This window comes from Amblyomma mixtum, chromosome 6 (genome assembly GCF_055824585.1).
Source record: "Amblyomma mixtum isolate Tamu chromosome 6, ASM5582458v1, whole genome shotgun sequence".
NCBI classification, from domain to species: Eukaryota; Metazoa; Arthropoda; class Arachnida; order Ixodida; family Ixodidae; genus Amblyomma; species Amblyomma mixtum.
The window spans coordinates 129,937,204-130,008,978 of NC_143017.1; the positions used below are offsets into that span (position 1 = coordinate 129,937,204).

Sequence of the window (71,775 nt, forward strand, 5' to 3'; positions counted from 1 at the left end):
GAGAAACTTCTGGGTTCGAATCCAACCCGTGGAACGTTTTCTGCGATTTCTTCTCTGTGTGAGGCAGAAAGACCGCACATAGGTCGCTGAAATCGCTTACTGCGGCCAGTAATGCCAGCAACACAAGCCATCTAGAACATACAGAAGTGAGTTTACGTTGCATGCGAGAAAGCCGGTACCCCATCTTCATCCGCCCATTGCACATCTGCACACTAGGTTGCTAGATATTTCGCCTGGCCTTCATCTTGTCTGCAGTTGCAAAAAAAAAAAAGCGGGCAGGTCCAAAACATGCATTTTGTGTCGCAGCAATGGCAGTCCAAATGCGTAGCTCTTGGTCCATGATACTGTGTCCATGACATGTCTGCTCAGAACGCTTTGATGAATATAAGGGTGCTTTCAATTTTACACTGTTTTAAAGCACAGTCCGTAGCTTGCCTGCACAAGCGCAATGATTAACTATAAAGGAGCATTAACGCCGATCTCTATAAAAGCAGTTAAATCATAAAGCGCACCCATTTCGTCCGTACATTTAACTTTACCAATGCTCACATTCGCCGCGAGACACGGGAACTAAAAGAATGCCAGAAACACAAAGCAGGAAAAACAGCATTTACAAAGCAGCGAGTGAAAAAAACACGACTGGAGCAGAAGATTACTCCGAAAATATCGCGCAAGAAAGTAGCGAACGGGTAGAAGCGCATCTAGATGAATCGCACTGAATTGTGCGTGACTTCATTTCAGCGGAAGAGTAATCTACGTTACAAGTTAAAACCCTGCTGACATAGAAGAGTGGTCGAAGCTTATCCATTCTAAAAACAAAAAGATACAGCAAAAATACAACAGTTTCCTGGCATTTTCATGTTGACACTATCAATAAATTTAGCATGTAGTGCACGAAACGCTATGCTCCACATGTATATCTGTTCTAATTTCTTAACGGCCTGATACGTATTTCATTGTGCGCTTTATGATTTTTCATAAATCTTGACAGTGGCATTTGAGGATGAACTTAATGCTACAAAAATGAAGAAAGCACAAGTCCATTACCACAAAGACCGTCATGGAATACTCGGATACTATACAACCATAAAATTAAAAGAAACGCGAAGTATGGGACTTAAATATTGAGGGGACGAAAGATGTGGTGTCCACATAAAGATGAGGAAAAAAGGCGGGACGAAGGGAGGGGGGGGGGGGGGGGGGCTAGTAGAAGACGCTGCACTTGAGTCGCGGGTTCATGGGCGCACCCCCGGGGCAGTGGAAGGCACCGGGAAAGTCCCGACTGTGCCTCAGCGGTTCGTTGCAGGCCAACTCGGCCGCTCCACTCTGGTAGCCCGAGCAGAGTGGGAAGCAGGAAGCCACGAAGAAGAGCTGCTCCTCGGAGAAGGACTCGAGGCCGTGGACTCGCCAGCGCGGGTCGCGCCGCCGCAGGGGAGACCGGAACGCCTGCCAAAGGAACGACAGGGCCACGGCACGCTCGAAGGCGGTGCGCTTGGCGGGGTCCCGCCTCAGTCCTCGCAGAGGCCCGCTTTCGTAACAGCGGGTGCGTTGCTCCAGGAGCGAGCGGAAGCGACTGCGTTGCGGCAGATGCTCCTGGAAGAACTGGAACGTGGCTGCCGCGATCATGGAACCCAGGCCGCCGTACTTAATGCTGTCCACCACCTGTAATGGCATGTCATGCAGCTCCTCTTCATTGATGAGCGAAACATGCCCTCCGTTAAAATTCCGACGTTTCCACAAGAAATATAGTGATTCAAACCCACGCGGACGCTACGAAACTAATTTGTTGCAATTCTGAGCGCACCACTTTCATGCAGTTGCTGTCGGAGGTTAATGTCGAAGTTTTCAGGGCCAAAATACTATTACAGCGACAACTCTTCAACGCTCTTTAACCAAGGGACAGAGAAATGTAAATGTACGGCAGTAAAAATATGAATTGGTAAATTGGTTTTTGAGGAAAGGAAGTGGCGCAGTATCTGTCTCACATAGCTCGGCGGGCACCTGAACCACGCCGCAAGGGAAGGGAGGAAGGTAGGAGTGAAAGAAGTAAGAGAGAAAGAGGTGCCGTAGCGGAGGTCTCCGGAATAATTTCGACCACCTGGGGATCTTTAACGTACACTGACATTGGACAGCACACGGGCGCCTCTTGCGTTTCGCCTGCATCGAAACGCGGTAAAAATATCCTGAATGCACTATTCGATCAGCTAACCCTTCTTTCTTTCGCACTGACCTTGGCGTCGTAGAGCGGCAGCAGCGTAGCGTAAGGGGCAAGGCCGAGAGCCCCTCTGCCGCCAGCTCTGCGGACCGTATAGGCGTTGGCACTGGCGATGCTCGACAGGTAGAACGAGCGTGTCGCCTCTCGTACCTCGGGCATCATGTGGTGCAGGGCGCGCTGGAGTCGGAGCCAGTTGAGCGCGAATGATTCTCGCGCCATGGACGGCACGTCAGAGAAGAGCCGATCCAGCCGCACTTTGTCGTCGAGCAGATCGAACCTGGGGAGGAGCGTTCGCTCCAGCTTCCGCAGATCCACCGAGATCTCGCGCGGGTCCAGGTCCGGGTTGGCTTGCAGCATGCGCAGAAGGGCTGAGTACACCACGTTCACCATCTGGTGCAGCTCAAGTCTGGTGGCCGGGTTGAAGTCGGTGGCCGCGTAGCGCTCGTACACAACCAGGCCCATTGTGGTCTCGGTGAGCCGCAAGCAGTGAAGGGGTGACTCGTCGCGCGCTGCCTTCACGCTCCCGTAGGTCATGACAGCGAGGCTGTAGGACATGAAGGGAGCCAAAGCCTGGACGACCGTCCAGCCGTAGTAATAATGAAGTCGAGGCCTGCCAACGGCCAGGAGGAGGTCGTCCAGAGCGCGGAGGTACTGCAGGTCCCAGACGGTGATCTCTTGCGAGCACGACTGCAACGGTGACGACGTGTTGTCCGGCCGAGCCGTGTAAGCTGACATCATTTGATTGAACACGTCGGCCCACCGCTTGGCTCCAATCGAAGGTGATATGCGCTGTAACCGAGTGACATTGTCAAAGATAGCCTTCATGGACGGCTTGCGGCCTGTCAGGTAGTGGAAGACGATGTTTTCAATCCTAAGGAAGTGCTCAAAGCGCGCAGACGCGTCTCCGGAAGTCACCGGCGCCAAGAGTGCGCCGACGCCGCTGGCGTTCGCCTTCCCGTCGTAAACCTCGAAGAATCGGAAGAAAGAGTCGTAGTACTGCTCGTACTTGCCGACGGCTTCAACCTCGCGGCGACGTCGCTTCAGGTGTTCGATGACGTCTCCTTTCCACATCTCTACGCTGCACTTTACCCTGTCGCGGCCGGCCGTGAAAAAGATCAGGGTGAAAACGTTCAGTGTGACGGCCATCTTCAGCATGGACGCCATGACGTCGGGCGTTTCGGATACTCGGGGCCAGTAAATTCCGGCGTCGGTCATGATCTCTCGAAACTGGTCGAACTGGCTGCTCCCTTCGGTCACCACTGCGACGCACGACTGATAGAAGATGGCGGCCTTCTCGAAGGCACTCTGCGCCTCCTCCGGTGCCATGGCTGTGTTCAGCGAGTGCGCCACGAGGTTCGTGAACGAGATCATGTGGTCGCGGAACACGGAGCGCGACGAGTTGGCGTAGCCGTCGCAGACGAAGCGGTAGAAGTTGTGGCACGGAGTGGCCGAACCCGATGCGCTCTGCGTGATCATGCGGGCGTAAGAGGTACACGCCGTGGTCTCGCAAAGGCCGACGAGCCGGGCTGCGTGCCGCACCCGGCGCGCGACTGGCACGGCGACGGCGGAGACGACAGAGACTGCGACGGCGACAGCGAGCAAAGAGACCACAACGGTCGCCTTGGTGCCTAGTTTGGGACGCTCGGGAGGCGGCGGAGGGCTCGAGATGATCTGCCTCTGAGACTCGTACAGCGTGCCGATCTTCTGCGGGTGGCAGAAAAAGCGGCGCAGAATGTTGACACCAAACAGACTCAACTTACGCCATACTTCGCTAAGACATATTATATATGGGTGACCCCATGGTAAGTAGAGTTTAACTCAGCGTGACCTGCAACGCAACGGTTGTAAAAGTAGCAATGCAACGCGCTTTTCTCTTTAGCAGCTAATAAATGCTCTGTGGTACGGTCTGCAGAAGGCCCTACCCTGCCAGCTGGAGGAAGAGCCATAACTTTTGGTCCCCAAGGAATTCCCACTGCATTGTGATCGAAGCTTGCGGGCGTACATCTGAAGCCATGCAAATCACGATTATATCTCTGATGCAAACTGCTTTGTCAACCATGAACACTTCTTAGCTTGAAGCGCAGCGAAAAATATGTGAGCTTGAAGGTGCAACCGCGGACGCCCGCGGATCGCCCTAACAATGACAGATTTCTGTGATGTGGAGCGAGAAAAGTCAGGAGTGTGTACCATGGTTTGGTTTGGTTTGGTTTATGTGGTTTAGCGTCCCAAAGCGACTGAGGCTATGAGAGACGCCGTAGTGGACTCCGGAAATTTCGACCACCTGGGGTTTTTTTAACCTGCACTGACATCGCACTGTACAGGGGACTCTAGAATTTCTCCTCCAAAGAAATTCAACCATGGCTTATATCTCTCGCAGGAATGCTGTTGATCATGAGTGCGTTCTTTTGGCTGTTCTTCCAGTCCACTGTGTAAATGCATCCACCAGACTGAACCCACAGCAAATTTGACGTAACGCCATCGATCGCCCGCAAGCTAGACTGTTGAGCTAACCCCTTCAAGTGCGCGAACCCTAGCTTTCACAAAACAGTACTGCTTCAATGACCAGCATCACAATTAAAAGGTTAGCAACGCGCCTAGAGTTAGGCCTAACCTACGCGCCTGACCGATGTCTACTTTTATCTGTTAGGTTTAAACTCGATGCGAAACGAGTGCTTCAAGCTCCCGTGGGCTCGATGGAAGGTACACGATGGTAATACAACTGGTGCTGCAAGAGGCAGTATCTAAACGTCAGCGCCCCGAGCTCGATCTCTCAGCCGACGGCTGCATACAGCTTCAGGTGAACACCCCAAGCGACGATACGAAAAGCGCACTCACGATAGGTGTCTGGTGGACTGCAGAACCATGCCTGAGCTTTGAAGAGGTAGGCTGAGATTCCGTCGCGCTGTGTTCGGGCTCCATCAGAAACCTTGAGCGAACGCTTGCACGCACCAGCAGTGGGCTTGTTCTTCTTCTTCTACTTCCCCTTCTTCTCCGCCTTCTTCCTTCTTTCTCCTCTTTTCCTTCTATCGCGCTACTGTGTCAACGCAAGCGTCGTACCAAAACGGGCATTACGTCGAACGCAAGTAATGCTTTTTAGGAGGGAAAGCTAATTGTGAACAGCTTCTAGCTATTTTCATCCATCAAGTTTTGCTGATGCAAAAGCGAATGCATTGATTAGGCAGCGATCACTATAGAGGATAGCCTCACAACAAAAGCTCGATGAGGAATCTAGAAACGACGTCGGCGTTGCCGCAGCATTTGCTTGGGTTTTCTCTCAATCGAGAACTTCCACGTTCACGTGGTAGCCAGTGAGGACGTCATGGAAGTTGGCTGGAGATTCGACGTTCTTGAGAACGTGCCCTAAGTAAGCTTGTTAACTGGGGGTGTTTAGCCCACACGAGCTTTGAAATGGCATTGTGGTAAGGCTAGCGAGTATAGCCCATACGGCTTGAAGGACAAGAGCTCGGCAACTATCAAGGAGAAGGACAAGAGAGTAGCGTGGCATCAGTCAGGAATAATTCTTCGGCTCAGAGGAAATAGAAACACCTCGGAAGCATTTTTGTTTTGCTTTTTCTGGTGCGCAAGTTTCAACTCTGCCTATGCTTCAAGATCATGCTCACCCATATGGTGTCTCCGTGAACCTCAGGTACACTTTTCTATTCCATGAATTACTAAGAAATTTGGTTTATCATTGCCTGCTCTCAAATAAATGACATTGCATCCTCTGCATTTTAACCATAAAAACCGCATACATGTCTACACAGACGACTCAGTGACTTCAACAAGTTCTGCTGGGTGTGTGGTGATACCGGCCAGATCTATTTTAATGAAGGTGAGGACTACCTATCTCACCTCTTCAACTGGTGCAGAACTAGCTGCACTACAGGCTGCAGTTCAGTTCATCAGTCAGGAATCTTCGCATGACTGGACAGTTTTCATTGACTCTAAAGCAGCCCTTCAAGGCCTGCAAGCTGCACTACGCCGCGGGTAACACATTGAAAGGACATGACATGATTTTTCAGTGGCTGCCAGGCCACTGCGGTATTCGTGGAAATCACCAGGCAGACGAAGCTGCCCGTTCTGCCCACGATGACTGAATCGCTGTCAATATCTCTGTAACGAGAGCCGATGCAGCGCGTGGGCTTCGTTCTTTGAGGCTGGAGCTCATACTTTCAGCGTGTAACACGGGAGAGTTCGTCTTCCATGCGATATAGCGCGTCGTGAAGCAATATTACTGTGCCGTCCATGTCTCGGCGTTGCCTTCACAAATCATTCATTCATTCATTTATTGATACTGTCAGCCTTTCTCAGGCTATTACAGGAGTGGAAAACCTAATAAATTCACATTCAAAACAAGGTACATTTCACAACTGCGATATCGACACAAAAACAAAGGAAAAATCAAACAGTAGACAAGAATAACGTATGCAAGTGCTGAGGCAGAACTATTACATTGTTGTACTACGGTCCAGGTAAGATTTTAGGCATTCTAGAAAGGCGTCGAGGGAGTTAATATTTACAATGGACTCTGGCAGCATGTTCCATTCTTTAATAACACGAGGAAAAAAACTGTACTTAAAACAATCGTTATAAGAACGCGGCACAGGAATACACATGGAATGGCGATGTCTTGATGTTTCATTAGGGTGTATTGTAAAATATGGTGATGTGTTGATATTCAAGTGGCCATGGATTAAAAGGTAAAGAAATTTCAGCCTATCTACCTTAGTGCGGTATTCTAAACTTTTAAGGTTTGCTAATTTACATAATTCGGTCGGTGAATCAGTTCGGCGATATTTATTGAAAATAAAACGGGAAGCAAGTTTCTGAACTTTCTCAATTTTTAATTTGTTAGACGCAGTGTAAGGATCCCAAACAATTTTACCATATTCAATTACAAGTTATACAAGGGTGTTATAAGTGAGTGTTTTTACATCGGGAGCTGCGTTACGGATTTTGCGTCTTAGTGCCCAAATTGTTTTGCGTGCCTTAGAGCATATATTATTTATGTGAGTATTCCAGTAAAGGTCAGAAGTGAAGGTTAAGCCGAGATACTTATGCTGATGTACTCTATTAACTGGTTTACCTGCAATGGAGTAAGGGTATATCATTATATTTTTCTTTCTAGTAACAGACATAATTACGGATTTGTCAGAGTTAAGCACCATCTGCCACTTAGCGCACCAATGTTCTATTGCATGGAGATTAGCGTTCAGTTCTTCTTGATCAGTTGGGGTCCTAATCGTTTTGTATACGACACAGTCATCAGCGAAAAGTCTGATTGGGATTGTGATAGCTTTTGGGAGGTCATTTATGAAGACTAAAAATAAAAGGGGGCCCAAGACACTTCCCTGTGGAACACCTGAAACCACAGGGGAAGAAGACGATTGAAAACCTTCGAGGTGTACAAACTGTTCACGGGAGGTGAGGTAGGAAGAAAACCAGTGTGTTATTTTGGAGTTCCTGAAAATAGCATTAATCTTTAGCAGCAACTTTGGATGGGATACCTTATCGAATGCTTTTGAAAAGTCCAAGAATAATATGTCAGTTTGACCTCGGCTGTTTATTCCCTCGGAAAGATCGTGAACGGTTTCTATGAGCTGGGTAATTGTAGAAAGGCCTTTTCGGAACCCATGTTGAGAAGGATGAAGTATGTTATTATTTTCAAGATATTCCATAAGGTGTTTAAATACAATATGCTCAAGCAACTTAGAACATGTACGAAGAAGAGAAATTGGTCGGAAATTATTGACAACCGATGTAGAGCCACTCTTATGGACCGGAATAACTTTGGCATATTTCCAAGCGGACGGGAAAGAACACGAGGTAATGGATATTTGAAAAATTATTGTTAGGTATTTGGCAACCCACTCTGCATATCTAAGCAGGAATTCATTGGGGATTCCATCAGGGCCAGGGCTTTTCTTTACAGGCAATTGAAGCAGCAAGTTAAGCACTCCTTGCTCTGAGACTTCTAAGTCTTGGACTGGAGGGCAGCCAGGCGCGTCTGCTACTTCTGGTGACAAGTCGTCGTCAGAAGTGAAGACGGATGAAAAGAACGAGTTCAGGTTTTCAGCTCTTTCTGCATTAATTTTGTCTCCATTCTTTTTAGGCTTTGCAGGAATAACATAGCGCCAAAATTTAGTAGGTGCCTCTATTAAAAATTTTTTTAGTGTTACATTATAGAACTTGTCCTTAGCCACCTTGACAAGATGCTTGAGTTGCTTACTCATTTGGCTAATTGCACTGCTATCGCCAGGAACAGATTTAATCCTGTTTGCCCTCCGTTTTCTTTTTAATTTCCGTTTCATATGTATGATTTCTCTTGTGATCCAGGGATTCTTCTTCCCTGTACATTTTGAAAGCTTTGGAATAAAGTTCGTAATACAATGTTCCACCGTGTTTGAAAAATAGGCCCATAATTTGTCGACGGTAGCACCATTGTCGGCAAGATGCATAAAATCATCAAGTGAACCCTCGAGGCATTCCAACACACCAACGTCGTCAGCGGCTGCAAAGTTTAGAAACGTCTTACGTTTGCTATGCGAACGATCTGGCACCATATCTAAAACCATTGTTACAATTTTATGATCAGATATACCTTCGCAGGGTTCGCAATCACGAAGATGTGGTAGCAGTTCTGAGGATATAAAGACTAGGTCCAGAAGTGATGATGTTGTTTCGCATACTCTGGTGTAACCTTCTACAACTTGAGTTAGGTTATGACAAAATGCAAGCTCAATTAGTTCTTCAAAGCTAGGCATATCCGTTGCACTAAAGGAGAGAGTATTCCAGTCAATTCCGAAATCAGTATGCTTTCCGGATCGCGATGGCCGACAGCCCTTCTTGTGTAAACTGTGTCTGTGAAGAGACAATCAGTCATCTCCTGGTTGAGTGCCCTGTCTTTGTGAACGAAAGAAATAAGCTGCGTTGTGCTCTGGACCGCCTTGATCCTCGCCCCTTCACAGAAGCCAAGATCCTCGGTCCGTGGCCACAACAGCCGACTGCCGTCAAGGCTTACAAGGCACCGTTCTCTTTTTTGCGAGACTGCCCTAATTGACAGATTGTGACTATGCTACCCGTCCCTTCTCTTTTCCCTCTTTAATCCCCTCATTCCCTTCCCCAGTGCAGGGTAGCAAACAGGAAACCTTTCTGGCTAACATCCCTGCCTTACCCCTCTCTCTGTATCTATCTATCTATGCTTCGCGTTTCAGCCTGCGTCGCGAAGCCTTATCGCTTCGGCTCGATGGCCGTGTGACGCTAGGAAAAGTAAGGTTCGCAAGAGAAGAAAACTCTTTGTCATAGATTCTTTTTCTCTTCTAAAATTCATGCAATAAAAAAGTTGGGTTTTAACGTAGTTACAGCGAGCAGACGTGCGAAAGTGGGTGTTTAGCCTGATTGTCTCATGGTTTTGCTTTCCTGAGTCGTCAGTACGTCTGGCGACGGTATTAGACTCAGGTCAAGCTCTGATAGAGGTTAAGCTTCTCTGATCTCTTCGCGAGGTAGATGTAAATTGAAGACGACGACGATCTGCAATGCTCAGCACAACAGTGTGTTGTTGCAGTTTAACACTAGGCGTGTTCGGCGGCGGCGATAGCATAGTGCGTTTGTGCAGTGGCCAACGAAACTGATATGTTCGCACCGCCGTGGGGTGAAATCCCAGTCACGGTAATATTTTATTTATTTATTTATTTATTTATTTATTTATTTATTTATTTATTTATTTATTTATTTATTTATTTATTTATTTATTTATTTATTTATTTATTTATTTATTTATTTATTTATTTATTTATTTATTTATTTATTTATTTATTGAAGATCAAAGCTTCAGCGATCACCGGTTTTGGCAGCCTTGGTCGTGCAGTAGGACATCATCATCATCATATACCTCTTCCGCGTTCAGTCATATGGCTGCTTCTAAAAACAACACAGATGCCTACTGGAGCTCACTGGTGAGCAATTTTATCTCGATTAAATCACACCAGTGTGAATAGGGCTCTGCTAACGTTGGCCCCCACCCACCACACTGGTTTCGACGCAGCTTCAGTGCGGTTTATCGCAGATGCTGTACGCCGTGTATTCGTGCTAAACAGCAAGGACTTTCTTTGAGGGTCTTAGTGATCGTGCTATATAACTTAGTGGTATCTTACTGCTATCTTCAATTAGGGTGTTAACTACTGAGTACGTTTCCTCTGCAAGAGTGGAAACAGGACGTAAGTGTCTTTGAGCTATAATGCCAAATTACGGGATGCGTTTTCGACGTGACTGAAGACGGATGTGTGCCGAAGTGTGGAATGTCGTCGAACCTCAGTCATTATGGTTTGCAACAATACACTACAAATATTTTCGATCTCGCCTCCAGCGAGCTTCCTTTAGACTACGTGGATCTGGCAGTAGAACAGTAGAAAAAAAAACTCAATGGCACATTAAACGCGACAGTGAAGCTAAAACCTTTCTGCATACTTCTTCGCTTCAAAAATATGTCAAAATTATAGCAATATTCTTTAGCATCCTTGCAGAAGAGCCAAAGTAAACGCACTTGAGCTGAGCAAACAGTTGAAGTAAATAAACGTCAGTCCTGTCAAGCAGAATTTTTCGATACGCCAGCAAAAAGCTAGCGAGGCTGACTGTAAACGCAGCGTGACGAATTCAAAGTAGTCTTATTTATTCCAGGGATCCCTCGCAACGAACGTGCGCTGACTGCAGCCTTCTTCCTTGCGGCGGTGTCTGCTTCTCGCTCAGTAGACTCCGAGGTAGTAACTCGAGCCTCCTCCTATTCCCGCTGTCTCGAATAAAATACCCTGGAAGCCGCTTGTTGGATTCGCGGACTGCATTCGCGTCGCGGTCAAATAAAGCGTACTTACAGGCTTCGCTGAGCGTAGCACGTCGAGCTCAAGCGCGTAAACACTGCAACCCAGAATACTTCAGCGCTGTTGGTGAAAACATGTCAGAGTAGGGCGTTTCGCCTGACGCCTAGGGCTCTTTCCTTTTTTTTTTCCTTCGTATTCAAAACCATCCGTGGTTGCTTTCTCTAAAAGCTCTGACAAGGGCGTGGTGCACTGCTGTTGGAGAGTTTCGTTTCTAGTAAGCAGCTTCCAGTGCTTTGACAGCAGAACTTGAAGGATGTGCAGAATGCATGCCCGAATTCTACATGTAATTGTTCCTACCGTGCTCTGTTTAGTCGTGGTGAACTTCTTCCTATGTCCTCCTTCCGCTGCATTGGCGCTTAAAGCAGGCAGTTGCGAGTAAGTAATACTTTTTGCGGAGTCTTGTAGCGCCTGTGTCAACGGAGGATATACGTGCGAAAAACTAAGTATGTTTCCGCTCCAGAATCAATAAGAAACTTAGTCATCAATGAAAGCAATAGCGATAGAGTAAATTTTTTGTGAGTTGCATTCAAGTGTTGGCACAAAAAAATAAATACTGACTTTCGCTTCAGACATTTATTTTTGGTTTATGGGGGTTTAGCGTCTCAAAGAGACTCAGGCTATGAGGGACGCCGTAGTGAATGGGTCCGGAAATTTCGACCACCTGGGGTTCTTTACCATGCACTAACATTGCGCAGTACGCTGTCATCTAGCATTTAGCCTCCATCTAAGTTCGCCTGCCACCACCGCGATCGAACCCGCGTCTTTCGGGTCAGCAGCCGAGTGCCATAACCACTGAGCCACCGCGGCGGCTCATTGAAAATTTTGGTCGAGAAGAAAACAGGTCTAGTACATACGAGATTCTATTACCGCAACTCTTGCATTTTTGTTTTTAGAATTTGGGGAGTTGAAGATGGCTTTGAATCTTTAGTTTTGAAGCGTACAATGGCGACATTCTTGAAGCTTTCCTGGAAATACTTTTTGGAACAAGAATTCAAATCAGACACGCCACGTTTTGGGGCCTACGTTTAGCTGACGCTAAGTTTACGCTACGTTTAGCCACGTTACGCTAAGTTTACCTGACGGTTCTAGCCATTCTCAAGTATGCACAACAGTTCTGTTCTTCCTCCTTCCAGGCTGGCACACAGCAGTCTGTTTCAAACCACATTTCCAAAAATAATAACAGCAAACACAAGCTATTAAATTCCATGACTAACAGTGTTACTCGTAAGACCTCGCACAGACGCGTCAGAGCTTTTGATTCCAGCTTTAGCAGGTACGCTCGCAGTTATTACGAAGCTGCCACTTCCTAAACCATCAAGAATTTCATGCATGGCCCCGTCAAAGCATATCCCCAGAGGCTCGACATGCTGTTTGCAGCACTTTGATCCCTTACTTCAACTAACTGTATCTCCCAGCTCTCCAGCTGCGATGCTACGGTGTTGTGCTGCCTGTGGCTAGGAGTGGCATTTTAGAAATGTCCACTTCCATCTAATCACAATGAGAGACTCTCCAGTGTGTGAAAACTGCAGGTGCTATGAAACCATTGACCACCTATTGTGTCACTAACCTCAGTTTAAGCATGAGCGTGTCCTCCTTGCACCAACTTTCTGCCGCTTGAATCCTCGTCCACTTAGAGAAGCCAAAATTCAGGGACCTTGTACTAGACATTTATCTCAGAGAAACGCTGTGAAGGCGCTATTGCAATTCTGAAAGGAATCAAGGTCGAGTTCAAGGCTATCAACTTTCAGTGTATGCCCTGTGTATCGTCATAGTAAAGCCCTAGGTACACGTGCAAAACTGATCTCCCATTCCTATCTCCCCTTTCTTTCTCTCCCTTTGTTCCCTAGTCCACGTGTAGGGTAGAATACTGGGTGTCACATATAGTTAGCTACCATGCCACTGCATTCTTCTGTTTGTCTCACTTTCTTCTCTCATGCATGAGCCCCTTAGGGAGCCAAAAAGTACAAAAAAAACTGCCTTTTGCTGAACATTTGCTTTGTTTGACAAGCTATGAAGGCCGACCGCGAACCGCTTTTCACGGAACGGATTGCTCCGTGTTTTCGGAATCCAAGATGAAGTTTGACGAGTCGATTGCAGCTCCGTAACACAGCTTATCGAGAGGGGCAAGCATTCTATGAACGTTCCTGTACTGCTTTTTCACGCCCCCTTTGTGCGCTTACAAGCATGAGCCTGCGTGCTCTGTGGAAGCCACACGTTGCGTGCATCAGCTAGCTACTATAGGCTACGTCGAGACAAGGAAAGGAATGTTTTCAGCCAAACACGCACCTCTAATCCTTCATTATATAGTGACGTGTTCATCACAGCTCAAGAAGCTTACGCCAGCAGTTCTTGGACGCGCACTGAAACAATTGCAGCGCCTCCAGGGCTAAGCAAGTTCCCTAAATTTCGTTTCCTTGAAACGATGCCAAAACAATTTGCCGCCGCAACATGTATTTGCTTTCTTATTGCGGCTGTGTAACTCTGTTCAGCGCCGATAGAGTTAGCATGCAAAAATGCGCTCTTTTGTGACCGTACTGTTTTATTTCTGTTAATTTTCTGGCGTGGGCCAGACGACTGATGTTACTGCCAGGACGTGCGCGCCCATTTCGCCTCGTCATAGCCCTAGACCTAAAGCACGCACCCAGCGCGCATATTTTGACTTCGAAATTAGTCATTGAGGCCACGGTACGGTCCAGTCAACTTCTTTGTTTCCGCGACAAAAGCTTCCCCACTGGCCGCGCACTTATTGAATTTCGCTACTGGCGTCATTCAGAGGAACCCCGCTCCTTAAATAAAGAGTAATCTCCGTGGACGTCAATTACAAGAAAGATGTGACGTAAACCCGGTGACCTATATTTTTAACCACAGAAGGCTCTTGAAGTCCATTTAATTCAGGAAGTCTCAGGCTTAACTGTGCGTCACTTGTTCTTTAAATTCATATCGCCGAGATCGCGTAAGGATCTTGTCGAGTTCTCGTTTTTCCACGAACAGCGCTCGATTTCTTGCTTTCTTTGGTATTTGGTTGGCCACATACAGGCACGTCCCTATTTTTAACTGTAAAGCACTCGACAAACAATACACTTTCATTATACTTCTTTTTGTTTTTTGCACGCAGTGGTGGCGCAATTTTGTCATGGTGCTCGGCTACTGAGGTGGAGGACCCGGGTTCGATCCATGCCGCGACGACCGTGTTTCAATGGAGGCGAAACACAAAAGGTGCCCGTGTGCTGTGCGTTGTCAGTGCACGTTAAAGGAGAGCGGAAAATTGGGCTGGTTGGTTGATATGCTCTGTTCTTGTTTTGATTTCCTATATATGGGCGCACATGTTTTCGGAATAAACTTCAGTTCTGAGTTAGCGCTTTTCCTTGTGTTAATCCTCGACTTAGTCCTTGTATTAGTCCTTGTGTGAGTCCTTGTGTTAGTCCTTGTGTTAGTCCTTGTGTTAGTCCTTGTGTTAGTCCTGGGCTTAGTCCTCGTGTTTCTGAGCGTTTTTTTTTTTTGCAGTATACACGTTAAAGAACCACAGGTGATCTAAACTAATCCGGAGCCCGCCACTACGGCGTCCCTGATAGCCTATGAATTACTTCAGGACGTCAAGCCCCACAGTTTAATTCTTCTTTTTCTGTTCGTTATAAAACTACGTCACGGTCAGTGTTTTCCTGCTAGCTCTTGCACGCCAGGTAAATTATACCCCGTTAGTTGAGTTTCCCTGTGAAAGGGGAGAAATATATTTCGAGTAGAGGCGCTCTCGGTCGCCGATAATCTCAATATTTTTCACGTCCTTATATTAGCGACTTTCTCTTTCAAGAGCGGTAATAAAAGCTGCGTGGAGAAGCAGTACTCAGACCAAACAACTCCAACATTGTAAGCGCTGCACGAAGCGTTTTTGTTTGTTGTGCCTTCTTGTTCCTGCTCTCTCCCGTCATTCTCTTATTTATTTTTTTTTTCGTGCTGTCGTACCAACTCGCCCGTCAGTCCGTGAAGTTATGCGCAAGCAGACTGAATACATAAATATCGCATCAGCAGAAGCTTTACCACAGCATTTCTACGCCCTGTCCCTTCCTCCTTTAACAGCTGTTTACTATGAGCCTGGGAGAGGCTTAATCAGTGGCGTTTTTTAGGGTATCCTTATATTGTCATCTCCTAGTATCTAGCTCGGAAAATCCGACTGCCATTTTTTCAACTATAGAACATCGGCAGAGGGAGTGTTCTCAAACATCCCAGTGCGAGAAGATGATTTTGAAGCATGAAGTGGGAGGGCGGCATTATAAATAAAGAAAATCTAGCTAAGCAGCCTTCACGACGCCTACGCCGAGAAACCAGTGGTATTATATGAATATTTTAATAATGATTACAGGGAAAATGAGAAGAGCACTTGGAAAGCGATATCGTTTTTCTCCATTCACCGTGGGATTAGTGCGGACCTCTGTTCTAAAACAGGCTTCTCCGCGATCCATGCCTGCTAATTTATTTTTATCCCACCAGGATAGCTAGAAATTTCTCGCAAAACACGCGTCGAAAACTAGCGCCGGTTCTCCTTTGTAAGGTTTGGCTAAACGGAATGAGAGTGAGAAAAAATAGTGAAGAAAAAGTGGCGGCTCAAACGTGCTAACCCTGCCCTCTCTTACTTCCTACCCCGCATTTGCGCGAGCAGATAAGCGAGATTTCGTAAGTCCCGACAGATCACCCCTGCTCGAGCAGACCGTTTTTGCTTCGTACTTTTTTCCCAATGTGCTTAGAATCCAAGCTGCGATTTTTTTTCTTTATAGCGGAACTGAATAAAAAGAGAAAAAACCCAAGTGTCGCAGCAAAAACAAGAGGCCCGGAAAGATTCCAGCTTACCGTGAAGGGCTAATCCCAGTGACTAAAGCGTTCCGTTCCAGAATCACCAACGCCCAAAGCAGGCAAGCGAGCGTAGAAAGCGAGCTTCCGGAAATCGGGAGAAAGGCGGCATTCGCAAGAATCCGTTCACAAGAGCATTTAAAGACGGAACTTTCCGAGAGTGAAGCCTAGGAGTATTTCCGTTCCTGCAGGCCTTGATCAAGCACAGTTTTTTTAGATGAGGTCACATGGTGTTTGCCACCTTTTGACAGTGCTTGCGTTTTGCCGATGTAACAGAAAATATAGTGTTACAATTCGTGCAACTTTTTTTTTAATTCTTTAGTAGTGAATGGACGCATCATCTTGTTTGGGGCAGCCCTCAGCGCGCCGTTACCTGCCAAGAAAAGATCCTAGTAAGATTAATAACGGCAACAACGCCACTTAACAGAACTGAACGACCTCGTTTTTAGAAGGAAATAGATAAGGGTGCGGCACTGTCAGGTGAACTGATAAGATTAAGAGTTCACCAGGAATAAGGTGGCCGCAGCTGACGCATGACAGGATGAACTGGTGCTCAGTAGAAGCATTTGTCCTGCAGCGGACGTAGTTAGGCTGCTGCTACCGAGAACAGAATATACTTTATTCCACAGAAAGAGCACACAATGTGAGCGTAGGTGCAAAGATCACAGGAACCAAACAAATGCGACCAGTAAAAAACTCACACATGATGTTTTAATGGTGTTAATGAACCCACCTACACACCTAATGTTTCAGTATCTCAGATGATCTTTTAATGGTGTTCGCGAACCCACCTACACACACCTGATGTTTTAGTATCTCAGAAAAGCGAGAAGTTAAGAGCTCCCTACTGAGCCTTTGACCATGAAATCTGTGCGACATTTTTATTGCTTAATGTTATGTTCTGTGCTGACTCTCGTGTACTCAGTGCCTTCGTGGAAACGAAAGACACGAGAACAATGTCTCGCATGCATGAAAGTTGCAACTGCACTCTAAGCGTTTTTTCATCTTTTCTGGAGCAACGATGACCGTTCCTCCCCGGAGACAACACCGTTACTCCCCAGAGATGACGTTTGGTCAGCGAAAAGACTAACTGCCGGACGAGACATGCAGCGCACGTATTTCTAGGACTAAATGTTAAGGCCCAAAAGCAAAGATACCAACGAATGAACGAACTTTTTTTGTATTTACTATGCTGTCTGCTACGTTGCGCTTTGTGTCGCCACCGAAAAGTCTAACCCCTCACTCGCTTTTAGTTGGTTCACCGTTTGAGTGTCAGTCTGCGCCCCTGGCACGCGAATCGATCACAATAGCATGCAGGTTGTTGCTTTTAGAAGCTAAAAAAAAATACATAGAGCTAGGTTTACCGGCTTAGGGCATGAATCGGCGAAAGCTCTTACAGCGTTGGTCTAGCTATACAGCACTGCATTCCGCCGTGGACTGTAGCCACACCGTGGATTCTTTCCGTGGGAGCCACGTTCTGGTTGCGCCTTCTTCCGCTCTCGCCGTAACTTCCCAAGTAGAGAGTTATAGCATGTCGTTACCGTGTTTACGTTACCGTTTACCAGGCTCGGCTCGCGACATCTGCGCATGCGCGTCCACTACCGGAACGGTAACACTCTACGGAATCTCTTTAGCGTTGCGGAGAGAGTTATCGTTCCCTTGTAAACAAACATGGCGGCGCCCTGCTGGCCCGCTTCGGAATAAATTAGGGGTGTGCGAATAACAAATTCTTCGAATACGAATCGAATACGAATATTTGGCTCCGAATATCGAATCGAATATCGAATAATCAAGGACAGACGCATTTAACCACTACAAAACATTTATTTGAGCTCCGAAGAACATCACAGTTCAACTATCGATGATTAAATGAACACAAAAGGTGTGTGTGGCTGCACAAAAAGTATCAGTCTCGAACATTATTCTTAGAAGAGTGGAAATATCAGAGAAGATGGCTGGCACACAGCATTGATTAAGGCTAGCTTGCCACCAGCACGAACGCGCGTTGCTGGGATGAACATGGAAGGTTGTCGTGAAGGAAAACCCGCTGCTCCACATGGTCAGGCAGAAGTAGTTCCCTTCTGGCTGAAACGACTCCTCCAGCCACAGAAAATGCTCTCTCACTTGGCACTGAACTGGCACGTATTGCGAGGTACTTCGTCCACAGCTCTGACTATACCAGCTTCGCAGGTATAGCCACAAAGAAGCTCACCAGCGCAGTCAGCTACGGCATGGCCCTTGGAGGAAGGAATGCGCATTGCTCTGGGCGCCGCCTTGTTGTTATGTCTCTGTCAATAGGGCTTGCGGACCGAAATGAACGCCGGTGCTCACATTGAATATTCGGCTAGATACGAATATTCGCGTCGGGTCGAATATTCGAGACAACATGAATACTTGGATTTCGAATCGAATTCGAATACTAAAAATATAATATTCAAATTATATTCCAAAATTTCGAATATTCGCACACCCCTAGAATAAATGCATGTCACCGCTGGATTCTTTAATGCGATACCGCGGCGGTTGAATTTCTTTGGAGGAGAAATTCTAGAGGCCCGTGTACCGTGCGATGTCAGTGCACGTTAAAGAACCCCAGGTGGTCGAAATTTCCGGAGCCCTCCCCTACGGCGTCTCTCATAGCCTTAGTCGCTTCTGGACGTTAAACCCCATAAACCAAACCATCTTTGATGCGATAGCTCACTCAAATGGTAGCGGTTCGCTTTTATTTCGCATATTCTCACCTATACGTCGAGGTTTAAGTGACAACTAGCCCATGTTGTTGAGATAATTCAGTGATTTTCGAGCAGTTAAGCCAATCTATCCGCGTAGCAAATTTTCCTTCCTCCAAGCGCGTAGCCAAAGAAGCAACAACACTGTAGCTTTTGTGCCAGCCTAACATTTTCCTCTATTTTCATAGTTTTCTTCCTTGAAAAACAAAAACATTTTGGTAATGCTTGTCATATTTACCACTAAATTCCGAAAAAAAAAGTTTCTCCAGTCCAGAGTTCAAGCGCTTTGACTTACTGTCACCAGATGGCGCCACTATGTTTACATCCAAATCATGCATCCAAACATACAAAGAAGCGACGCTGCGCGCGGCAAACAGAAGGTGTTGTAGCTGCGTTTTTTACAGCATTAGCAACGCAGTAAGCGCAGCGTACTTAAGCTTAGTGCGGCCGTTAGCAGAAAAGTAGGGAGCACGTCTATATATACAGAGAAAAAGATGATTAAAGAGCATGTAGCATCTCACTGCAAAGAAATGCTTGCAATGCATGCGTATTTCTGTTTGTAATTAATGATGGGGCATCCGCCATCATCATCATTCGTTTTCGCCTTACGGTAACTTGTTACGGGAAAGACGGTTTGCTAAAACGTCTTCTAGCGTGCGCAGCGCTAACCGGAAAGTCCGGCGTCCGGTAACACGGTAAACGGTAACGTAAACACGGTAACGATATGCTATATCTCTCTACTAGGCCACCCGTAGCCACCCACCCTCTCTCTCTGTCCTTCCTCAAGCACACCCTCTCCCTCCTCGGCCATAAACGTGGAGGGAGGGATGTTTCTTTGTCTACCTGGCCACCTACTAAGGCGGAAAAGTTGACCTGTCTATATTACATGCGTCTTTTATTTTTCTTGCTTCCCTACAAACCTTATTCCCCATTTAGGCATTTAGAATTGTACACAAAGGCTACAAGGTAACACATACTTATACGGCTACAAAAAAAAAGACACAGAGGGCAGACAGACGAGAGACAGGGAGCATGTTGTCCTTTGCGTCAACCGAGTCTGTTTTGAGGTACAGCTATTAACTTAAGATACGAGCTCGCAGAGCTTTACACTTACACTTACACCCACTTACACCACTTACACTTACACCCACAAGCATTATGCATTACTGCTCTTCTACGTACAGACCAAAGTGGCCGCTCTGTGCTCTGGGAGAACCTAGCGGTGGCCATCTACAATGCTTCTAGCGCTGTGGTGTGCGCCAGCCGATGACGCCCAAATATGCTTCCACGGAAACCGCCGCGACAACGGTTGAACCGCAGGCCGCACAGACGTCTTCTCATGTGGATTCTGTCCAGCACAATTCTGTATTCTGTCTTGCGTGCTTCTTTCATTCCTCGTGATCGGTTCTGAAATTAACGGTGCGTTCGTAGTGTCACGAACGATAAATTTAGGTGCACGTGAATGCAATGAAGAACACTCCGGAGTACATTTAAAGAAAGAATAAAAAAAGAACATGCAGGATGCCCAATCATTGTATGGGTCGAATCAGGGGCGCTGCATTAGTCACATTCGCCGTGTTTGGGAAGTTTTCAGCACGCTACGATCCATAGAGATGGTTGGACCTGGCACGATGAAAGACGGTTTTTAACTTTGCTGCTAGAATCAAATATGCAGATCCAAAGGAGTGAATTGCAGCGCAACAATATCTGGCAGATATGCAAATCAGACCTGCGAAACAAAAACTAAAAACACGAAATCTTTTAAATAAAATTACTTAACCATGATTGCCGTGCGCATAAATGTTCAAAAGTTTTTATTTTATTGTTATGCTGTTCTACCAACACCGCAGTCTCTTCTGATTGTGTTTACCGACTACCGACCAATCTTTTAAACTTTCATGATTGATTTCTTCCTTCGGCTTCCCTCACACCCCTACCTCGTTTTCTTCCGATTTCGAAGAATTTTACGTTTCATTTTCTTTCCTCTCAATGAAGGTCTCCAAAAAGTTGGGTGGGCTGACGACGTGCCATTCCTTGGGCTTTGATGTATCGGGTTCGGTCTCGTCACAAGGTCCTTCCAGCAAAAGGAGGCGCCAGCTGTAAAGGCCGTCGAATAATGTGATCAAGAAGTGATGATGCCGTGTATCAAAGAAAAAAACCCGCGCATAACCTCTCGAGAAGGTTTACAGCTGCGAAATACTAGAAACGACACTGCGACCTCAGGCAGGATAAGCGTTGGATGGGTATTTTTTTTTTCTATTTTTTTTTTACAACAGAGCACAACCCTCGAGCTTCGCATTTCCATTTGTAGTGTTACAGCATGTCGGCTCAATTGCGGACCCTATTAGCTCTTTTTCTTGCTTTGCAGTTAGATGCATTCTTATACGTCCTCAAAAAGAACAAAATACATCACGGTTTCACCCTGGCGCCGCATGCGTCCTTCACTGACTGCACATGGCGACGAGAAAGCGGCTATGTTCTGTAATATGGTGATACACTTATTCTCCACTTATTTCATGCGGATATGAGTATGCTTGTGCTCAATAGTTTTAAACGGTACTCTGCATAGCTATGAGTGTGAGGCCCTCTTATGTATGATTTTTGAGCGTTTGTTCGATGTCGATGCAGACTGTTCTAAACTGAAACTGAAAACCTTCACTATGTTTCTTAGCAATGATAGTAAATCGGATATAAAGCTTAATACCTGGAAGGTCGTGAATAATCAAGCAGAATTATTTTTATTAGCTCTACGGAACACTTACTGTTACATATCGAAATTACTGAAACAACCAAAACCTTCTTTCAACCTCACATAGTTTCCCTTAAATACGTTGAGGAAGGTTCGAGCACCCTCAAAAAAACTGAAACAAATTACTCGTCAGCTACTAGCGCCGGCACCAGTCACAATTTATTGTCCTTCAGTTTTCCTTGTAGTGATGATGCAGTCTATCGAGTAGCATGGGATGAACTGTCACAAATAACATGAGCTTCCTGGCACCGAAACGTTGCCCTATTTTACTTATAATCCAACTCTGGATTGCACAGCAGTCAAGAAAGTATTTCTATTGCTTCTTTTTTAAAGCTGCGATTTCTTTAACAGCCTCACACCAGAGGCCAGAATTATTATGGTTTGCTCTAGAAACCTGCAGATATGCTTATTACGTCATGGTGCATGTGCAGTTGTAAAAATATTGTCGTCCCAAACGTTTGTTGTCTTTGCGAGCGTTTTGTCGTTATATTTGTCTGCAAACAATCCTCCCCATTTTTTCAATCAACTCCTCTCTAGTTATTCTGCTTATTCTAAAGCCTTGAGGTGCAGTGGTGGCTCAGTGGTTATGGCACTCGGCTGCTGACCCGAATGGCACGGGTTCGATCCCGGCCGCGGCAGTCGCATTTCGATGGCGGCGAAATGCTAGAAGCCCGTGTACTGTGCGATGTCAGCGCACGCTAAAGAGCCCCGGATGGAAGAAATTTCCGGAGCCCTTCACTACGGCGTCCCTCGTAGCCTGAGTCGCTTTAGGACGTTAAATCACCACAAAATCATAAACAATCAAGCATTGTGTTCTGAAGTGCTGCAGCTTTGCTGTACGGGCAGTTTCTAAGATGGAGCTGCACGAACCAATCTCAAATCGTGGTAACGCGACGTTAATATGCCGACAGTCTTACAAGTTGTAATCTGTGCATTTCGTCGGATAGCCATAGTCGAAGCACTTTGTCTTCAGAACGTCGAAAAACAGGACGCCAATGGTCACTGAGGCGAAGCTGCTCACATTCTGGAGGCAATTGTAGAATTGCTTGTCATCGGGACACGCTGTCCTGAAAGCGCAAGCACAACGGTAATCGTGATTAGGAATGGCACTCATATTGTTCTCTTCATATTCATTCGGGCACGTCTTTTCGATTCCGTCGTAGCCGTTCTTCTGCTAATCTAGTATTAAGTCTGTATCCCTTATCTCTGGAGTAGAAATCTCGCCCAAACTGCAATCGGATTTCGGTCGAAACAAGCGTCGTACTTCTTAACGATGGTGTCTTCGATATAACCACTGCGTAAAGTCCTTTTTCTGGCCTGTCCTTTCAGGAACAGGGAATCCCTGTTCCCCTGTGCAGGCTGCAGCATTGCAGCTGCAGCCTGCACTTCACCCTTGTCTGTTTTCTGCGCATGGCAAGTAACAACACTAAGAACTTACGCCAGTATTACCTCATTGTTGCCAGATTCAACTTTCCTGAAATGTTCAAATGATGTAAATGAAGAACACATTCCTAGCTAGTTGGTTTTCCATCACAACGCCTGTTTCTTGTCCCCCCCTTTCTGCGTCCTTCATCAAGTTTGCGCTGTTTTCGTTGCAAATGATGTAAGATGAGCTTTTTTGCGGCTTTCATGTTCAGCGGACCATAGCGGAAGCCTGCCTCTACATGAAAGACATTTTGTGATCTACTTAATCCGGCTGTCATGCGCCAACACTGCACACCGACGGACCATGAAGAAGTGCTTCCTTGGAAACACTCCACGCGCAACAAGCTTGGCAAACTGTTCGATTTAGCAACTCCATGGCGTGCATGGACCTTGCCCGGCCATGTGCGTTACAGCCAAACACCGCAAGCTCAAATAACTTAACAGAGAACATATGTGCACCTCGAATGTCTGCACCTAACCTCTCGATATTAGCTTTCATGCTGCAGCAAATCATGTGACGTGCTCTCGATCTGCGTCTCTCCGCCTTCAATTAAACATCAAATCCCGGTCTTCCGTGCTTCAGTGTGGCTCACTATATTTCCTGAGATGAGTTGGATTGCGAATAACAGCGGCACATTGTTGCCTACCAAACTCGACGCACGTACATACATTGTCAACTTTATGCTACGACACACAGAGGCCAAACAGCTTTACCTTCTTGCAGGCAACCATCTTGGAATTCATCACGCCGCCTATAGGCCGAGGACATTGCGAACTGTGAAGGCAAGCTAATTAATGTTACTTATAGGGCGTTTCGGAAACGCGTCTAAGCATCTTAGCTGACATCATCGTCTGAGCAGCAAGCGCGGGAGCAGACGCGCGTAACAATGACACGGGACACGGAAGACGCTGGATAACTGACCACTTCCTTCGAGCATCGAAACTGTGCTCGAAAACTGTTTCAAGCATCAAAACCACACCTGCAGGACCCAGTATATGCTAGCAGAGCCAAGAGCATCGTAGGCTGCGGTCGTAAATCTAATCCCCTTCGTTGTCAGCCAACAAGGAAACAATGAGTGAATGTGAACCTGAAAAAGTGGATGTGACTGTGAGCGAGTGAATGATAGCCTGAGTAGACGTGAGTGTGAGTGGACATGAGCGTGAGAAAATGGGCGTGAGTGTGAGCAAACATGTGTGAGTGCGTATTTGTGAGTGTGAGTGAGCGTGAGTGAGTAGTGAAGCGAGTGAGTGCTTGTGAGTGTGAGTGGTCATGAGCGAGAGTGAGCGGTGGCGAGTGTCAGCGATCATGAGTGCTAGTGAGTGTTTGTGAGTTCGAGTGGTCATGAATGAGAGTGTTTGTAAGTCTGAGTGGTAGTGAGTGCGAGTGGGTATGAGCGTTAGTGTGAGCGAGTAGTGAGTGTGAGTGCAAGTGAGTGGTTGTGAGACTGACTGAACATGAGTGCGAGTGAGTGGATGTGAGTGTGAGTGCACTTGAGTGTGAGTGTAAGTGGATGTGAGAGCGAGTGCACTTGAGTGTGAGTGTAAGTGGATGTGAGAGCGATTGAGTGTGATTGAGCCACTTCTCATGGTGCTGAGGTATGAGTCTTCGTCACAAAAGGGCAGCAGCTAGAATGTAGGAACAATGCTATAGAATATGTGCTCACTCGATCAATCTACGGTTCCTCGCTAGATGTACAAACTTTGTTAATTTATTTTCTTTACGATTTTAGCGCCAATAGTCCCACATCCGAAAGTCCAATTTGTGCTTAAATACTTAATTCTATTCAATAACAATTTAATTAATGCATGAAGGCTTACATTGTGTAGAGCATGTGGTTCTTTATACCATGCTCGGTTCCCAAAGCAGGTATATTATCCAGAGAGTGGTCGTGGTCGCGACAGCATCTGTCGGTGTCACTCTCCCTTCCCAGATCGTCGTAATTCTTGGCTATGTCGCCAGCTCCACACCACTTGGTTCCTGCGTGTAAAAAATTTCATATTTGTTCATTAGTTCGCGTGAAATTACGAAAAGGCGTTTCGTCTCACATAAGAGAACTTCATGCCTTGTTAAGGACTAACGCGAAAAAGAGATCTCCAGCACATTTGCATGCATATGCATTACCAGGTACTCTAGTGCACGTACAAGCGGTTTATAATCTTTTAACGAACAGCCATTTATACTATATGATAGAATACCTAATTAACAATTTGTTTTGACACTTCATTCCTCCTTCCTTTTGTTTGTTGATGTCCAGCACATCATCTTTATATGCGGGCGATAGCAGTCAGTTTCACTGAGCGCACTCGCCCTCAAAGTATCGATTCCGAAGGCTACAGCGGGCTTAGCCAGTACTAGTACTAAAGTAATATCAAATTTTCTTAACACGGTGAAAAACTCTGTTGTCTTAGGTCGGCATTAGGGAAATGGCAGCGAACGATTCATGACTTTGAGCGTAATATTCTTTGTCTAAGTGAGCGAGTACAGAAAGAATTTAAATGAAGAAAAAGTAGAGGGTTTGGGTACACGTTGTCAACTTCGTAAATTTTGTCCTAAGTGCCAAAGGTTCGCACAGCCGTAGTTCCTCCTCCATAGTACCGTACTTTTTTATTGCGTAAGCCATACTACGCCAGGTTTCAGCTTTTCGCGTAGGGGCGGCGCGAGGCACGGTTGACCCTTAGAGCGGTCGCAGATGGGCCTTCGAGCCGTCGGGCAAGGGCGGCGCGAGGCACGGCGCACTACAGCTGCAGCCGCGCCGCGCCGAGTGGAGGCGCTGCCGTCGCGCGACTCTCGCCAGCTGTGGAGTGTGGATGGGAGGCTGGCTGAAGAACGGGGGGGGGGGGGGGGGTTCAGTTGTTATGCCGCCTGATAAACAGAAAGAGAGGCTAGGTCGGCTTGACGAAGCCAGGAAACGACAACGGGCTTCGGAGACAGATGAAGAACACGAACAGCGCCTTGCTAAGCGGCGCACTCAAGACGCTGCTAGACGGGCTTACGCAGCCTACCAGGTTTACTCAAAGCTAAACCCCAGCTAATTTTTTGAATCATATATTCCCACGACGCTTCCCTGGTGTCGATCTGGGCTCTCGCCCGGTATCACCGCTGCAAAGAGAGCTGCGCGGTTCGCGGAGCCTGTTCTGCCGGTTTTTCAAAGGCATGACAGCTACAAACAAACACATATCCATTTTTATTTATTCTAAACAAGATAAACCCCACTACATACAGGCCCGCATACGCATGGTGCAGAGAGACAGCCGCACTATACCACACCACATGGGAATGCCAACACAACACTGCAGTCCCAGTCACACGTAAGGCCACGCCGGAGCAATGAGAGGTAGCGCTGTCCAGCTGGGAACCCGGATATCACATTTCACTGGTCGAACGGGCCCAAGCTGTTGCAGCCGCCGCAGGAGTAAAGGACTAGGGACCCCACCCATGGAGACTCCCAAGACACTCTAAGCAATACATAAGCATTTTCTCTCTCTCTTTATGGCATGACAGCGCAAAGATTCCACACACACCCAAGATGAAGCAACCTCACGCAGACGAGCGAGCTGTTCTTTTTTCCTGTTCTTGCAGAATAAGCAAAAAATCTGGAGGAATGTAATTTTCAGAAAAAGAGAGAAACACAGGAAACAGTTGCTTAAATGTTAACGGGTTCGGTTTCCAAACAGCGATATCCACTTCGAAAAACCCCTCTTAATAGCGACCAGAGAGCCCGACTGATGCTCTTCAATTCGCCGAGGCGAGAACAATAGTGATATGCTCAGCTGTGCACCGAAACACGATTACGGCGATAACCCTTAGAGCCTCATGAGTGCCAAGGCACACTCGCACAAGATGCAGTCCAGCCCGCTTATAACCGTCGTAGTTATAACGAAAGCTCGCTTATTACGAACGATAGTGGTGCCACCGTCAAAATAGTAATTAGGGCAATGGGACCGCGTCTCAGACACAACGAACAACCGTGGCGGCGTAACTCAATTAGACTGGATGAAGGGTGTCATAATCTCGGCCCTCTAGTCGAAAAACTCCAGCTTGCTGTAAGCGCGGAGACTGAAGAGATTCCTCTTGAACCCATGACGCCTGCCTTTGGAAAGAACGCAGGGATCAAAACATGCATTAAAAAAGGCGAAGCACTGCTGACAAAGTGGCACAGATTTACCAAACTATGCCTTCAAAAACGTGTGCCTTGTATGATGCCACCTGCGCTGGTAGAAAGCACGGCAACCTTTCGCGTGAACGTCTTTCTGTGCGCAACGATGGTCGGCAGGGACAGGCGTTAAGTAAGACCATGACATAGCGAAAAAAAATACCTTCTCCTCCTCGTGCTTCAAAGCTGCGACACAGCGCTTGTTGCCTTCTACACTGGTCTTCTCGCCACCGAACGCCAAGTGCGAGTTGCAGCCACCGGACAAGGACGTCATTCACATGCTCAAGATGTGTTATGATTGGTACATCAACCAGCGCATGCCCATAGCAGTTGACGAGGCGGGTGGTGAAGTTCTGGCTCGAATTACTTGGTTCACCGCTGTAGATGCGATTGAGGCCGGGACAAGGAACGACTGAGGACGCTTTTCAACAACCTCTTGATTAGACAAATGTGGATTTGAAGAAACACGTTCCTGATGCACAGATGGCTGACATGATTTCACCTGGGATGACTTCGTTGGTTTAACACTGGCGAAACCATTGTGCTAGAATTGTGTGCACTCTCCGACTGTCAACTATATGATAACAAAGGCGAAGAGGCCGACCTGCATTAGTTCCCGTGTGCGCTTTAACAGCGATTAGCTATATCTTATATCATCTCTTAAAGTAGCTTGTCGCTACTTACGGCTTCGGCGAGGAACTAGTATCAGCGCTCTGCAGAGCTTTGAAACCGCTGTGTAGTGTTCTGTTTTGAAGAAGCCGACGCGGATAGCGAAATTCTCCCAGAAATCGCTTTCGTCGGAATTCACATTTCAGGCAGTAAAATGCGAAGTCCGCTTGCTCCGAACCTCGGCTACTACGAACGCAATTGGTTTTAAGTTTTCTCGACCCCATCACTGCATGCGGCGTAGGTGCTTGTGATGCCAGGCAATATGCACTAAGGAAAAGATAATGTACAGTGGATTCAGGTAGTCCCCACACGCGTCTGAAAAAGAAGTTCGTATGAGATATCGACTCTATTTCCTTGCTTTTTTTTTCTCTATATTCACGATGTCCACTTCTTTGTGACAAATGCCTCTAGGTTTTGACCGTTTGAATAGATCCAGTTCAGGCTGCAAATGTTCTCCATACTCAACGGTGAATTGGCGCAATTGAAAAAGCAAATAGATGCTTACAATGACAACTAAAGGAAAAGAACTTAAGTTACGTTCCATTTTATTAATTAATTAAGCACGGCTACTCTCCACTTCTTTTGTTTTTCTCTCATAAAATAAATAAACATCCGCAGCACCAGAAAAAGAAGCATAGGTTATCATAAGAGGTTATGAGACAAATCTGCTTTGTCACTATTGGCTGTGCGTTTCGCTGCTTAAATCATCGCCTTTCCATTTCAGCTTTGAAGTGGACCGCTGTCTTTACGCTGCTGCGAGGTCTTCTAGTGGATGAAGGCGTCTGGAAAATGGAAGTGAGTAGGGCCTTGTGGAGGGTGCCAGCGGGGGCAAGTGGTGGGTGCAGCTTCGGTAGGGTGGAGATGGGTGGTTGGTAGCGGGTGGCGGCTTCTGAGCAGTGATGGTGGGTAGAGGGCAGTGGTGGGTGAGTAGTGTGTGGAGGATGGCGGCGACGCACAACGCCAGGTGAACAGATTTTGCGAAGATGGCAGCCGTCATACCAACGCATTAAAAACTAATGGTTGGATTCCTTCTTATTATCCACAGCAAATTGCAGAACTTCAATGTCCCTTCATTTAAGCTTTAAGACATTGCAATTAGGTTGCTTTTTTTGAATACCTTTTAAGAGCAGCAATATATTCTGGCTATACGTTTACCTGGAAATATTACAAGACTATGAAATGCGTCCCCCAAGAACTCCAAAAATGAAGAACCCTCCATCGCCGGTTCTCGGTCGAGGCACTTGTCGACAAACTGGTCCATTTCTTCCGTTGTTACATCCGTAACTAGTGTCTCTGGAACCACCTTCAGTATATTTTCAGTCAGGTTCCTGTCGGAGGAGAAAAATGATGAGGGTGCATTTCATCCTTGTGTTGGGGCTGGCGTAGAATTTATAACATCAATATTTTGTTGACTTTCAACACAGTAGTTGTGGAGCCACTAATTAAGCACGCAATCTTCAATGAAGTAAAAATTCTGGGGGCACTTCAGCTCCACCTTAAGGGTATGACGCAATAACGTTAACGGGTCCCTTCAGCGTGCTGGGTTCCTCTTTGGATGTCATTTCTTTAACACCAACTGTGATATTTATTTTCAGTTTTCATTTTAATCTTTTCTATTTGATGTTCGTATAAAGCCTGTTCACTATCTACCTGAAGGAACGTTCCTCAATGGTCGAGGGGTAGCGCGCCCAGCTCAAGACCCAAGGGGCAACTGGTCGAGTCCCGGCTCGACCCTTTTCTTTTCAGTGCAACTGTTTTTCTTCCTTCAAAGGCGTACACAATGGTGTTGGTATGACGTCATGACACAGTAGACAAATGCGGAATTGCCCGTGTGAGCTAATGTGCTTGCGACGTCATGACTCTGACGACCGGTCCGGATTTCCTCGGTACACCGACACTGGGTTCTCCACTGAACGGGACTCTAAAATGGAAGATGATGTAGCTTTTTTTTTGAGGATTCGAGGTGATCCCGCTGTTTGAATGAATCCAGGTGAAGCATTCCAAGTAGTTTTCCACTTGTATTTAGAATGGTGGCGACGATGTTCGGGCTTCTCCTGACTACGCCGAATATATTCGGAAAAACTGATGTTTATTTATTTATTTATTTATTCAAATACCCTAAAGGCCCTCTGCAAGAGGGTATTACATAGGGGGGGCACACGAAACACACTAATAAGAATATGCGAGAAACAAAATAGTAAGAATAAACAATTTCAGCAAACATAGCAAGAAAACCACAAAATACGCAAACACCAATATTAGAAGTGGATTAAAGTTCGAATAAAGATAAGATAAAAGTGTGAAAATTGAAACACCGGGGGTTCAAGGATAACACAAAAAGAAAAAACTACAATACGATATCGAACAAGATGCACAGGTATTAAATTAGTCCTGAAAAAAACAGAAAAAAAAAACAGCTAACCACAAAAACGCACAGAGACGTAAAATTCTGATATGAGTCCACAGCATTTGATGAAATTGATCGGTGTTAACTTCAGTGGCAATATCTGATGGTAGGTTATTCCAGTCAGCTATGGTTTTGGGGATGAACGATTGTGCGTAATGGGCCGAGTGGCATGCTGGGCGTTTGACTTTGCAGGGATGATCACGGCGAGGAAAAATGACAGGGGGTGACTGAAAGAAGTCGTCGCGCAAACGATCATGATGATAAAGTTTGTGAAAGAGAGATAAGCGGGCGTGTTTCCGTCGTAGTGATAGCGGATGCAGTTCGGCACGAATTTTTAAAGATGAAACACTGGAGTACGGAGAATAATCTGAAAAAATGAAGCGAGCAGCACGGCTTTGCAGGGATTCAATGTTACGTATAATGTAGTCTTGGCTCGGGTCCCAGATGGCACATGCATATTCAATTTTAGGCCTGATTAACGTGATGTACGCGAGTTTCTTTAGATGTGAAGGCGCTTGCTTTAGTCTGTGTTTCATGATTCCGAAAGTACGGTTAGCAGATGCAAGAGTAACGTTGATGTGATGATGCCATGTTAGATCCGATTGCAAGTTGACTCCTAAGTATTTGTACGTGGTAGTAAGTTCGACAACGTTGTTACCTATAAAGTATGAAGTTGGAATACGGGAAGAGGAGTGTGTAAATGACATGCACTTAGTTTTAGTATGATTTAGGGTCATTTGCCAGTCTGGACACCATCTGTTTATTGCGTTGAGGTCTGACTGCAATGCTTGATGGTCAGTGTCAGTAGAAATGGTACGGCAAATTACGCAATCATCGGCGAACAGTCTTACTCTGGACGACATGCAGTTGGGCAAGTCATTAATATAGATTAGAAAAAGCAAAGGGCCAAGCACGCTCCCTTGTGGAACGCCGGACGTGACAGGAATAAAAGGGGAGTTGTGATGATTAATATTTGTGAATTTAGTTCGAAATGACAAGAAATCTTTTATCCATGCAATGACTTGTGCGTCAATGTTAAAATGTTTTAGTTTCAGCAGTAGCCTGTGGTGAGGAACGCGGTCAAAAGCTTTAGAAAAATCCAAGAATATCGCGTCGACTTGGTTGCCAGCGTCAATACATGAAAGCAAGTCATTAGTAAACCCTGAAAGTTGCCCATCGCATGAATATCCCTTGCGAAAGCCGTGCTGGTATTTGAAGATTATGTTATGTTCTTCTAAGTATTTTATGATTTGAGAATGTATGATATGTTCCAGTAGTTTGCAAACGGTGTTGTTGCAAAAATTCTAAATGTTAGCTGCCTTCACCCCCATGCTGCTGTGCGCCGTCCTACGCCGTCGAACAGCGCTTCGTGGGCTTCACTTTCGGTGGCGCTGGGTTTCTCCCTTCAAGCAACCGTTTCCTCGGTGGAAGTGTAGCGCTGCCATACATGACGTCATCACTGCGGCCTCCGCCCGGAGCTGTGCACTATGGAGAAGCCTGAACACCCGCGGGGCTTCAATTGGCAATTGTTTTACTATTTCATTTACTAGTACAAAAAGACTTCGCATTGTTTACCAGCAAGTTTCACACTTTCAAATAATTAAAGCTCGTCGGATTCTAAACTCTCTTATTTGCCCTTTAACGCTCTCGCGTCAGTATTAGCAACAGACCGCACGTGGCTTTAAGGAACTTCACCTCAAGAAGAGCAGCTATGCCAATGGAATATATGGGTGCCAGCAGAATCAACTTTCATACTTTGACAACTAGTGAACCAATGTCAATCGCACCTTAGAAACAGCTTTATTTCAGAGAAGCATTAGCGTCTCGAGGAACCTACACCACACCGTGTTGGCATACATAGCGGTGTTTTCTGCGCGTCTCTATGCTTTAACGAGAACAGATTCTATTTGATCTTGTCACAGCCTGATGTATTACAGAACATTCAGTACACCAGCAAACGGCCAGCATTGTGTCAACTAGCAACAGGGGAATAAACCTTCAACGCTCGTGAGGTAAATATTGGAAACAAGTAATAGTCCTCAATGACGGAAATATGGAAATATGTGAAAAATATCCTCTATCAACTTCCACTAACACTTTTTAGGCCAGCGGGTAGATTTTTATCTTGTAAAAAGCTTTTGCGCGAAGAGGCAAACCATTGCGTGCGTGTCGTCTCTTTTCCAGTTTAGGTCTGTTTGGGCTAAAGCTATTTCGCAAATACCAGTCGTTTCAGACGACAAAAGTATTCTATATACAAGCAGTTATTACATAATTCGTCTTGTATCAAGCACCATCAAAACATTATACATCCGCCACCTCTAATTCTTCCTTGTACAATGAAGGAACAGGTACGCAGAATATGGATTTATGTAAATAGCAACGCTTTAAAGTTCATTCCCGATAAAAATAGTGGACAAACTTCTTAAAAGGAGCTTTGGCTTCGGCTGGTTGAACTGAGATTATGTTAAGATAACACCATGGAGATAGGACACAATCTGAGCCCTGATAAAAAAAACACGCCATTTGTTTGCAAGGCAAAACATAATACGAGGAGATATGATTACCCATACAACAAGAGAATGAACCGGATGTATGGCTCCAGACTCGACAAGGCTGTTCTTTACAACCAGCACGAGAGAAAACTCACACTCACTCGCAAACAACGACGACTGCGTGAGCGTATCTGCATGAACAGCCGTAGCGAGATTACAAGCCGAGAGCATCCTAGACGATAACAGGTGGTCTAGCAAAAATGAAACAGTGCCTAAAATAACCTTTTTTTCTTGTTTCAGATGTTCCATCACGCTAAACTCATCTACGACGTGGTTTAATCTTAATCACGTTTGCTTTGTAACCTCCCTTTGGTCCTCCTCGCCTGGGTGCGGTACCAAAGTCGGCATCGATTCTGAACAAGCATCTGTTTTGTCTGGAATCTTTGTGCGTAACCGTTTTCTTCTTTCTTGAGTGAATGTTTTTTTTTTGTTCTCATTTGTAAAACAATAATAAAATAGACGGCAGGCGGAGAAGACACGCGACACACGTCTCTCTGTAGTCTATTTCTTTGGCGCCTGTTAGTAATAATGTTCAACCAACCCTCCCAACAACGCGTGCTTAGTAAACAAACACCAACTTTTGGTCATGTATCGAAGTTTGTCGCTATTATCTGCCTATTCACTATCTCAGCGTTGTTATTCTAACTTTATAACCAGTCCAATATTTGTGTTTTTTATCATCTTGTTATAAAATGGACTACACGACATGTTCTTATGTGACAGAATACATTATGATACGGCCATTATTTTCCTCAACAACATTTAACAACACTCTTCTAGTGCTTTTTAGTCATTAGGGTCACTGGTTGTAACCCTGCACCCTTCATAGTCTTGTGCACTACCTCCATACTCTTTTGATGTAGTTAGTCCCACTTCCTGTGCGTTTTCCGGTGCGCTAGTGGTTTGAGCATGCCCATCGCATGCTGGAGGAGAGGGGTTCGACCCCCGTACCACCGATTTCCAATGGGTGAGGCTTTCCACTGGACTGGTGAAGGACTTGTCTAGAACGCGTTACTCGAAAAATTGGTCCTTCAACCAACCTTTTCTGAACGAAATCATTTTGAGCCATCGCGCTCTTTTTCAAAAGATGCACTTTCGCCGCTGAAATTAATCAACATAATCATAATTCGTCAGACAGAATTTGCGCGCCCAGTAAACTTTGAACATTGGTACTATACTGCGACTTTTTGTCTGCTATCTTCCGCACACATGAAATTTTGGGCCTGAAACACGCATGTTTTTTTTTTTTTCACGTTAGGGCATAGGTAGTGTCTGCTGAACCAGAATTTGTTGCTTCGATTGGTATTTCTCTCTTTTAAGTACTGCGCATAGTTTGAAACCTACTCACTTGTCGCCGATGAGATTACAGTTGATAAAGTCACTTGTATTCTCATCTTCGAAAATCTCGGCGAGTCGATGGCCTCCAAAATTGAAGTCTGTGACAATGCGTTTTCGTACACCTGAAGAAAGGCTGCAGAAATAGTACAAAATAAATAAAGCATATTAGATTAGACACAATAATAAAGCAATACATCACATATATTCATACTAAAAAAGCCAGGAAATTTCAACCAGAGGATTGGTTGGTTGGTTTATGGGGTTTAACGTCCCAAAGCGACAAAGGCTATGAGAGACGCCGTAGTGGTGGGCTCCGGAAATTTCGACCACCTGGGGTCCTTTAACGTGCACTGACATCGCACAGTACACGGGCCTCTCGAATTTCTCCTCCAAAGAAATTCTAGCCGCCGCGGCCGGGATCAAACCCGCGTCTTTTGGGTCAGCAGCCGAGCACCATAGCCACTGAGCCACCGCGGCGGCTCAACCAGAGGAATGAAGTAAGTAAAATGCGTTCTTTCGGAGGATGCCGACACTTATTATAGGCACAAAAAAAAAAAAACTCAAACATTTTTGCTCTGCTTTGCGACTAAAGACCCTAGTTCTTCTTCGCGCAAACATATTAATAACTATGTAGTACAATATTAGCTGCGAATGTTGTTTTATTGAAGCTTCTTGCACGCAATCTCTTTTAGAAAAAGGAGGTACGGGTTAATAATTTGTTTAGTTTTTTCCGTCAAATCCTTTCACCATGCGCGTACTGAACAAGATTTCAACAGCCAAAAAGAGCCTCAACTAAACTTTAAGGACACAGAACACTCTTCATGTAAACTACCTGAGAGGTTTTTAATGAGAAAGCAAGCCCCTGAGTAATAAAGCGAATAAACCTAGAAAGCAACAGCTGTAACACAAACTCGACCAGACAGAAAAAAGGACCACATTTTCAGCTCTGTAGTGCTATCGTATTGGCTGTGACGTTCGGTTATTCAGCAAAGCTTACGGGGTTCATTCTTGGCCGCGGCGAGTGCATTTCGATGACGGAGAAAGTGAGAGATGTGCTCCTGTTTTGATGCACGTTAAAGAACAACAGAAATAGACTAAATTAATCTGTTTCTCTCCACTTAATTGTATTTATTATCCTGCAATGTTCCTTTGTCGTGTAGCAGTCAATTCATAATTCTCAAAAAAAAAGTATCTCGCATTGTAATGTTCGCTTCCGTACTATTCATAGGTTCTCTTCGCTGGTATAAAGCAGCGGTCGTTGCTTTCACTTAATTATCCCCCCCCCCCCGTATACCCTATATTCAGATAGGCCTAATGCTGTACTCAAGTCACGGACAATTTGGAATAAAGCGACCGATCGTCAACGTTCGGGTGGACACTGGTGATACGTAAAGGCTCTTCCTCGCAGTTTGGACAACCAAACCAAACCGTGATTTCGCACTTGTAACACGGCTTAACCTTGCTTGAAACTGCGAATTTTTTCCTCCTTTGCTTTGAATCCCTTATTATGATTTCCCAACTAGCTCAAACCACGGCCTTAATGGACCAAAATGGCAGGACAAGATGAACTTCTACAGCGGCGCGGGAGATTCCAAAATTTACTTATGTATCTCGTGGCTTTATGCGTGAAAAGTAAAGGCAACACGCTACTGTCACCGCAGGGGTGGTTTCAACGTGAGAGCGTTAAACGCTCCGTTCTCCAGAAAACCCGGCGCCGACATTGTTAGAGAAAACCCACGGGCGCGGCTCTGGCAGGTGGTCCCCAGAGAGCAACCTATGAGGCAGATGATCCACCTAGGTGACGCCTCCAGATAGCGAGCAAACTGCCCACCCTGGCAGGTGGCAGTTGAGCAGCCCATGGCCCACCACTGGTAGCACCTGCCCTCGCAGGGCAGTGGTACACCGCTCAACCACTGCACCACTGCGCCAGAGGGGGTACGAGGACTCCCAGAGAACTACGAGTGTAAAGTAGAGAATGACCTTCTGCATATATGACTATTAACCCGTTACGCTATTGCGTGACACCCTTCAGGCGGAGCTTATCTGTCCCTTCAGTTTTTTATCCGTCCCTCCGCATTTGCGGGGTCCAAAGCTAAAAACGCCGGCAATGTTTGCCGATAGCTTGGAAGTGTAGCTCCGAAGTGCGCATGCCTATTTCCGCCTTTCGCCTCCAGCATAGTGGACGGCGAATGTATTCCAGGGGCATGTTAATGCTGCAACGCATTTAACTGAAATGATACTTGCTTCCCTGAGTTAAAGAGCGACGTAGTTTCACTAGGTAAACGACGGCGATGACACAGCTCAACGCTGTAAAAGAAAACTTTCCCGTTCACCCAATGGATGGCATTTATGCTGTGCAGATAACCTGGATAGTAATGGTAATATAAAACGGATGTTAGGCGCTTTCTTAAATGTGCCACCTGTGCTGATATGATCCAGGTGTGTTCAGGAGTTAAAGCACCTCGATGGCGATTATTGCTACACAGCGGTTGTTCCGCCTCAGTGCCCATGTGACGCTGAGAAGTTATATGCCCTCTGGCAAACCGTATGATGAAACAAAGTATACGAGTTCTTTTATGTTCTTTTACGGAGTGATCAGACATCTGATACGAAAATTCTGCGAAAGCAATTCGATTTACCCCCCGGGGTTACTGTGGTGTTTTCAGTCGAATGAAAGCTTTTAAAATCAATGCAGTAAAAAGCATACGAGTTTTACCGCTGCAATTGCATGAGGGCTCGGCCCGTAGTTCTCGTTAGGGATATCTTTCAGTTATGACACGGAAGATGAGAGAAGAAGCGCAACGCAGATCAACAAACTTCTGGCTGTGTTGGCGGCTCTCGCTGGAGCGTCGGGTGGTCGGTAACAGGACTAGGCGAATACCTTCTTGAATCACGTCGTTTCACAGGTCCGGTTAGTCGCAGCAGCCAAAGAGACTATAGCTGAGTCAAGCCTCGTCACTACCCCCCCCCCCCCCCCCCCCCCCAGCAGCATAGCTAATCGGCCCAATTACGGAAATGTATTGGCAAAGGACCAGAGTGAAACCAGCCATTTCCAATGTTTTGCCGATTACCTGTGGTCCCTGGGATGGATTGCGTTGACAAATTACAGCGGCGAATGAGAGCATAGCTGGGGTGTCGACTCTTATCTAAGAATCTCATTCGCGAGAGGCAATACGAACAGTCATGAACAGAGCCCTTGATGATGGAAGCAGGGATAAGACATAGTCGTGCCTGCGAGGCACCATGGACAGCTCGGAAACAGAAAAGGCTGCACAGAAGAGTACGAAATTCGCAGCTGCTTAAAACTGCCGCAAATAAAAATCAGACGCCAATAAAATACAGCACTTACTTGTTGCCTAAACCGGATTCAGTTTTATTGAATAATGTCAACGTTTGGTTCCATAGCCCCTGCAGCCCCTCGGGCATATTTATGGTGCCAGCGGTTGCAAAATTTTGAAGACCAAGGGAGACATAGACAGCGCAGGCGAACAAAATGGCTCCGAAGGCGTGGTTCATAGCTGAAACAGAAACCATGGTTTTACACGACTGGAGTCGTCTATTGAACGCAAAGGTAACATCGGTGAGTGCTCATAGCTTTAACTTTGTTAGCAATACTACTGAAATCAAGAAGCAGTATCCTTGAGAAATCTGTCCTAATCCAATTCTTCTAATTTAGGGAAGAGACAATCCGCATGAGGTAATATGGTTGTTTGTCGTGCGAACGTCTGCAAAAGCGTAAGTTTCAGGCCGCCCTCCGAAAAATATTATAACGCTTCCAGATCACAATTTGCAGAAAATGACGAATTTTTCTTCCGTAAACATAACTATGCTCATTTTCATCAACCAGAAATGATTTGGGTAAATAAACACAATGGCAATATGAGAAAAAACCAACGTATCACAGGGTTCGAAAAATTTCGTTTTTTTCATTCATCTGTGTTTCTGCGGGGAGTGCATTTTGCCTTTATGTCTTGCCGGCTATATGAAACTTAAAGTGGTTCTGGCGCACACGTTCTCTTTGTTGTACCTCGAAAACGAATGCAGCGCAGTAATGCAAACAGGACAAAAAGTTGGAAATTTTGCGAATCTCAAAACAGCCAAATTTAATGCCAGATTCACAAATCCAGCAAATGTAGTAGATAAATCTTGACTTACCACAGACAAAGTTACAACGGCTCCTTCCCAGGAGCCACAGCACGATCACTCCAACTTGCGAGCTCATTTCTGCCAGCTCGGAGCCGGAAGCTTTTATATCGGTGCCCGATCAGACCCCTCCGAGGCAAACAGGTTGAGCGTTTCCTGGATAGGCGAATTGTTGGCGAGGGCTGCTGTCATTTCCTGATGTTACAACATCTCGCTGGATCTCCAGGCGCCGTTGACAAATTGCCGGTAGACAAAAGAACGCATCAACACTACATACGTATGGCGCCATTTGTGGCTCAACTCAGCGTAGACCCTCACACTTTGTGTAGACCCTCACAGCGTCGCTCCGCTCCTGGGTAAAATGACGTAGCTTTCCGGATGCTGTGAAATCATAACACGGAACTAGTGTAATCACCTCGTCCCTGGAAACCGCTCTGCACAGCAACTGGTTAGTTGTTGCCAGCTCTTCTCAACATCGAAGAAGGGGGAGGGGGAGTAAGGGAGTGAGATGTAGCAAAGTGAGCAGCGCCGGGCTGAACGAGACTTGTAGAGCTAGCCGCAGAGAGGATTTATCAATGACTTCTATGCCTCAAACGCACGGCTTGCGTACTAGTGGGCCAGTGTCTTTCGAGTTGCTGCGAGTGAAGGAAGGATGCAAAGAAAAGTGCACAGGCCTGCCCACTGGCTCGAGCTGAGCCGCAATCGCTCTCACGTGGAGAAAGGAGAGTCGAAAGATGTGAGAGAAAAAGATTGAAAGAACTGACACGCGTCACAACAACCATGTCCGCCAAAGCGACGGCTCCGGCTGTAACAGACACTCCAGTCCCCTGTCCCCAATTCTCTCTTTCGAGGCCGCGTCCCATTAAGACCGGCGTTCCATAAAGGAGCGCTTCATCGACCATCTTCTTTAGCTTCAAGATAGCAGGGCTGCGCAACCACTAAAACAACCAAATCTTAGTAACATGCGAAAAAATTCCCAATCTATAGTCCCACAGCCCACTTACTAGCGACCCGTCGTGGATGTGCCAGATTAGGACGTGCAGCTTCGGAAGTCTGTGGAATGTATTCGACTTTGGGCAGACTAAGTGCGTTGCCGCAGCGGCGCTTTTTGTAGCGGTCTAATGTATCATGTCAAGGAGGGAGTGGCCTTGAAGTAAGGAAAGGCGGGGTAACCGCCACACGTAAGCGCGACAACTGACCTTCGCCGTGCCGAAAGAAAGAACTGCGAACAAAAACAGCAGATAGAAAGAAGTCCACATATTACGCACCAAGTACGTGTGCCCGCAACCGCAGTTTCGAGACGAACGTAACGTTTGCCCACCACGGACACAGCCTTCGGGGATGGTGGAAAAGAAGTGATGCTCGCCCCCTTACTGGCCAACGTTCTGCAAATGGTGTTATAGCCATCAGTACACGTACTAGTATATGGGTATAAAGGAAACACAGATTGTCTGTGACGTAAATACCGCAGTTCCGCTTCACTGACCGCAACTCCACAGCTGCCCTGCCACTCCTTCTAACGAAGCGTGTATCCAGTCCGAAGTTCGACTAGCATGCCTTTTTGTACAGATGACATTTGAAGTGCAATATATATAGTCCTATTTAGTTTTTGTTCCATTACATGTTCTTGCGTGAGCACTAGATGCCCCGCTAGAAAAATAGCCGTCCTGTCTGCGGATGAAGCTTCCATATGACGCTATAGGTACCACAGTGGGTATGCGGAGTGCGCAGGCACAAGGTGGGTCACTAGCGAAAAAGTCGTTATGTGTCCTGGTGAAGCCACCACTTGCCAGATACCACCTACCACGGTGGGCAGGTTGCAAAGTAAAGAGTAAGAGTTTCCCTTTCCATTTCGTGTGCTACCACTAAGTAGGCAGCGAAAACGCCTTTATTTGTCTTCGTGAAGGAAAAAAGCCAGTTTCGCCGCAACTGCAGCGACTTTGAAAGGACGAAACCCGTACACGGCAGTTGCAGCTAACATAACCGAAGGGTAGCGCGCCTGCTGCATCCTGGTCGATATGAGGCAAGCCAGTTTCGTGCCAGCTGCAGCTGAATGGAAAAGCAAAAAACCACGTCGCGCCAGCTGCCGCTTACATTCTCTGTAAAACCATCATAAGTAACCTATGCGAAGGCTCCATACATAATGCACTAGCGCAACTATGTCACATTTAGTTTGACTAAGGAAATCGGGGGGGAATTTTTTAGCTAAGATCTTTCCTTTTTACAACCCGAAAGTTCCCCTGATGTAACAGGCTCTCAGATATATGGAGCATATAAGCACGAAAGAAGTGCCTGTTTTAGTAGGCATCTATTCAGAGTAATGCTGTTATGTGTCAGAAGGTCTTAGCGCTGCTCATGTGGGTTATTAGGCACAGTGTTTTTCACGCCTGTTCAATTTCGTCTTGTCCCATCTTGGTTCTTTTTCTGCTTCTTTCTTTTTATTCATCTTTTAATATCGCACTCTACATCCGCATTTTTCAGCGCTGTCAGTGTTGGTATAGAAATGTTGTGTGTTCCTGTCCAGCTTTCAAAATCCAGCCTAGTCACTTGAGGGGCTGAAACTTGATGTCTCTCTTGTTTTATGTATGTCTTCTTCCCTCTATATAGTTCATAACAGAAAGTAAACTAATGGGTTTATTTTTCAACTAATACGCCACTTCTCATGTGGGTTATTAATATGTTGTCATCCAAAGCTTGATTGGTACGCTTTACGTCAAGATACGTTTTGTGTACTTGGTATAAAACTACTAGAACAATTTAGCCGCCATTTTTTAAACATTCTCAGTTCCTTCACCGTCACCACCCAGTTTTCTTCTCAGTATTTGCGGTAAGGCTGCCATGACTTCTTAAAATGTAATGGCTACCAAGCTGATTGAGCATACTTCCTACTACATTGTTAATCTGGTCGCCTTTATTAAAAGCACACGTTTCTAGGATTCGTATGAGCCTAATTTACTGGTTAAGCGTTACCTTTCGAGATGTTAACCTCTATTGAATAGGTTACAGTACTCTTCTACATATAGATATCTGAAAACCTTCAAAAATTAATGTATACCCTTTCTTCTTACTGTAACCTTTAAATTTAAACTTTTGAAGGAGGGAAATACAGCCCACTGCAGCTGAAATCTAAGCCCGCAACTTCCGTATGTCTGGCACGCTGCTCTCGCATTGGACTGAGAGCATCGCACGGGACATGCAGAGGTTGTGGGCTCATATACAGCCTGGAGTTTAGTTTATTTTCAATTCATTTTATTTGTAAACTCAAGTGCTATAATTATTACTCATAAATTAAGAAAACATAGAGTTAAGTTCCTCGGTGCGTTTTGGCCTAGCCGCCGGTCACCTTCCTGACCCATAAATCTATATCACATGTTGAAAGTATCTTTAACACATGTGCATATACGGTAACATAAGAGCTACAATGGAACGATGAGCTTATTCGGCAGACGCAGACGCATGGCGCATGCAAATGCATAAACTCTCAAACCTTTGCACAGGTTCAAAACAAATTAGTCCTCGAGGAAAAAATATAAGATGCACACTTAATTAAAAGTTCGAAATACGCATCAGTCGTGCGAATTCAGTGAAACTGGCGAGTTGTAATGAATTATTCGGGATGTAAAGGCACCTATTTAGAGGGGGATAGCGGAATGTTCTTTACTGATTGAAGATATTACTCAGGCTCTCAACGATGCAAAAATAGATGGGTACTTTTAAATCTTCTGTACAGAAAAAATCTTTCAACAATATTTTAAAGTTGGCATACATTTATGCAGTAGATTTATTGATTTTTCTTCTTTTGCTTCAAAAGCACCAAGAAGCACTTCAATCTATTTGAAATAAGGCGACGTGAAAGTTGTTTTTGAGCTTGGAGAAGTCTTTGAATGAGGATCAGTTTTTGTGAAAATGCAAGGTTGTAGCTGAGATTATTCACGTAGTAGATGACTAGGCGTGGGATTAGAACACGCTCAATGTGGCCATTTGTTAAATGTATGATTTCGGCATCGCTGCTTGCGTACACCCAGAATTGCTCCTCGTATGTGCAGATGTGAGATGCTGTTACATGGAGCACTGTAGGTAGCACAGTCTGTAATAAGGCCCAAGAGAACCAGATTGTTAAATTCATTGAATGCAACGGACTATTGTATGCTTTTTTTTTTCCTCTGTGCTAAGCTCTTCTTACTCCTTAATGAGAAGAGATGTCTTTTCTAAAGTGTGAGAAAAAACAAGTCACTCGCGTATTTTTTTTCTCGTAGGAGGTGTTTCAGGGTGAATTGTGCACTTTTGCGAGCATCTGTCGTACAACTTGCTCCAATCTGCTGATACATATTTCTGCGCATTTCATGCACTCGTCTACTGCTATTTCTTTCACTTCAAATATTTTTATCCAAAATAAATGTTCACTTTACAGTCAGCCTCTATGCTCAGCGCTGTTCTTTTCACACGCGTCTATATTTCGCTCTGAAGTTCGTACATGAACACTTATGAACATGTTGAGTTTTGTACACTTCATGAATACAATTAAGCCTCGTTAATGAGAAAGTGCTCGGACGAGTATTCAAAGTGATGCGAAAGCTCTGCCAGTTGATGCGTGTTGTGGTGAAGAGATGCGAAGGCTGTACCAAAGCTCTACCACTTAAGGCCTCGAAAACATTCTTAAGTGGAAATAGTATTCCAATCTGCTTCTATTTTCACGGCTGCAGTGCTAGTCACTTGAAACTATGGCTGCAGTTCGCGGTACTCTGCGGGTTATTTCATATAAAGCCTACATCACAGCCATTAATCATCAGCCACTTCGTCGCTTTTAAGAAAGAACGGATACCTACGCGAGAGGCTTAGTGTGAGTTATGAACTGAATTATAGATATTTTTTGACATCAGTGAAAAGAATGGGATATATGACTCGAAGCCCACATTGTGTAATCAGCAGATGGTAAACTGAAAACTAAAGCATGATGTTATTGGGGCTGTGCAAAAGACGGGAGTAAGCTTCTTGAGATAGGTTCAAAGGGTATATGTTTGTTAAGGTCATATACGAGCCGCATCATTTTTAGACGTGCTTTTTCGTACCTGGTTAACCTGGTTAACCTCCCTGCCTTTCCGTCCTTTTCTCTCTCTCTCTCTCTTCAGCATATTAATTATGAGCTTGTTAGAATAAGATAACTTTACATTTGAAATATATTTCGGTAAACGTTTCAGTGAAACTCTCGTTATTGAGACGAACGTTCTTGTCGGGAGGGTAGTGAGTGGGTGGAGGACTTCTGGAGGGTGAAAGTGGGTGCATGGTGGTTTGCGAAGCTTCTAAAGGGGGAACGTGGGCGTTTGGTGATGTGATGGGTGGTCAGAGCTTTGGTTTATTGGGGTTTAACGTCCTAAAGCGACTCAGGCTATGAGGGACGCCGTAGTAGAGGGCTCCGAGAATTTCGACCACCTGGGGTTCTTTAGCTGTGCACTGACATCGCACAGTACACGGGCCTCTGGAATTTTGCCTCCATCGAAATTCGGCCGCCGCGGCCGGGATTGAACCCGCGTCTTTCGGGCCAGCAGCAGAGCGCCGTAACCACTGAGCCACCGCGGCGGGGTAGGAGTTGTCAGAGCAACGAACAGCTTATCCATATGGGATACTGCCGTCCAGTGCTTAATATGACTGCTGTCGAAATGTAATTATTAAGACCGGTCGCTGGGTTTCCAGGAAAGGTTGGTGTGAAGTTTGCCAGCGTTCACTGACACTGTCAATATGGACGGGTTCACTTTGTTAGACAGATTCCCTTTGCTATGAATGATAGGAGCTCCGGTTCGTCATGTTGTCAAATGAGACAAATCTCCTCTATTAACCTTTTATGGCAAAAAAAGGTTTTAATTAATGGGTAGTTGGTGAGAAACTGTCCTTCCAGTAGGTCCATAAATATTTTAGCGTAGTTCGGACCACTCCATGTGTCCATCGACGTGCCTTTAATTTGGGCGTAGTACCGTATCACCAAATTCAAAGCTCTTAGGCATTTACAATTTTCTCGGACAAAAACTTTGAAAATTGGAAAATTGTAAATTACTCTTATGGAAATATGGAATTTAATGGTCCATTCTTCTAGCATGTAGCACTGTTTCCATCGATCGCATCGAGCAGTTAAGACTGCCATAGAAAACCAACGGGGAACGCTTTTCACGACAGCAAAAATGTTAATAAAAAAAAATGTAACACTTCCGTCGGGTGATCTGCGGATATATTCTTTCGCATATGAAAATCTTTCATCTTATATAAAAGTGCCATTCAAGAACAGTTTTCTACTCAAAAATGCTTTTGTCCAGAATTGCTGTGTATGTTCTAGTATTTGTTTCAAAAGAATAGCTAGCGTAGGACGGTGAATGACCCCACCTAAATATTGCCGTTCGTAAACCTTTACAACTGATTGGAGAGTGAGTAATGTTGGTATACAACGATGCAACATCTAGGGTTACAAGAAACTCACCTCGGGAGATGTTGACGTCTGTTGAGTCGGTCAGGAAGTCTGTAGTATCCCTTATGAAGGATTGAAATGGAGGGGGAATTTTGATGATGTGGGCGTCAACGTAGCTTGAAAGGTTTTCGGTCACAGTACGAATTCCGGAGATAATAGGGCGCTCAGAGTTGTTAGGCTTATGAATCTTAAGCAATAAATAAAATCTTCCTGGCACACGGCTGAGTCGAATTAGCGACTGAGGCATGGCGTTGTTAATTTTGTTATCCATTTTTGGGTCAGAAAGGGTTTCTTCCAAGATTGTTTTGAAGCGCATAGTTGGGTCGCTATCGAAGCGACGGTAAAACGAATTGTCAGCAAGTTGTATTTCGGCTTCAGCACCTGCCATCACAAGGCAGTGACGCATCGCTTAACCACTGAGCCCCTCTGCCAGCACTCGTATCAGGACTCTCGTGGATATATGAATGTAAAATCCGCACAAAATCCGCACATTAACAAATTATCTGAATCCGAACAGCTTGCGTCCGTGAACAATGGACCGGAAATCGAAACTGAAGTGAGCACCGAAATGCTAACGAACCTAATTTACATCTGGTACAACTACGCAAATCAACCCCCATTTTTTTTGTGCTTTCTTGCCGCACTACAAACCTTAACTCCAATTAACCTATTTAGAATTGCAGACAAGTAATGTAATGTACACATACAGCACAAAACAGACACAGAGGGCAGACAGACGAGAGACAGGGTATATGTTCGCCTTTACGTCAAACGTGTCTTTTTCGAGCTGCAGTTATCAACTTAAGAAACCAGTTCGCAGAACTTTCTTGCGAGCCACATTCGCCAACGTTCATTATGAATTACAGCTTTCCGAGGTACAGAGAAAAGCGGCCGCCCTGTGCTCCGTGTGAAATTCGTGGTGGCCGTCTACACTGCTTCTAGCACGCTGCCGTTCATCAGTAGATGGCGCCCAAGTACATTTCTACGGAAAACCGCACGGCAACGGTGGAACCACAGGCCGCACAGACCTCTTCTCTTGTAGATTCTGTCACGCTGCATTGGCTACTCTGTAGCGAGGGCTTCTTAGTTCCTCAGCGTCGGTTCTGAAATTAACGTGGCGTTCGTAGAGTCACCCAGACTAAATTTTACATCTGGTTTTTTATACACCTGAGTACAGTGAAGGGCATTCAGAAGGGCTTTAAAAAAGCAATAAATATCAAAAAGCCCGCAGGATGCCCCAATCATTGCAGCTGTAGAATGATGGGTGCTGCGTTGGCCGCATCTCATATGCTTGTGCAGTTTTCAGTGCACTACGATCCCGGCAGATGGCGTAGCATTCGTGGACGTTGATGTTATAAACGGCGTCCACGAATTTGTTAATTCGTGGTTGTTAATTTCGCAGCAAGAATGAAATATACAGATCCAAAGCAATGGCTTGCAGTCCAGCAATATCTGGCGACTATGAAAATCAGACCTGCGAAATGAAACTAATAACACCCAACTCCAGTAAAAAAAAAAAATTGCTCATCCGAGGCTGTTTCAAATATATCTTATACCGAAAAATTTCAAAAGTATTTCTTTTATTATTATTTTGTTCTACTAAATGAATACGTCTCATTATCATTGTGTTTACTCACTACTGACCAGTCTTAAACTTTCATGATCATTCTGTTTCGTCTAGGGCTGTCTCACACCCCCAATTCATTTTCTTCCAAGTTCGAAGAATTCGACGTGCCAACTTGTTTTCTCTAAATGAAACTCTAAAACTCGGGTGAGCTGAAGACGCGCCATTCCTTGGGCTTTGAAGTGTCCGGTACGGTCTGTTTGCAAGGTCGTCGGAGCAGAAGGAGACGCCAGCTCAAAAGACCGCCAAAAAATTAGGTAATTAGATAAAGTGATGGCGATGCCTTGTACCAGAGAACAAAACCAGCGTATAACGACTCGATGAGGTTTACAACCGAAAAATACTAGAAATCTCACTGCATGCTTCGACAGGTTTAGCGTGTGTTTGGTACTCTCTATCTTTTTTAAACAATCGAGCTATACACAGTCCAAGCTTTGCATTTTCATTTGGCCTCTTACAACATATAAACTATACTGCGGACCTTTTTAAGTCTTGTTTGTTCTCTTGATCTTCAATTCATTTTTACATGTGGTCAAAAAGCACAAAATACACGAAGTTTTCACCGTGGCGCCAAAGACATTCTTTATTGTGCATTATCACTATAAAGCGGCTAAGTTCCATAAATTAGTGATACACTTCTTCCCAGCTTAATTAATGCTGAACTGAGCATGCATATGTGCAATATTTAATAAAGCGGTGCTTTGCATATGCATCACTCTGCGACCCTCCTCTGTTTATTAAGCTGAAACACGTTCACTTAATTTCTCAGCGAAGATAGCAATTCAGGTAAACAGCTTGCATACTTGTAAAGGCAGAGAATAATAAAGTGCAAAGATTTTGATTAGCGTTCCATTAGCGTTCCATATCGTAATTACTAAAAGAAATCAAAACGTCCTTTCTACCGTACATAATTACATTTAAAGCCGTTGAGGAAGGTTCAAGTGACCTCTAAACTGAAATAAATTATTTATTGGCTACTGGCGCAGGCACAGGTTACAATCTATTGCCCGTTAACTTTCTTGGTAGTGGTTGTGTAGTATATCCAATAGCATGGTGTGCAACTGTTACAAATAACATATTAGCTAGCTGGCACCGAAACTTTAAACTCTGGGTTTGGCTGGCTGTAATCAGCCATGTTTCTTTTTTTTTTATCCGTTCATTTTTGCAATCTACAATTTGCTTTCTAACCTCATCCCAGAAGCCTGACTCGTAGGATTTGCTCTTGAAACCTGCATATATGTGAATTACTTCAAGGTGCGCGTGCATCTGTATATTTTTCTCGCTTTTAACATTTATTTTTTGTTTGAGTGTCCGGTCTTTACATTTACCTGCAAACACTTCTTCCCTTGTTTTTATAAAAGCACCCTGCAGTAAGCGTGAGTATCTCGGCACAATTTCACCGCCCCTTGTTCTCAAGCACTGTAGCTTCTCTTTGCAGGCATTTCCAAAAATCAAGCTGCATGAAGCGATCTCAGATTGTAGTAACACGACGAAGATAACATACTAGCATTCTTACTAGTTGTAAGCCGTGCATTTCGTAGGATAGCTGTAGTCGAAGCACTTTATCTTGAGAACATTAAAAAATAGCGTGCCAACGGTCGCTGCCGTGGAGCTGTTCACATTCCGGAGGCAATTGTAGAGTTTCTTGTCATCAGGACACGCTGTCCTGGAAGCACAACCCTATCAACCCATTCAGCTTCATGCCATGCTTAAGGTTGCCTTCATCTTATTTTCTGTTCCCCACTCTGACAGCAAACGGTTATATCGTTAATCATCTGGAACCTCTTTTTTTTCTTTCTTTCTCCGCCTGTGTTTTATATCTGCATTTATTCAATGCCCATTGCTATCTGATGTCTTTTTGTGTTCTTTCTATTGCTCTTATGTTTTGCTATTTTATGCCTTTTTTGTTAAATTATGCCCGCTAACTATTGTATAACTTATTCATTGCCGCAAATTACACTAATAGGTTTTAACTTGATTGTATACATTTATTCCAGCTCCTCTGCCAAACTTATGCACTTTCCTTATGTATTCCTGATGGGAGGTCCCCCAGACAGTTTTCACTTTGGGACCTCCTACTGTACTAACTTTTTTATGAAACTTACAACTCATTTGTATTTCGTTTTAATAAACCTTCAAACCTTCAAACGGTAATCGTGATTAGGAATGACGCTTTAAATATCCCCTGCAGGTTTATTGGGGCATATATTTTAGACTCTATCGCAGCCCTTCTCTCGCTAACGTGGCATTAAGTCAGCACCCTTTATCTCTGGAGTAGAAATCTCGCTGGAAATCATAATCAAATGTCAGTCGAAACAAACGCCGTACTTCTGCACGATGGTATCTTCAACGACACCACTGTGTAAAGTCCCCTTTCTGGCCTCTTCTTACGGAAACAGGGAAGCCTTCTGCCCCTTTGTATTAAAGTTGCCCGCGTGCACTTTTCCCATATCTCTTTTTTATGCGCATGACAGGCAATAATAACTGAAACTAAAAACCACAGCGCATGGCCTCAGAGTTGCCAGATTCAACTTTCCTGAAATATTCAAATCGCTTATTGTCGCAGTTGACGGCCTGGTTCGATTTAACACTGGCAAGAGGGAACTGACGTTATACGTGTAAAAAGAGTGGTGAGAGCGGCTTCAAACGACGTGACGCGTCCGCAAGCTACAAACTGCGCATGGCTTTTGTCCGGCCGCAGCTAATCTGAGAAAGAAGGCCGCTCTCGATTCGGTTGCGGGCTGTGTCTTTCGCACTGGCGAGAATGATACAAAAATTCAAACTTTTAGCTTCACTACATTTCTCCGCGAAACGTGCCATTAGTAATATCGATGGTAATAACAGACCGTGATTGATAAAAATAAACAACTTGCCTTATTATCTGCCTTTTCTATTCTGATAAGGATATATGCACACACTTGCAGGAGCCAACCACTGAGAATGAAACAGCGAAGAGCGAGAAGAAAGGAAAAACAAAAACGAAGCGCACCTGCACTGTTTCGTTCTTAATCGTTTCCCCGCAGGAGCTGGCCCGAATTTCCACCTTATTGAATTGCAGGAAGATGTTATGTAAGCCTACCTCCTGGGGCAACCTTCTTAGGAGCTTCTTAATGTGTGGTATTCAATTACGTGTGCAGCCGCGCTGTTCATAAATTATTCCTGGCTTTAATAGTACCAGTACTCTAAACCGCAGCATGTGAAGAGCACAATATTTCATTTGATTTTCTTTATAGCGGAGATAGGGGATAATCGCCAGGCTCCGTTAGATTAGGTGCCATGTCATTTCGTCTATTCACGATTTGCGCTTAATTCACCCCTTAAAACAGGCATAAGAACTAGCTGTCATAATGTCGACGCTTTTTGAAAGTTACCACAATTTCGAAGTTAATGAATTCCCTGAAATAAAACCAAGGCAGTTGTAACGCACGAAGAATGCTACAAAATGTGCTCGAATGCTCTAAAAGTAGTTTCTCAGTAGATGTAAAAACTTCGCGAAAAATTTTTTGCCTCTTTACGAGTTGCACGCAAATAAATTCTAATTTTTGCTAAAATACTTTCTTGACCGTAATGACTTAACGTATGAAGTGCTTACGTAGTGGCCAGCATGTGGTTTCTTATGCCATGCATCTTTCCTAAACTTGGTATAGTATCCACAGAATGGTCGTGGTCGCGACAGCATCTGTCAGTGTCACTCTCTCTTCCCAAATCATCGTAATTTTTTGCGATGTTGCCAGCTCCACACCACTTGGTTCCTGCGTGTCAAAAATTTTACATTTGTTTATTAGTTTACGTGAAATTGCGAAAAGGCATCTCGTCTCACATAGAGAACTTTCTGCCTTGTTAAGAACTAACACAAAAAGAGACCTCCATCACATTCGCACTGACCTGCACAACCAGGTACTGTAATACATGTATAACCGGTTGATAATTTTTTATCTAATAAGCGGTTATTCTATACAATAGAATATCTAATTAACAACTTCTTTTAGCGGGTGATAACAATTGGCTTCGGGCGCAGTCACCTTCAAAGTACCGGTTCTGAAAGCTGCAGCGGGCATACCGTCATGAATCTGAAAAGCTAGAACTAGGACTAAAGCAATACCAAAATTTCTTACCAGGATCGAAAACATGGTCTTGTTTCGGCATTAGGGAAACGGCAGTGAAAGATTAATGAATTTCTCCGGAGTATTCTCAGTCTAAGCGAGCTAATAGAGACAGATTTAATGAAGAAAAAAATAAGAGTGTTCAGCACACATTGTCAGTTTTCTAAATTTTGTCCTAAATGAATAAACCTCGCACGGCAGAAGTTTCTGCTCCATAGTGCCGTACTTTTTTCGTTAATGTGTCTGCATAAAATGAGTGTTGAGCGCATGAGCATATTTATTTATTTATTTATTTATTTATTTATTTCTTTATTTATTTATTTATTTATTTACGTATTTATTTATTTATTTATTTATTTATTTATTTATTTATTTATTTATTTATTTCCATACTGCAGACCATGGTTAGGTCCAAGCAGGACGGGCACTGTACAGACTGAGTAAATAAAAAAAATCACATGGCAACAAAAAGTCACATGGCGAAAAAAAAAGAAAAGAAAAAGAAACATGCATACAATTACAAAGCATGGCTGATGTAAAATATGTCAGCGTTGGTCCGTGTGGGGCAGAGAGTTCCAGTCCGCTATTGTGAGCGGAAAAAAAGAAAATTTGAACAGATTTATGCGTGCGAAATATGGTGCTAACAGGCTGGTGTGATAGTGGCATGTGCTTCTTGCGGTCTGAAGGAAAAGATATAATGACGGGTCAAGTCCCAACTTACGGTTGAGCAAGAGGGAAAGAAAATCTAAACGAGTACCTTGTCGACGACACTCAAGGCGGGGAATACCATGAAATTGCATTATTTCGGAGGGTGAATCAGATTTGGAAAATTTTGAGAACACAAACCTAACTGCCTTCCTTTGTATTTTTTCAATCTTCTTTATGTTGGATGCCGTATGCGGATCCCAGACTACACACGCGTATTCAAGTTTTGGCCTGATCAAAGATAGATAACTAAGAAGCTTTACATTGGGAGGGGAATTCCGAAGTTTATGTCTGAGGAAACATAGTTTTCTGAACGCAGATGAACAGATGTTATTAATGTGGGCGTTCCATGACAGATCATGAGTGATTGTCACACCCAAGTACTTCACCGAAGTGACTTCCTTAAGCGGGGATGAACCAAGAATGTATGCATGTTTTATCGGATTTCTTTTACGAGTAATGCAGAGAGAAACAGTCTTCTCCGGATTTAAAGCCATTCCCCAACGACTGCACCAGTTCACTATATTAGTGAAGCTATTATTCAGGTCTATTTGATGACGAACACTGGAGGTTTCGCGAAATAACACACAGTCATCAGCATATAGTTTAATCTGAACACCGGGCAAAACTTCATTGACAATATCGTTAATGTACAGTAAAAACAGTAAAGGCCCCAGGACGCTTCCTTGGGGCACACCAGATGTGACAGGAAGAGAGCCGGATTGTTGTTCACCAAGAGCAACGTATTGTTTTCGGTTATTCAAATAATCACTTATCCAAGAAATAAGAATACGCGGGAGGCGAATGGAATGTAGTTTTAATATTAGGCTGCTGTGGGGGACTATGTCAAACGCCTTGCTAAAATCTAGAAAGATTGCATCAATCTGACCATTAATATTTAATACTGAGGCAAAGGAATGAACTACGGATACTAGCTGCGTCACGGTAGAGTAACCTTTCCGGAAACCGTGTTGGTGATTTCTTAGCACCGAATTACACTGTTTCGCACATGACATTATTAATGTCTCTGCTGCACTGATCACACCATCGTAGTGTGCATGTTTTTGGAGTGGGGGCCATAGTATATTTTGTACTCGAGCAACGCCAGGTACAAAATACTTTTACTTTACGCTTACTTTTACTTTTTACAAAACGCTTTTACTTTAAGCTGCTACGGGCGCTTCTTGTAGGTGAACGCGTGTGAAAAGTGGGAGCGAGTCAGTGGTGGGGGGGGTAGGGCCTTCTAGAGGGCACAGGTGGGAGTGTAAGTGGTGGGTGCAGCTTCGGTACGGTGGAGGTGGGCGGATGGTGGTTGGTGGTTAAAGGCGGCTTCGAACAGTGAAGGTGAGTGCAGGGTGGCGCCACCTTCTGAAGGGTGGCGACGACACACAACAGCGGATGAACACAATCGGCGAAGATGGCAGCAGTGATGCCAACGTATTTAAAACTAATCGTTGGATAACTTCCAGATTAACTAGAGTTGATCAGAGAACTTTTATATGTTCATTTAAACTTTAATACTTAGATATAGGCTACAATTACAACTAGGCAGATTTTTTTCGACTGCCTGTTAAGAGTTGTAATATCTTCAGGCTACAAGTTTACCTGGAACTATGACAAGGCTCCGAAATGCATCGCTCAAGAAATTGAAAAAAGCGGAACCCTCCTTTTGCGGGTGTCGGTCGAGGCACTTGTCGACAAACTGAACCATTTCTTCCGTTGTTATATTCGTAACTAGTTCCCTTGGAATCACCTTGAGTATATCTTCTGTTAGTTTTCTGTCAGAGGAGAGAAAAAGATGACGGTACTCTTCACCCTTGTGTGATAATCACACAAAAATTTTATAAAATTGGCATTCTTTTTAATTTCATACATTTCTCGAAGCACCTTGTGATACTAGTAGCTGTGGTGCCTTTAAGTATGCACTTTCTGATAGAGTAAAAATTCTGAGTACACTTGATCTGCCCCTTAAGTGTAAGACGCGATATCACTAACGGGTCCCTTCAGTTGCCTGGAGTCCTCTTTGCATATTACTTCGCAGACACGGGACGGGTTCTTATCTTTCTATTCATTTTTAATTTACCTTTTTCAGTTAATGCTAACTAGGCGGTATGAAATGGTCGCATAAAGCCTATTAACTATCGCACAGGACGAACATTCCTCAATGGTCGAGGGGTAGCGCGCCCGGCTCACGACCAAATGGGCAGCTGGTTGAATCCCGGCACGAACATTTTCTTTTCAGCGCGACTACTGTTCTCTCTTCAGAGACATACGTAATGGTAATGTTATGTCGTCACGACCCTGTAGACCAATAAGGAGTTGTGATTAGACGCTATCAATATTGTACCGTGTGTTCCGTGTGAGGTGTTTGAATTACCCGTTTGAGGTCATGTGTTGGTGACGTCACGACTCGTTCGACTGATCCGCATTTTCTCGATACGCTGAAGCGGACACCTGTTTCTCCACTCAAAGGGACCATTAACGCTATCACGTTCATATCAGACACTGACCACGCGAAACTTCTCGGCACTTCATCTCAAGAGTACCTGTGCCATTGGAGTATATGGGAGCCGGCACAATCAGCTTTCAGTGCAAGTGAACCAATGTCAGTCCCCCCTTGTAAGCAGTTTTTATTTCAGTGAGAGGTTAGCGTCTCGAGCAAGCTACACCACATCATACTAACATTCATAGCAGTATTCTCTGCGCTTCTCTGTTCTGATGATGATGATGATGTCCTCAGGCTTAATGGCATATACCTACAGCGGGGGTTGGCCACGGTGCATAGCTTAGCGAGACCGGGTTCTTTTTTCTCTTCTTATAATGACACAAACGCCCAGCCTGTATTACAAAACTTTTAGTATATGCATGCGATATTTAAAAACATCTTTAACTAAGTTACTTGTGCTTACAAACACGATATGATCAGGGCGCGCCGCACCACTTCAACTTTATGATCCTAAAAAAACGATCCCCTGTTTATTTTTTGTTTTGACCTTATGTCGACTGCGATGCTGTCGGCATCAGTGCAAAGATCCTCATTTTCGAAATTGGAAAATGATGCCACCTAGTATTGGCACATGGCGAATAGCTGACCTGGAAGATGACGATGTAGGGCTCGCGCTACTGCCTATCGGCCGCAGTTACTTTCTTTAACACAAAATTCAACCTCGCCTTCCTTAAATGAGTAAAATGTGTCCCAACTGTTCGAATGTGCAAGGCATCCTGCCCTATCCCCCACTCTTTGTTTGTGCCGCTCCAACGAAGGACAACAGAAACATTGCTGTCTCATCTTGCCTGGCCTCAGGTATTAAAGCACCCTTCTTCAACAAGCACGTTACAGAGTATACAAGCAGTCACTGCGTAATCCGTGTTGTAGCAAGCGCCGTCAGGACATTGTGCATCCGGTGCCTATAATTCTTCGTTGCACGCGAAGGCACAGCCTTGGTTATGTGTTGTGCCATACGTCGTATCCAGAACATAGATTTCCGTAAATAGTAACCGTTGCAAGTTCATGCTCAATAAAAACGGCATTGCAGCCGTTTAACAGGAGTTTAAACTTTGGCTGGTTGGACACAGTTCAAGTTAAGAATACTCGTACAGCGCTGAGATAGGACACCATCCCAGCTCGTATAAATAACTTGCGCTTATTTCTTTCGGGCAAAATATAATAGGCGGAAAGACAAGAAATCATACAAAAAATCCAGAAACCGGGCGTATGGCTCCAAACTCGACAAGGCTCTTCTTTAGAACCAACACAACAGGAAACTCACTCCCCCACAAACCACGCCGACTGCTTAGGTGCATCCACATGAGCAGCCGTAGGGAGATTACAAACAGAGCGCATTCTAGGCGATGAAAGTTGGTCTGGTAAAAATGAAACCTTGCCTCAAACAACCTTTTTTTCGTAACTTTAGAGGCTACAGCACGTTAAACTCATCTACGAAGTGGTTTCAACCTAACCGCTTCTTCTGGTTTAAAGCGCATTTGGTTTGTGACCTCCCTTTGGCTAACTTTGGTCGTGTTCAGTAGAGTTGCTGTATAAGTACCCAGAGTTTCGCGTTTGTTTTCGTCGCACCGCTGCTCGTCTCTATTGGGCAACCGGAACCACGTGTCTCCGTAGCATTATGTGCCGCGGTGAAGCCAGCTGAAAAAGCACTTCGGCCGCATTGCTTCACCTCTCGCGTGAAGGTATTCTCTGCGGCGTAGTGCTTGAAAAAATGAGTCTTTAACCCAACCATTTTTAAACTAAAACATTTTGAGCCACCGCTCTCGTTCGCCGAAGTTGTCCTTGCGCCATTACAATGCATCATGATCATTAAAATTCTTCAGAAAGAGCCTGCGCGCTCTTCAAACCGAGAACGCTGGCAGCTGTACTGTGGTTTGCTGTCAGCAATCTTCTGGACACCTAGAATTTATGACCTTTAATACGCATTTCTTTTTTCACTTCAATGCACAGGTAGTGCCTGTAGGACACAGTTTGTTGCTTCGATTGTTATTACTTTCTTTTAAGTACTGGGCATGGTTTCAAACCTACTCACTTGTCACCGGTGAGATTACACTTGATAAAGTCACTTGTATTCTTATCTTCGAAAATCTCCACCAGCAAATGGCCTCCAAAACTGAAGTCTGAGACAATGAGACGTCTTATACCCGGAGCAAGGCTGCAAAACAGTGCAAAGTATATAAAAAACAGTGAATTATAGACGAAAATAACGAAATATATAGCACATGTATTCCTGGGGAGAAAAAAGGGAAATCTCAACGACAGGAATGAAGTAAGTAAAATGTGCTTTTTCTGAGAATGCCAGTACATAGTAAAGGCCAGCACAAACTTTAGAAACTTTCTGCTCTGTTGGGTGAAGAAAGCGCATATTCGTCTTTCCCAAGCAATTTAATAAACATATTGTACAATATTAGCTGCAAGGGTCATTTTTTTGCAACTTCTTGCACTCTAGCTTTCTCAGAAAAATGAAGCCTACGGTAAAAAAATGTTTTATTTCTTTTCTTCAAAACCTTCCACCATGCGCTCATTACACCAGATTGCAAAAAGAAAAAAAAAAGTCTAAAGGAAACGCTAAGTAGTCACAGAACTCTCCATGTAACAATCCCAAGAAACCTCCTGAGACATTTTTAACGGGACGAACAAACTCATCAGTAATCAAGCGAATAAACCTAATACAGCAGTAGCACAAAATCGACGAGATAGAAAATCTTTGAAGAAAAAACTTTGGGGCTCTGTCACAATCTCGTAATGGTTGTGGCATTCAGCTATTCAGCACAACTTGTTCGGTTCATTCTTGGCCACGGCAACGTAATTTTGATGAAGGAGAAATGCGAAGTCCTCGTGTGCTCCTGCTCGATGCACCTTAGAGAAGAACACCAAAGCTAGTTTAAATTAATTTTTTGTTATTCACTAAATTGTATTTGATATCGCTCAATGCTCTTCGCTCGCGTAAAAATAAATGCATCATTCTCCAAATAAAGTATCTAGCACTGCAAAGTTCACATCTGTTCCACTCAAAGGTGCTCTTCTCTCTAGTATAAAGCGTCGGTCTTTCCTTGCACGCGATTATCGAAATACCGCTTGGAAGTGGAACATTGCGTCGTGAATTCCGTCAAGACTATTGTTCACTGCAGCAGGCACTCAGCGATTTCGAGAATGGCAGCAGGCGTTCATATGACAATCTACTTGCCACCTAATAAAGAAAAAACTGCTTTGTAACAAATGATACTAAATGGTTTCGAAAAAGTCATCCCATCCTTCACGGCGGTCACCCGCTAGCGTTCCTTAATAATGCCTGCACTATCAAGCGCAAAAAAAAAAATATGTGTTAAGGCAGCCTAGCAACCTGTAACATTTGATGCACATACTGTAAGCTCGTACGAATTTAATACGAGCTTAGCCTGTGTAAAAAAAATCGATATCTCCAATCTCGGCGGATTTACTAAGGAAGGAGAGATGAAATTGTGATCGCAGGTTACTACGCAGTGTTTATTTATTTATTTCAAAATACTGCGGGCAGCAGTGCTGCCCAACTAGGAGAGGGTTACAAAAAGCAAGTTTGCAAAGAACGCTCAAAGTAATAACGTTAGTACATTCAACAATTAAAGCAAAAGGCGGTTCCATTGTTCGAGTATGTAAGGGAAAAAAGAATTTTTGAATTGTTTAGTCCTGGCCTAATATGTCTGTACAACTTTTGTGCGGCTCAATTTTGATGAGTAGTGAGGTGCAGTAAATACGTATGATATAGCAAGTGCAAAAATTTTAGCCTGGCGATCTGCCTGCGCAAATGGACCGGCTGCATCTTATGCTGCCTCAACTTATTAGTAACAGATGAACGCAAGCGATAATTTGATGAAATGATCCAGGCTGGATACCATTGGAAGCGCTCCCTTTGCTCGATGTTTTTTGGTACTCTAAGACCTTTGTAATTTCTTGCTCAAGTAGCACAATTTCCAGCATGATTTCTAGCATATATTATTAAGATGCATATCGAATTTAAGGTTGGAGGTAATTGTTGCTCCTAGGTATTTAATGAAAGTAATTTTATTTACGCACTGATTTCTAAGTTTGTAAATCTGTCGTAAGAATGTTTCTTCGTTACAGTTGTCACTGATGCTGCTTTCGAAAAGCTGAATTTCATCGCCCTTTCATCACACCACTCCACGAGTTTACAAAGGTTGGTATTCAGTAGTTGATGAGTGGAAGAATTCTTTATGACAGAGTAAGTTACAATCATCGGCATAAATTTCGCAGTGATAACTTTGTCAACACATTGAGCAATATCAGTAACCTAAATGAGAAAAAATAACAAATTTCTTTGGCAAATTACAGCGGTAAAGGTAACCGCAGCTGGGCTGTTGACTGTCACCAAACAATCTCAGTCCCATCAGGCGTGAGCATGGCCCGTGAGGTTGGAAGCAGGTATACGGCTTTATACTATGGCCTACGAGGCGCCACGGGCAGCTCAGGAAGAGAAAAGGCACACGTAAGCGTACAAACCTTGCGGTGCTAAAAACTGCCGCAAATAAAGCAGAGAGGCCAATGAAATACCGCACTTACTCGCTCGGTAAAGCGGATTCAGCTTTCTTGAATACGCTCAACGCTTGGTTCCGCAGCCCCTGCAGCCCCTCGGATATACTCATATATACAGCGTAGACGAACAAAATGGCTCTGCAGGCACTGTTCATAGCTGGAAGAAATCCCGACGTTGAACATGACTGGAGTCCTCTTTCGTACTCAAAGGTAACATCGCTCAGTGCTCATAACTTAAACGTTGTTAACAAAATCGCCAGAAAGAAGAAACAATATATTGCTTTCCTAATACAATTCGCATGAGGTATTATGGTAATTTGTGATATGAACTACGGCATAAATTTTAGTTTGTCTTCCAAAAATATTTTAATACTTTCTGATATGAAATATTTTAGCGTTCAGTATGAAACAGATTGATTTTTCTCAACCTATTCCTCCTTCAGTTAAGCCCTTTCTCCTTAATCCAAGTGATCACATTTGCTTTACCTCATTTTATTGTGCAGGTGTTGATGGTATTTCCACCGGGCGACTGAATTGTATTTATGACTGTTTTCTCTTGCCTGACTCTACTGTAATTGTGTATGCGTTTTTGTTATCTTTATTGGACCAGTAAATTCCTTTTGTCATTTTTTTTCCTGCCTTAAATCGCGATAATTCTTTGTTCGATCGCCTCTAGGAGAGTGGAATTTCATTTATCAGGGTGTGCTGATTGTTTTGTACTTTTTTCAGCAAGTAATATTGCTGTACCAATGTCTAGTGCATGGACGCGTGCGGCTCTTTTAAACAATGATTTATGACTTTTACTGCCTGCCTCCAGTGTCATGTACCCTGTGTGTCAAATATAAAGGCTTATTAAACTCTCAGTGTTAGCTCACGCACTAGAAATATTATTCGGCAGAAAATCAAGCCCTCTTGCATAAACAGTCATCCCAAGTTATTTCAGCGAAATAGATTGTTTGAGTTAGCGAAAACCGAAGTGAAAAAAAATCAACATGTCACTTGGTTGCATATAACCGAGTTGTTTATTCATTCTTGTCATTACGAAGAGTGCATTTTGCCTCTTATGCTTTTCTCGCTGTATGAAACTAAAACTGGCACTGACGCACATATTGTCTTTTTTTTTACCTCGAAAACGAAAGCCACGTTTTAATACAAACAGGACCAGAAGTAGAATATTTTGCAAAACTCAGAACTGTAAAATTTTTCGTAAAATTCAGAAATACAATAAATGTAATGAATGAATCCTAACTTACCTCACAGAAAATTAAAATGACTCGTTCCTAGGAGTCACAGTCTACTACTAACGGTCTCACATCTGCCAGCTTGGAGGCGGACGCTGTTTTATATACCTAGCAGACCTTTCCGAGGCGGACAGGCTCAGGGTTTCCTGAATAGGTCAACAGTTAGCAAGAGCTGCTGTGATATCCTGGTGTTAACAACTAGCCGTATCGCCAGACGCCGTTGACAAATTGCCAGTGGACACAAGAACGTATAAACGTTACGTATGTATAGAGCCATTTGTGACTCAACTATATTATAATTGTAGAAACTGCCACTTTCTTGGTGCAATTATAGAAGTGCCAACGGGGGAAACATGCCGCTCTATATTAGTTGCGGTGGAAGTAACGTCATTCTGTGTCAGTCGCCGTTCACTTACAACCAGCTTCCCTTCCTGTCTTCCCTCGCTGCCCCATTATTCAGGTGTCCGCATAACTTCTAAACAGCACAGACAGTGAAATTTATATTTCGGTACTGCCACGTACACGCTCCCGCATGTTATGCAGACGCACATCCCACCGGTAGCAAAAGATCTGCACCTGCATGGCTACGTACGTCAGTAAGCGTGTCGTCCGAGAGCAGCCTGCTCAAGGACATTACTGCACCTGCACCTTATTTCACTTCGCGAGCTGGCAAGCGTCGCTTCGTTTGTGGGCAGATGGTGGGAAATCTTAATTAACACCGAGTATCGTGGTCGCCGAGTACCTGGGCACCACTCGGCGCAGCAACTTCCCCCTCCACTCAAGAGGTGGAAGAGGGGAGTAATGGGGGGCGATGTGGCAAAGTGACCGCGCGGGGATGGACACGCTTGTATAGCCGTCCCCAAAGAGAATTTATCAATGCCTTAATTGCCCTAAGATCCCGGTTTGCGCACCAGGGGGCCAGCATTTTTCGAGGCAGCGTCCCTTTAAAACCGGCGTGCCATACCGGAGCCCTTTACCGACCATATTTCTCAGCATGACGATGGCAGTGTTGCCCAGCTGATTAAGTGACCGTACCATAGAAATAACCGCAAAACCTGGATGTGCCAGATTCGGACGTACTGCTTGGATGTCCGTGGAATGTCTTCGACTTTGAGCAGACTAAGTGCGTTGCCGCAGTGACGCTTTTTGTTGTGGTCTAATGTAACCTGACAAGGAGGGAGTGACCTTGAAGTAAGGAAAGGCGGGATAACAGCCTCACGTAAGCCAGACAACTGAACAGCGCCGTGTCGAAAGACAGAAGTGCAAAGGAAAACAGTAGATAGAAAGAAGTGCACATATTACGTGCCAAGTACGTGTGCCCGCAACCACAGTTTTGAGAACACTAACGTTTGCCCATTGCGGACACCGTCTTCGGACATGCTGGAAAAGAAGAGAAGCTCACCCATTTATTGGCCTATGTTCTGAAAACGGTGTTATAGCCATCAGAATACGTACTTGCAGTTTGGAATAAAGCACGCAGGGATCGTCTGTGACATAAACGCCTCAGAACTCGCCTTCGCTGCTCCCCTGGACTTAATGCACAGTTATCCTGTCACTCCTTCTCAAGGAGCGGGCAACCAGTCTGAAGTCAATTAGCGTGCTTTTTCCCATAGATTTCATTTAGAGCCCTATACGTGCAGTTCTGTTTACTATTTGCGCAATAACACGTTTTGCTGCACTAGCACTGAATGTCTCGCTAGAATACGCATGAACCCTCCACCGGACACATGCCGTCTTCCATGGTTGGTAGGGGGACTGCGCTAACAAGAGATGACTCACTAGCGAAAACGCCGTTGCGCGTCCTGGTGAAGGCGAAAAACCGGTTTCGCCGCAACTGCAGCCACGTGGAAAGGACGAAACCCATGCATGCCAGTTGCAACCAAGTAGAACGGAGCGGGTAGCGAGCCTGCAGCAGCCTTGACGCAATGAGGAAAACCGGTTTAGCGGCAGATGCAGCCAAGTGGAAAAGCGGAAACCGCGTGCCGACCGCTGCCGCTCACATTGCTCGCAAAACCATCACAAGTAACCTACCCGAAGGGTCCATACATATCAGCTAGCGCACTTAGGACGCACTTATTTAAAGAAATCAATAGGGTGTTAATTATTTCAAGTGAAATCTTTCCTTTTTAAAATCCCACTGTTCCATGGATGTAACGTGTTCTACGATATATGAGGAATATAAGCACGTAAAAATACATGTTCAGTGGGCGTCTACTCAGAGTAAGCCTGTTGTGTGGCCGCATCTGTGTGCGCTTTTATTGTGTGTTACTGTGCGCAGTGTTTTTCATGTGTATTAAATTTTATCACATTCCGGCTTGGTTCTTTTACTTCTTACTTTAAGTAATCTTTAAATGTTAAACTCTATATCTTCGCATTTATCTGCACTGTAAATCTTTGCATAGTTATGTTATGTTGTCCTTTCCCTTTTTAAAAACCAGCCTGGTCGCTTGGTTGCCGATGCTTGATGCCTCTCTTGTTCTATTGAAAAATTTCTTTTCTTCACTTTATCTTGTACGTAACAGACAGTAAGCAAAAGGTTTTTTCGTTTTCAAATAACACGCCACCTCTCTTCCGGGCTATCAATACGTTACCATTCTTCCAAGCTTCTGATACGCCTTACGTCAAGAGACATACTCTGTACTTAACATAATACTTCTCTTGCGCAATATCGCCGCCGTTTTTTAAACACCCTCAGCTCCTAGAGCCCCACCGCCCAGTTTTCTCTATATTTCTTGCAAGACTGCCATAACTTCTTTTAACGTAATGGCTGACTATTTGTTCGTGCATACTCTGCACAACACCTCAGTCGTGCACAGGCGAGACAAGTAAAAACAACAAAGGGACGCAACACAGGCGCTAACTAACAACTGCGATTTCACAATGCACGAGGAACGATGAGGTTTTACTGAGAAAAGCAAAACGTCAAGGCATCAGGCTGCGCGAGCATTTACTCCTGGACAAGCTTGCTCATACCAGTAACGGGGACGGTATATTTTCGGGCGAAAGTCGCATACTTGACCACCCTGTACGGGTTATTCCTTCAGAAAGCTGAGCATGACAGAAGAGCATTTAAAAGTTTCTTCAAACGCATTTTAACACGCTCACAATTTACTACTCTTTTCAGATAAAAGTTACCGAGAAGGTTCTTGAATATAAACAAAATAGACACAGCGACAGCTATTTAAGCTTTACTGTGTACATAAAACACTTCAACTATTCAATCCCGCTTGTCGACCTGTTGAACAGTGTCAGAGATTTTATTGAGGACCATGGGCTGGTTTGCTGTCAGAAAGCGTCTGGTGTGGGTGTGAGCATGTTTTTAGAGTTGCTTTCGGTTTATATGAACTCCACCATTGCGCAGTTCAAAATCCATATCGTCTCACAATAAATAGAATTTTGTATTGGCTCGTTTGTCGCGCCTGTCTTGATGATGACGAATTGTAATAGCGCAAGGGCACCTTTGGCAAAACAGCGCCAAGGCACAAGGTCTGCTCGTTTATCAAGGTGGGGTCAAAGAACCTATTTTCAAGCATTTCACCTCAGAAAAACCGTGCAAAAGTCGAGAGGAAAGTTTTTTCCCAATGTATCTTTTAAGGGTAGCCGGCGGCATTGGGGATAGAACCTCCCACCTCCCGCATGCAAGGCGGATGGCCTTGATGTCTGAGGCCGTAAGCTAAGAGACTTATGCGCCCAGTTTGGCAAAGCCGGGGTCTTTAGGCTTGTGCACGATATTCTGGTAAACATGAGCAACGCCAAAGGGTGCTTTCAGATGGTAGTGTTCGAATTGGTCACAACGTTCACTGACTGCCTCGAACTGTTGACGGCAACTCACGAGTGTCCGGTCAAAGGCCACATTACGTTTTTGAATTTGGGTCAGTATATCGATTCATACTGGTGAACAGCGCAAGAAGGCGGGACAATGACAAGACAAGCGCTGACTATCAACTGGGTTTATTGAAGGACGGAAGAGTCAGCGCTGATAGTCAGCGCTTGTCTTGTCGTTGTCCCGCCTTCTTGCGCTGTTCACCAGTATGAACGCATACCAACTCGCCCAGATCTCAGCTTTACTCAGTACATCGACTCTTGCCATAGCTGCTGGGCCTGGGAGCCAAGGGGCAACAAGCCAGTCCTTTCAACGCGTTAATGTTAGGGGTCCTGTTCTCTGGAGAATCCGGCGCCGCAGTTGGCATGGTGAGGATAACTGCAGGTGAGACTTAAGCTCTACCTGAAGGGTATGACGTGATAGCATTAATAGTCCGCATATGCCCACATATGCGGAATTTGTCATTTTCTATTTTAAACTTAGATCGCTTTGAGTCCTCGTACCAATCTTGGGGTAGTAGTAGAACGGTTAAGCGATGCGCGACTGCCTTGCGATGGAAGGTTCTGACAACGCAAGGCACTTGTTACGCAAGCAGTCATTTTGTTGTACGGGCGGCTATTTATTCTTTTCTCCACCCCAACATTTGCGCAAATGACTTCATCGCTCATTCCAGCAGCAAAGTTTACAATTCCTCTCGTGATGCTCCGCTGCAAGCTGTATTCTTTCAAGGGATCATTCGAGCTTCTGTTTCGATGATAAATCTAGCCTTCATGCACTAATCCACACCATGCTTCTTGGATGAAATAACTGAATCAACCAATTAATGAATAAATATGAGGCAAGGCAGCCCACAACTCCGAAGGACTCGCAATAGCTGCCATGGTACCCCTCTTGTTGTACGCAGGAGTAGTCATGTGAGTGCGAAAGACATGCAGAAAAATATAACAAATATCATGGAATGCTTTTTCTTGAGCAATTCAGCTTTGACCCGCTCATCTTTCTCCCGTGCTAGCTGCTGTCTTTCGATTAAATTTACACACACCGACACCATCTGTTGCATGTTGTGGCATGCCAAATGGGAAGTGTTCGCGAGAACAAGTTTACCTGCTTGCTAACATTGTTCGCGCAATAGATCGTATACTGTTGGGGGAGTGCTTTCGCGCAGCCACAGCTGCGGTACCAATTTGCCAGAGAGACGATGGCCCACATGTCGCTGCACAGTTGCCCGCTCACGAGAACGTAGGCTTGCTTTCGGTCGCAGCTTGGTCTGTAGATGGTAAATCATCACGCTGGACAGGTGGCCGCAGGTTGGTGCAATCATGGCACTTGCGCAGAGGTGGGCGCCAACCCTGGGATTACTATGCACACGTTAGTCGTTTAGGGCTTCACTTCTGCTCATATCCATTTCCTTTTTTCTTGAACTGAGGCGGCTATGCAAAACGTTAGTTGTTTTAAATGCTTTCAATTTACAAAACTGGGAAACTTAAGCTTTCTGCCCTGACGCGCTGTAAGTAAAAACCTTTAAAAGATGACTGCTGATATTGCGCTCTGAAAGAGCGACGATGTGGACTTACTTACCGAGACTTGCTGGCTTTTTTCGTGAGCTTAAAAACTACGAAATCTGCGAAAAAATTCAGGGCAGCGCATTTATACCAACCTCTTAAAACTTTGACAACATTCTCAGATGAAAATAATACTGGATTGTGCTTCTCCTCTCATGGCTGCAGTGCTAGTCTCTTGAAACTATAACTGCGATTCACGGTGCTTTGGGGATTATTTTATGCAAATGCTACTTCACCGCCAGTATTCATCAACCACTTCGACGTTTTTAAAAAAATAGCGGATACGCAATTAAGATACTACACTGTAAATTGTGGACTAAATTGTGCATAGATTTTAAAAGTGATGGAGAGAATGGGATGTATAATTCGAAGCAAACGTTTTCCAATCAGAAAATGGCAAACTTACAACTAAAGCACGATGTTACTGGCCTGTTCAAAAGGCGCCAGTAATCTTTTTGAAATACCTGCAAAGCATTACCGTAGCTTAATAATGAGCGTAAAAGCAGACAATCTACAAACACACTATACGAAGGAGCAGTGGAAGACCGCTCTGGTTTGTTAAAGTTATTTACGAGCGGCATCACTTTAGCCGTGATTTCCATCTTCAGCTTAGCAGTTAACAGCTCGTTAGAATAGGTTAGATTTTACACAATAAATATAATTGATAAACCAGTGAAACTTTCTTTGTTGGGATGAACGTTTTTGTTTTCATATTTTCAATCCATTCACCTGTATTCAAGAGGAAAACGCTGGGAGAACCCTCAACAGGAAGAGGTGCGAAAGCGAGCTCTCAAAAAAGAACCAAAATACGTGCCAAATGCGGCACTTTTTCATTTACGACATGTGATTTTAATACTCCTGACATGCTTATGTAGCTTTTCTTTGGTTGATAGTTAACCTGCATATGCTTTCTGGTCCATGAAAATATATTTGCCTTCACAATATTTATGTTAGTGGCCAAACACTAAATAGCACTATTTTCGCGAGGATTCAAGAATATCGGTCCTGGAAGCCGGTACCACGAGATGGAGGGCCTGCAGATGAAATCAGAACGAAACAACGGATGTGTACAGCAATCCACGGACCTGCCTAGAGTGCTCGAACGACACACCGGAGAGAATACTGGTGTCATTTGGAAGTGGCCTAGGGCTCGAAAAAAGACCTTATCGCGCATGGACGTTACCATGCATCGTGTTTAACTCCCCATGCCTCGAAAATCTATAACGGGTCCGCTAGGTAGCGGCGCTGTGATTAATGCACAGCAGAGCGCGCCGCTCGAGCTTTCTAGATAGAGTCCCTGAAAGTTATTCCAGTGACTCTAACTCTAGACAGGTATGTGGACGACTGTACTGGTCGCTTTCTCTTGTAACCATAAAAAATAAAGCACGTGTGCATGCAACATGATAAAAGCGAGCAAAAAAATAGATCCGTATCCGTAATTCAGCGACACCGGTAAATCATGCTTCGTGGCTTACACCAGCAAGGCACTCCGGAAAGTCGACATTCAAATGCAAACCGAGTTCCGCGTGCGTGGGCGTTAGGCCGCTAAAGTTCCGCACAGAACATTCTTCATTCGAGAGCGGTGCAGCCATATGCGTGCGGCAGATGGCAGGAAGCGAGAAAAGAAAAAGCAATGGTGTTTGCCCTTCTTAGTCCTCGAAGCTTTATCTTCATAACTATCTTGGTTCAAGTTGCTTTCTGTAGTGCTGCACAAAATTTATTTTCTCAGTGGGCTGCGTTTCTAGGTAGGAAGAGCACAAAGCGCTCTGCATGTACCGTCGGAATAATTCTGCATGAGTGCGGTACCTCCGGTCCAGTGAGAAACAAAGATACCTAGTATTTTTTTACATTTTAATAACTTCGTGCTGAAATAGTCGTCGTAAGCAGTTATACTGCACAAACCGAGTATGTCAACCCACAGGGTACAATCCGTGTCTCTTTTCCACATCGATAGCTGTAAAAACGACTTTCTCAGCGTTTTATAAGGCTATTTTTGTTATCGCCGTCGTAAGCCTCCGTAAAACTCCACGTTTCGCCTACTGGCCTTTGACGATGCGGTGCTGGTGGGCGATTTGTGAACGAGAGTGGATAGATGGATCAATATTAGACACCCCCTTTAAATTGGGATGGTAGGTAGTTCCACCAAGGCCAGTAAATTTAACTCTCAGCCTTATAATTTTTAACTTTTTTCAACATGCATTCTTATTTTGATTATTTACCATCCTTCGACAGTTCACTCCCTCGGAACTGTGCCCTCCGTGATCATATGGTCAAGGTGTGCACCATCTTTCATGGCATGGGTGCGGTTGCTGTCGTTTAGACCAGGTATGTGAGTGCTCTAAAGCAATCACTGTCACCTCTTCACACCAGGCGAAGGTAAAAATAGATTTTTTTTCCCCCTGTGGTTCGGAGTTAGTGCAGAGCATCTGCCCTATGCCGTTTGTGACTAGGATTTCTATGCACGCGCATCTGTTTTTACACACGAAGAGTATAAATGTTTAAGGTTAATGCGTTGAAGAATGAAGCCTTGTCCTTGTTGTTGCTCCTACAAGTTCGGTGACTCAGCCTTACCCCGTGCAGGGTGCGAAGCATCTGGTTTTATATAATGTCATACAATACGTCTATAAATGCACGGTCCAGAAAGTATTAGTCCCGTTCGTACTCATATTTTTGACTACATTTTAGTTGCCAAACTTATTTCAACTTGAGATGGTCTCAACTAATTTATTAGTTTTTCTTTCAGAGACCAGCCAGTCGCTTCTATTAGATGCGCCTTGTCAGCAGTTGAGGAGTTGTTGCATTTGATCTGCACTGACTCGTAAGGAATTTGAAAGTTTAAAGACTTTCTTGAGGACGTTGCCGACATTTCTTTTGCTGCGGTGTTTTTATTTGATCCTCTGAATTGGCGCTCTAGTAAGCTGTGACATGGGTCTTGAGCGAACGCCCCCCCCCCCCCCCCCCTTACAGGGGGGGCAGGTGTATTGCCATTGTCATAAAGAATTTTTCGTTATCGCAGGCTTTAACGGTCCTCAGCATGAAGTGCATTCCTTTGGTTACAAAACATTTCAATTTACGCGTACAGATCTTAGACTGTTTAAGCCTGGTTTCCTGAAGTACTTATTTACCCGTTCACTATTTTCTTTTGCGGCGTAGTTCGATTTTTTTTCGGAGAGCAGGTAGTTAGAGAATCTGAGGAGCTTAAAGGAAAGTAACGTGTAAATCCTCAGGTAAAGTATAAAAACTCCTTTTGTCCTAGCATTCGAAATGGCGACGTCACAGTCGAATTAAGGCGCGACAGCACTCATACTTCGCAGTGCACAGCACTTGGGGGGTGTCTAATGATGACGTCATATACGGTGTCGTTACATTTCCAACGAAGAAGTGTGTGTGTGCGTGTGCGCGCGCGCGCGTGTGTGTGTGTGTGCGTGTGTGTGTGTGTGTGTGTGTGTGCGTGCGTGCGTGCGTGCATGCGTGCGTGTGTGCGTGTGTGCGCGCGCGTGTGTGTGTGTGTGCGTGCGTGTGTGTGTGTGTGTGCGCGCGTGCGTGCGTGTGCGCGTGCGTGCGTGCGTGCGTGCGCGCGCGCGTGTGTGTGTGTGTGTGTGCGCGCGCGCGCGTGTGTGTGCGTGTGTGTGCGTGTGTCCGTGTGTGTGTGTGTGTGTGTGTGTGTGTGTGTGTGTGTGTGTGTGTGTGTGTGTGTGTGTGTGTGTGTGCGCGCGCGCGCGCGCGTGTGTGTGCGTGTGTGTGCGTGTGTCCGTGTGTGCGTGCGTGTGTGTGCGTGTGTCCGTGTGTGCGTGCGTGCGTGTGTGCGTGAGATAGAGAGACCAGTGGCCGTTTGGTACATGCCGTGTACGCGGTATCATCATGTATTCTTTCAAATACTTTCTCTTCATGGCTGTCAATTTTCAGTGAACCAAACAGAACATATTTCATACAAGCTGCGATTTTCGTCAGCGGCGGTTGAACCCGGCGACAGGGACTCCGTCTCAAATATCCATCTCCCCCTTTCTTTATCTGGTCTCGGACCATGAGAAAACAGTGGCCTGACCAATCACCCTTTGCGCACAGAATTCCAGGTCGAGCGCCAACGGGACCAGCCAGTAGCTCGGCGCAAGTCGTTTTCGTGCCACAGTTTACATTTCGTCCCAGCCTCTGACTCGTCGGTCCTGAGCCTCGGGCGGTCCGGAAACGCTGGCAGGGTGAGGAATACCACGGGGGGATTGTGGAATACGGCAGAGAGTAGTCGAGGGGGAGAACTTAGAGGGGGCGATACGCTTGCTAACTGCTCATGCGTGTGGATTGTCAGCCGAGAGGTGGTCGGTAGTTCATGAAATGTCCGGTCAGCGATGAGCGAAGCCAGGGATCCGGCATCGACAGCCCGTTGCCCACCTCTGACAGGACCTCGAAAAAACCGAACAGCTAAGGACTCGCCAATCTCCGATTTTCGAACTATATCACGAGTTCTTGGTCTCCAAAAGCTCCTTATATTTGTATTTCCGTTCCCCTCTCGTAATGCATGCCGTATGTGAAAGCTAAAATTTCCTCGCCCGTCCTGAGCCCATGCTCTGTTATCCTCGCTAACCTTATATGAGTGTTGTTTCTATATGTTAATCGTAATAACTGTGTCGTGCCTATGGTCGGTGGCTTATCAGCCATGGAACTATCGCCTGTTATCCAGTCGGCCCTGCATAAGATCTCACTCCTCGGTAGAGGTATGCGTCTCTCCTCTCCTAGAAACTGGTAACAGCGAGTGTGGCCGCGGACGGCGTACTGCCACTTCGTGGCACCTCCTCTCATCACTTAATTTTCCTGAAGAAGCCAAGCGCTCTTCCTGGTCTTCGTATAAGGTGTTTTTTTTTCTCCTTTATTTCTAAGAAGTCTCATGAAACAAATCTCATCTTACCGAATACCAGCAAAATCCTCGTCAGTCCTCCTAGATTATCACGACGATACTACCCTTCACTTTACTAGTAAGCACTCACCAACACAATTTAGTCGCATTTTGCTTTCGCTACAAGCACAAGTGACGCATAAATGAATATAAATGCATATGTGTGTTATCTTTTGCAATGCTTTGGTACTGCTTTCATAGTTCTCAAGTTTAGGTGCTGCAGCGTTCTCGCCAGTTCTTGACTTAAAGCATACCTGCACAATTTATCTGTCAAATAATCACTTTTCATTTTTTGTGTTTCGAACGGCTAGCATCTGGCTTAAAGACCATTTCTTTGTACAGTGACGAACCTGTAGCCGTTTTATTGGCTTCCTTCTCCTGTATACCCGCAAAGAAGCTTGGATCATCTATAACAAGCCATTCCTTTGACTTCGACGTATCAGGAACGCACGTCTGTTGGTGCGAGAAAAGCAGCAATCTGGAAGCAATTCGAACCGTTCCATCAAACATCACTCTCTTCCTTCGCAAAACACTTTAAATGACATCTAAAACACGTTGAAAGCGTCGGAAACGTCCGTATTTTTCTGAAAAGCTACACATTGCTTTTTACTTTTCGGAATTATTCGCACTTTATACAAGAATATTCTTGCCGCCTGTACTTAAAATATTAATTTAATTTGCAACAAGATAACACTGGGCAGGAATATATATGAACCTGGATTGCTATGCTGAAGGAAATATAGGAAGTTAATGAGACAAAAGGTAGTTCAATTCCTTTGTCACGCATATTATTTCTTTTCTCGACAACTCATGTTCGGCTCACAATATTTCATAACAGTGGTTATCAATCGCAGAATTAATGAGTACTTACTTTCAATTTTTAATACTTGCATTTCGCAACTAGAAAAGCTTATTTTTGGCTACCATCTGGTTTAGGCAACAAAATCCAGCAAGCAAACTAATACGCGATTTGCACAATCGTAATATGATACGCTTCGTAAGGAAACTTTGATTTTATGCTAGCGCCTGTAGAATTCATGCAGTTAAATTTTTGAATATAAAGAATCTGCTGATATGGTTACAAATCAGCAGACTGCAAGCAAAATCTGATGGCAGCGAGTGTTTTTCTAATTTTTTTTTTCTAATTCGAACGCTTGAAAAACGGAATAATTTGGGCGGGCCGTACACTGTAGAAACTTCTGTAAGCTATTTTCGTGCAGGAACCTGTGCATACTGCTGCTCTTATTATTGTCCGTCACCTACTTGAAAATTCTAGGAACAAATAAAGGTGAACATTTTTCTCTTTCTTTCGTTTCATCCTTGTTTCCGCTCCGTTATTTCACGAAAAACCAACAAAAAGCGTGATATTCGCTTTTTATACGCGAAGCCGGACTCGCAGGCATTGTTCTTAGCAAAAAAAAAAAACCTACTGAGGTAGATATACCGCGACGGCATTCGACATCCAATATTTCCACAGATGGTACGCGTAGAGACAAGCGTGCATTCAGCTTCTCCGTGGCAGTGTTGCATATCGTTTGTTCGCTACCATATGCGCAGCAGATATTTGAACGATTGAAAAAAGAAAAAAGACTGCACGCTGTCGTGGCTGCAGCACCACGTGAATTACAGAGGTGTTTTGCAACGTGCTTGAGCCCAAGTGACTTGTCATGTGGATAAGCAGACCATCGCATCCCTCCTATTCTGCGGCTTATTTCTCAGTTCTTACTCTATGGGCAAAGTGAAGTGCCAGTTAACAGGCATGGAACCATTTTATGGATCTACTTTCCAAGCTGCCATGATAGGAGACTTTCTCTGCTTGACGGGCAGAGCCTACTTTCAGGTGCCCCAGCCCACCGAATGAATAATAAAGATCGCAACCGCTTTCTTCAGAAAATGACCATTGGCAATGCCGAGCGTGTCATATCGTGGGCCGGTGATGGCCGAGCACAGGTGAGTGACCCCACACGCCGGGCGCTTGCGGCAGCTGCCGAGTTTTGTGTGAATTCCAGATAAAGGCACCTGTCTTATAAAAACGCCTCCTCCTCTTGTTAGAGGCAATAGTCACAATCGTGCACCGATTTCCGCAACGCCAACGAGCGAGAGGAGCTGCTGTTACGTCAGTACTTGCTGCTGTTACGTCCGTGCCTGCTGCTGTTACGTCCGTGTCACGCGACAAGGAAGGCAGCTTGCAATGAACAGGGTGCTTTTTCGCCGGTAGTGGATTCGCTTCCCTTGTCTGCTCT

The 71,775-nt window shown here is 44.9% G+C and overlaps 3 protein-coding genes across 4 annotated transcripts; all 3 read right to left on the reverse strand.

Moving 5' to 3' along the window:
• Positions 1-1,203: 1,203 nt before the first annotated feature.
• LOC149340398 (endothelin-converting enzyme-like 1) lies at positions 1,204-5,134 on the reverse strand. The gene is made up of 3 exons (XM_089551119.1): positions 5,051-5,134; positions 2,231-3,919; positions 1,204-1,662 (listed from the first exon to the last, which is right to left on the reverse strand). Exons 1-3 carry the CDS (start codon positions 5,132-5,134, stop codon positions 1,204-1,206), a joined length of 2,232 nt encoding a protein of 743 aa, XP_089407245.1.
• Positions 5,135-20,458: 15,324 nt separating this feature from the next.
• Positions 20,459-38,422, reverse strand: LOC149340399 (uncharacterized). 2 transcript variants are annotated; one of them, XM_089549161.1, is made up of 7 exons: positions 38,109-38,422; positions 37,303-37,471; positions 33,964-34,086; positions 28,812-28,984; positions 24,652-24,811; positions 22,430-22,475; positions 20,459-20,756 (listed from the first exon to the last, which is right to left on the reverse strand). In XM_089549161.1, exons 1-7 carry the CDS (start codon positions 38,173-38,175, stop codon positions 20,724-20,726), a joined length of 771 nt encoding a protein of 256 aa, XP_089405287.1. In that variant the 5' UTR covers positions 38,176-38,422; the 3' UTR covers positions 20,459-20,723. The 2 variants fall into 2 exon arrangements, with proteins under 2 accessions (XP_089405287.1, XP_089405286.1); XM_089549160.1 differs by having other exon boundaries at positions 22,326-22,475; positions 38,109-38,419.
• A 7,816-nt stretch (positions 38,423-46,238) lies between these two features.
• On the reverse strand, positions 46,239-58,173 carry LOC149340400 (phospholipase A2 hemilipin-like). The gene is given in 6 exon segments (XM_089551120.1): positions 46,239-46,407; positions 47,691-47,840; positions 49,767-49,926; positions 52,588-52,760; positions 55,521-55,643; positions 58,046-58,173. Coding segments are annotated over 6 exon segments (903 nt in total).
• Positions 58,174-71,775: the final 13,602 nt, after the last annotated feature.

Bases quoted from the DNA above. Each gene is read 5' to 3' on its own strand.
- LOC149340398 (XM_089551119.1), bottom strand. From the start codon at position 5,134: ATGGAGCCCGAACACAGCGCGACGGAATCTCAGCCTACCTCTTCAAAG. The intron at 3,920-5,050 runs GTGAGTGCGCTT...TGCCACCCGCAG, and splicing joins CAGTCCACCAGACACCTATC to AAGATCGGCACGCTGTACGA. The intron at 1,663-2,230 runs GTCAGTGCGAAA...ATGCCATTACAG, and splicing joins TGCCGCTCTACGACGCCAAG to GTGGTGGACAGCATTAAGTA.
- LOC149340399 (XM_089549160.1), bottom strand. From the start codon at position 38,175: ATGAGCTCGCAAGTTGGAGTGATCGTGCTGTGGCTCCTGGGAAGGAGC. The intron at 37,472-38,108 runs GTAAGTCAAGAT...TTTCTGTTTCAG, and splicing joins CCGTTGTAACTTTGTCTGTG to CTATGAACCACGCCTTCGGA. The intron at 28,985-33,963 runs GTGAGTAGGTTT...CTCCTCCGACAG, and splicing joins TGTAATCTCATCGGCGACAA to GAACCTGACTGAAAATATAC.